The sequence below is a fragment of the Neopelma chrysocephalum genome, unplaced genomic scaffold (assembly GCF_003984885.1).
Source record: "Neopelma chrysocephalum unplaced genomic scaffold, ASM398488v2 Primary Assembly neopelma1_147, whole genome shotgun sequence".
In the NCBI taxonomy this organism is placed as follows: Eukaryota; Metazoa; Chordata; class Aves; order Passeriformes; family Pipridae; genus Neopelma; species Neopelma chrysocephalum.
This window is the reverse complement of record NW_020897809.1, coordinates 10396735-10467515: the sequence shown is the minus strand read 5'-3', so window position 1 is coordinate 10467515 and position 70781 is coordinate 10396735. Positions and strand designations below refer to the sequence as shown.

General features: G+C 44.8%; 4 protein-coding genes and 1 long non-coding RNA gene across 29 annotated transcripts in view; 2 read left to right on the top strand and 3 right to left on the bottom strand.

Annotated features, from left to right (window-relative positions):
• CADPS (calcium dependent secretion activator) overlaps positions 1-5365 on the top strand; it is a 211861-nt gene extending 206496 nt beyond the window's left edge. For all 25 annotated transcript variants that reach the window (XM_027700569.1, XM_027700560.1, XM_027700558.1 and 22 more), the window contains 2 exons: positions 2192-2296; positions 4047-5365. In XM_027700569.1, coding sequence (XP_027556370.1) covers positions 2192-2296; positions 4047-4226 — 285 coding nt within the window. In that variant the 3' untranslated portion in view covers positions 4227-5365. The remainder of the gene's footprint in view (positions 1-2191; positions 2297-4046) is intronic.
• LOC113975928 lies at positions 3126-4154 on the bottom strand. The gene is made up of 2 exons (XR_003536965.1): positions 4056-4154; positions 3126-3575 (listed from the first exon to the last, which is right to left on the bottom strand). It is a non-coding gene; the product is annotated as an uncharacterized LOC113975928 (long non-coding RNA).
• A 10504-nt stretch (positions 5366-15869) lies between the features above and the next one.
• FEZF2 (FEZ family zinc finger 2) lies at positions 15870-18972 on the top strand. Its single transcript, XM_027700573.1, has 5 exons — positions 15870-16337; positions 16681-17522; positions 17612-17746; positions 17838-17970; positions 18384-18972. Exons 2-5 carry the CDS (start codon positions 16737-16739, stop codon positions 18638-18640), a joined length of 1311 nt encoding a protein of 436 aa, XP_027556374.1. The 5' UTR covers positions 15870-16337; positions 16681-16736; the 3' UTR covers positions 18641-18972.
• Positions 18973-26068: 7096 nt separating this feature from the next.
• CUNH3orf14 (chromosome unknown C3orf14 homolog) lies at positions 26069-39990 on the bottom strand. Its single transcript, XM_027700574.1, has 5 exons — positions 39858-39990; positions 38238-38319; positions 37415-37538; positions 32603-32677; positions 26069-30073 (listed from the first exon to the last, which is right to left on the bottom strand). Exons 2-5 carry the CDS (start codon positions 38288-38290, stop codon positions 29930-29932), a joined length of 396 nt encoding a protein of 131 aa, XP_027556375.1. The 5' UTR covers positions 38291-38319; positions 39858-39990; the 3' UTR covers positions 26069-29929.
• A 20057-nt stretch (positions 39991-60047) lies between these two features.
• PTPRG (protein tyrosine phosphatase, receptor type G) overlaps positions 60048-70781 on the bottom strand; it is a 405524-nt gene continuing 394790 nt past the window's right edge. Inside the window, exons 26-29 of the mRNA XM_027700470.1 lie at positions 70138-70284; positions 69211-69353; positions 66030-66165; positions 60048-65310 (exon numbers count right to left, since the gene is read on the bottom strand). Coding sequence (XP_027556271.1) covers positions 65164-65310; positions 66030-66165; positions 69211-69353; positions 70138-70284 — 573 coding nt within the window. The 3' untranslated portion in view covers positions 60048-65163. The remainder of the gene's footprint in view (positions 65311-66029; positions 66166-69210; positions 69354-70137; positions 70285-70781) is intronic.

The following is a 70781-nucleotide window of genomic DNA, read 5'->3' as shown; positions in this document are numbered from 1 at the left end:
CACCCGGCAGATCGTTGTGTGGAAGACGAGAGGCGGCAGCGGAAGGACGAGGGCGTGCACGTGTAACATACGGTCGCTCCGTTCCCCTGCGGGTTTTGATTTAAAGAGGTGGTAGAAGGAGGCGTTTGGGTGACCTGGGCATCCGTGTGCCAGCGCAGCCCCAGATCACAACCAGTGTCACCCAAGAACATGGCTCAGTTAAGCACACTGATGGCAGAAAAGCAGCGTTGTGAACGTTAATGATTTCTCTGTTTTACCCACGTGGACCTGCAGCATTTCAAGGCACCTCAGGCAGCAGTTGCTCTGTGCCACCACCAGTTGACTGCTGGCTGTCCTGGGTTGAAGCACTGAGGGGTCTCTGGGGATATCGAGAGATGCTCTGACCCCTCAGTCTGAACGATTGAAAGGTATGAAGCCCCACCAGATCTTCATGTCTCCTGTGCTGGTCAGGCCCACACCATTTAACCAAGGTGCTTCACTCACAGTTCAACCCCATCTGACATCAGGACCTCAAGTGACAGCTGACAGTGCCTGAGCTTGACTTTGGTTATGGCAAGAGCTCCTGCTTGCCAGCCTCCATTAGTTTCATCCAAGCTCTTGCCAGCTTTCCATCCTGGAGATGAAGGGTCAGCGGAATCACTGCCAGAAGTTGCACAACGTGTAAGCACTGAGCAAGAGGTTACCGTGTGCCATTTCTTTGGTGACTCTTCTGCCTCTTTATTTCCTCCTGGTGTAGAAATAGAAGTATGGGAACATCTTTGTTGAAGTCAGGGGGAAAACACTTCTCCGTGCAGCATGTCTAACCTCTGCTCACTATTCCTGGTGAAGGGTGGCAGCTCCCATGTGTGTTACCATACAGTTCAGTGATGTGCTTTGAGCCCACATTTCTGTGATGCTGGGCTGGTTTAGCTTAGACTCGTTTGTTTGCTTTGGTGAGCCTTGTGCCAGCTTGTGGGTGCCAATGTTGAAGGGTGGAGGGTAAAAAATCACAATTACAGCATGTTCAGTTGTCTCCATTCACCTGCTGAACCAGCAGCTTCTACAACCAGTGGGATGAGAGCATGTTTCTGTGTCAGAGACCCCCACCCGAAGATGCAGTGAGGGAGGTAGTAATACCTGTATTGGATCGATGTGAGGCTTCAGGCTCATTGGGAAGGAGCTGCATCCCACACTAACCTAGATAGTGCTCGATCAGGATTTTCATAAACTGGTCTGGTGGGGTTTCTTGAGTATTTTTAACTGTTTCTAGATTAATTGCAATTGGTCTGCAGTAAAGGTTTTGATCTCTGTGTGTAAGAGAGATCACGAGAAGGGTGCGACTGCGCATACAGAGGCGTGATGGGTTTCTGTCTGCAGCCCGCTTTGTAACCAACCCGTGTGCTGAGAGCCATGGGGAGGCTTCTGTGATTCCCCCCCTCCCAGCCCCTGCTTTTCCTTCTCTCAAGGGCTCGCTGCTCGTCTGTGTGGCGTCAGACGTGCCATGTCAGCCCTGCGTGAGCAGGGCGCTGATCCACAGCCCACCGGAGACTTCCTGCACTGCGGGAACGGCAGGCTGCTGCCACACTGCTGCAAGCCCTTTTCACAGACAAGCAGCAAAATTTTCAGCCCCTGGAGGGGCCCTGTGAGTTCAGCAGCTTGAAACAAGCTCATTTCTTTGCTGCTTTTCTATTTTTCATAATTGTGAGGATGAAACCAAAGGATTTCCCACACAGCTTGGACAGGCACCCATAGGTGCTTACACCAGCATTCTGCCCCCAGCCAAACCTTGCCCCACACGAGCCTCCCCTCTGCTCACTCTCAGGGAACCAGACTCGCCCTGTGGCTGTTTGTGGTTGAATTTGAAGATGGTAAGTAGCTTGAGTGTGGGACTGACACACTTAAAGGCAGAATTGTGCTCTCACAGTGGGGGGAAACAGGTTAAAACGTGGCTTGAGCCAAATGCACACCACCGCTGGCAAGTGCCATCAATGGCAAAATCAGATTACAAAATCTTGCAGCATTACTGGTGGTCTCCTATTAAGCTTGCTGTTAATATTATAAAAATTTAAAAGCTCATGCATGGAAATTCTGTGTAAAAGCAGATGCCTGTCTCCCCTCTAAGTGTGTGGCTGGCTGGTGGGGAAGGTCGGTGTGACGGGGTGCTGGGGGCAGCCCTGACATGGTTGCTGGAGAAGTCCTGTCTCTCTTGCAGCAATGGTACACCAGCTCAATGAATGTCGTCTGCACCTGGCTGACAGACCGCATGGACCTGCAGCTCCACATCTACCAACTGAAAACTCTCATTAGGATAGTAAAGGTAATCACCCCGTGTTTTTCCCCCTTGCTGCTGGGAGGAGCGTGTGTGCGTGCCTGCATGTGTGGCATGTTGTCTTGGGCAGACTGTCACCCGCAAAGAAATTAAGCCTTTCATTAAAATTCTTTTTAAAAATTCAGATAGTTGTGTCTAGGGCAGATAGCACAGGAAATTGAAATGCATAGCGATGCAAAATACAGGTGTGCAGGTAAGAACAAAGTAACTCCTTGCATAAAAGAAAAAAAAGAAACTCTCTTGCTATTTGACCCTACCTGTAAAGTAAGTGCACTGAAATTAGCCTTTTTGGGGACAAACCTGCTGATCACACCAATGAACTCCAGTGTTAAAATGGGTTAAATCAATGCAAAAGTTTTTAACACTGTTTTACTAGAAACATTTAAGCCCAACTATGGCTTGTGACTATTGTCAGAATTCAAATTAGATTGTTCTCATAGTTAATTGAAGTTGTTTCTTTTACAATGACTGTATATAATCAACTCTAAGAGATCATAAAGGTGAGATAACATACCCTGAAAGTAGCATTTTTTTTTCCTTAAGGGCACGTGTATGTGTATATGTGTGCGTGCATGCCTTGGACTAATGATAATTATTTCAGTGTGAAATCACAGTGGTTTACATGAAATAATAAGATCACAGAAGGGGGTAAATATATTTTTGATCATTTTAGGTTCTATCTAAGGCTTTTTGGTCTAGTATTTTATAATGTTTATGGTCTTGCGTGCAGTGAACACATTGAAGGCATGAATAAATTAAAACTGAGATGTATTAAATGTGCTTTTCATAACTGAAAACAACAGGCACAGACAAATTATTTCTACTTGTCAGCTAGCTGAGGAAAGCTTTCTTGTGCTTTATTTATACCAATATTACGTTCAGAAGCAGCTACAACAAACCCAAGGACTTTCTGAAATAGCAGAACAGTAAATAGTTTCCACACAGAGCACAGAGCAGAATTAAATGAACAACGAGACCAGAGTTTTATCTCACAGAGTCGAAAAGTTTATAAACATAAATTCAAATGAGAGATGTTAATTGTAATAACAAGGGAAATACGGGAACCATGGAACTGCAACTCCAATTTGAGGTGAAGAAAGAGAGATTTAAGAAACATGTGCCGTGTGCTTATATTTATACTTCAATAATTTCCTCCAGTATCCTGGACTTAGTTTATTTAATCCCTATGCTGTAGGTAGGATTGTTTAATACGGAGCATTCCGGGAACGTGTAATCACGTCTGTGGTTATGGGCAATAAGCGTTCTGCTGCATGAGGGAAAATAACTGACTTTACAGGCAGGATGGACGCAGCCAGGAGCAAGGGAAGTCAGCTGGAGCAGAGCCCTTACCTCTTGCTTTGATGTCTTTTTAGACCCCAGCCTCCCCTATGCAAAGCTGCCCTGAGCAGCCCCGCACGTCCCTGCTTTGAAGCCACCCAGCCCGGCCACCCCGCAAGCCCAGAAAGGCAGGGCTGGAGTCGCACAGCTGTAAATTTTTTTGCCCAAGGCACCCTAAAGGAACCTCTACCATGGCAAAGTGGTGGCCAGTGCATTGTCTGGGGCGCGATGCAAAATGTCCCTGGGGCTGGGATTTCCCTGGCATCACAGCCTCTTCCATTAGCAGCCCCAAGCCCCCCGGCGCAGGGGCACAGCCTGGCCCCTGAGGCAAAGCAGGGGAGCTGGTGTGGGCCCTGACCTCTCCCTGTTGTCTCCTCCTCTGTGCCTCTCCCTGTTTTAGAAAACATACCGGGATTTCCGATTGCAAGGCGTGCTGGACTCCACCTTGAACAGCAAAACCTACGAGACGATCCGGAACCGGCTGACGGTAGAGGAGGCCACGGCGTCGGTCAGTGAAGGCGGAGGGCTCCAGGGGATCACCATGAAGGACAGCGATGAGGAAGATGAAGAGGACGACTAGGGAGGCTGGGGGTCGCCTGGTATCCGTGCATGTACCTCGTCTGTAACTCAGTTAGCCACATTAGGAATTTTTATGTCAGCTCTCAATGCCCATGAGAAGTTTACCAATACAAATGCCATGTTAGCTGTGTGGTAATAAGATTAGCACCTCTCTTTGATTCATCAGTTTCCTAATTTCATATCTATATGTTCATAAGCAATATGGAGCACCATTGTTTAATACTGTTAATGGAAAAACTACATAGAAAACATGCTAGGTGTGTCCCTGTTATTAAAGTTTAAACAATGCTTCATTAATGTACTGTATATACATTGATGGTAAATTGTTGTGAAGATGAGTGACTCGAGTCCTTTCATTTCTTTGTTTCTCTTCTGTGGATGCCAACTGCTTAAAATTAATAAAAAAACAGCTTTGTTTTTAAAAGAAGAACCAGGCAATTACAAATGATTTTTTGTTCTCTCTGTTCATTTGAAAACCAGAAAACAAACAAACCCAGACAGCCGTTTGAATCATTCTGCATCCTTGTTAATGTACCAGGCTCTTCCCTCCAATATGCAGTTAACTCCATAGAGGCTACATCCCAGAGGATTAGTCATTCTAATTGCCACACCAGATTAATCCTATCATTATGGATATATCATGCCACATTACAACTCCAAAGCAGTTGTTTTATGTTGACATTTGCTCCTCTAAATGTTACATTTTTGTTTAAATTTCAAATAACTGTGTATGTACAAAGACAACTTTAATTACAATCTTAGACTATACAAATGTGTTTATAATAATATATTGAATATTTATTTCAGTAGATTGTTACCATAATTTACAATTCCTCTGTTTCACAATGGTTTTTATATATGTCATGTACATTGCATTTTGACCAGTAACTGCATGTCCATCAGTCCCTCCTCCAGAGCTTTTACTTTCTGTGTAAAATAGTGATCCATTTTGCTTTTTTTGCCTTATACAAGCCGACAGTTGTAAAAGTGTGAGAACTGTGGCTTCTCAATAAATAACTATTCAGATGTCCTAATAATAAATTATGGAGTCTTTTTATGTCTGCCTTAGAAAAAAAAAAACAAAACAAGCTGAGATGTAAGAGCCCCCACCTCTCAGAATAAAGGAATTTTCTTTTCTCATGGGTGTTTTTTAGTTTATTAATTAAGAAGATGGTTTCCTGATTTGCTCCCTAAGTCAGGGTGGGACTACACTGCCTGATCCCCAGGTACAAGGGCATTTCTGCAATCGCCTCCACAGTTGTGTCCATTGTTATCTGCACTCTATATCCTGTGATTTGTCCCTGGACATCTAATTGATGATCTGCTCTTGTTCAGCCCCTGTTTTTACGTGGCTGTCAGCCTTGCCCAACACTTACCTTCCTCCAAAAGACCTCATTTTGTATTTTATTTTCTCCCAAAGCAGCCAGTTGCAGCAGCACTTATACACACAAGGCAGGGGCAGACCCTGAGCTGAAATTAAATAACAGCCTGGTTTGATGGAAAACATGTCTAATGGAAACACACTTGAAGTGGTTGCCGAGAGAAGTCATGAATGCCCCATCCCTGGAAGTGTTCAAGGCCAGGTTGGATGGGGCTTTGAGCAACCTGGTCTAGTGGAGGGAGTCCCTGCCCGTGGTAGGGGGGTTGGAATGAGACGATCTTTAACATCCCTTCCAACTAAAACCACTCTCTGATTCTCTGTTGAGTTTTCTGAGAGGTTTTGCAGTCCCTCCCTCCCATCAGCCAATTCAAACCAGAAATGCTTCCTGCTTGCCCAGGTCTCAGTCATTTGAGAAAGAAGCAGAAGAGCTGATGTCCTTTATGCCCAAGCAATCATCCTGTTGCCAGCCTGGGGAACCAGGACAAGTGTTCATCACCCACAAATAAAAGACAGACGAATGTTGGAAAACCTTCCTACCTGGACAAGCCTGATTGACATAATGAACCATTAAACTAACCCACTTCCAGTGTCCAAAAGCCATGAGACACTCCCTGGATGTATGGGAGGAGACTGGGACCTCTGGAACTGCCTGTGAAGGGGGTGCTGAGTCCCAAACTGGGCTGGGATAATTATGGAGCCTGGAGCATATTCACCTGCAGTGCTGGATGTTTGGGTCCCTCCCCTCTGTGACAGAATTTAGCACCTGGCTCTGGAGGTGCTCTGGATGGCCACACCCTACACATGCAGCACCCACGATCCCCGGTGTCCTGCACACACCACCTCCCTGGGAACAGGGGCATTAACAGGGGCTTCACTTCAGGAGTGGGCAGTGGACATGCACATTTAGCACCACTGATATGTTGAGAAGCCATTTAATACACGAGGATAGACAAGTTTTGAACTCTTGACTGTAGCCCAGCAGGCCCCTTCTTGATTTTTGTCTTGCTCCATGTTGCTGATAGAGGGAAGCATTGCCAGGAAAGCCACCTCTGAGGACTTAGGCAGGAACGTGGCTTTGTGGCCACTGACACAGGAAGCTTTTCCCCCTTCTTACTCACCCTCCATCTGTGCAACTACTTGGTCCTAAATCCCCAGAGAAAATGAGTGTTTAAGTCATACTGAGTCTATCAAAACAAGCTCAGGTGCCTCTGCAGGTCTGTCTCTGGGATGCATACAAAAACCATCCATATCTTGACCTCATTTTGCTTGGAGCCTTCAATCCCACCTTGAAGCCCTCACAGGACTTGCCTGACAAAACAAGTCTCACAAGACATAAAGCAGTGAACATAAGCCCTTCTTTCTAAGGGGTTGAGATCCACTTGTGACCCACACACATACTGATGCACATGTGTGTGCTTGTGCCCTCTTCATCCTGTCCTTCAGCTGTCCCAGATATTTATGTGAAGGAAACAGCTCCAAGAGGAGGAACTTGGAAAGCCTTACTGGGTTGGCCACCAGGCTGGTAGCGAAGAGCACTGAGGGACACGCAGATTTGTAGCTCCGCTCTCAGGCAGGCAGAGCAGAGCTGGAGAAACAGCTTGATTCTGCTCTTGGAATGGCTCCTTTTTTTTTTTTTTAACCATAAAATATTTATTGGGTAAAAACACAGCCCACTTCCACCTGCCACCTTTCAAAATAGTGAGCCCTGCTCAGTTTTTTGAATGAGAGTGTGGGCGCAGCCTTCAGGAGATGCTCCTTGGCTGTGCATCGCTAACGCATGTCGGTACTTCCCTGGAACGGCGGTGATGGACACCCTCCACTGAGTTCCTCTGTCATGAGCAGCGACCCTATGGCCTGTGACAGCTTTTTGCATGTCCTCAAATCCCAATAAAGCACCTCGGAGATTCCAAAACAACCCAGAGCCTTGGCTACACATCCAGAACAAGGAAGCATTAACCAGATACTTTTAAGGAGTTTGGACCCAAATGATGAGCTTCAAGTTACATACTTCAGTGGGAGCTGGGAGAAGATCTCACGTACAAGCAGTGCTGCAAAGCAGGATTTAACCTCCCACTCCAGAGCCTGCAGCCTGTGGCTGAGCAAAGGAGAGCTCTGCATCCTGATCCCCACTGCCTTTAACCCTGCACAGGGTTATGTGGGTGCTGGCAGCCCAACCCTGTCCCAAATGGCTTCTGTACCGTGGTACAGGGAGCAGGACGTACCACCTTGGGTTAATCCTGCAGAAATGTTGAATCCAAAATGGTTTGGTTTTATCTGAAAACCATCAATCCGGGTTTAAAACCCTGCTGGCCACAGACTACAGTTTGGACAGGGCTCAGGCTCCTGTAGAGTAAAGCTCGGGCAGCACCTAAAAGGGCTTGCGGACGGATGGGAGCTCTGGCAAAGCCGGACAAGGAATGCAAAGAGCTGCTGCTTGTTCACTTCAATCCATTGCTGCGACAGAACAAGCTCCAACAGTCAAAGGACTTTCTGCCAGTACAACTGCACCTAGATGAAGAATCTGCCAGTACAGTTATGTCAATCAGTTTTGGGGAAAGAGGAAAATTTCATTCCTCTGCCAGCAAAATTTTAAATGATAGATCAGGCCAAAACTTCTCTCATATTTACAGGGAAGTCCAGCGAAAATATCCTTTTTTTGACAGACTTACTTAAAAGCATGTGGCATGGAGACTGAAAATGCTATCAACTATTTGACTGACAAGTGTCAGCAGCTGTTCATCCAATTTGTTTTATATTTCAGCAACTAACAGATTCTTTCCCCTCTGCTGTAATGCATGTCTTCTGGCCCATAGGCATCTTAGAAATTGCTTTTCTGCCTCTCTAGTGACCAAAACGTCAAAAATATTAGAAGACAATTTGTGTTCGGAAGCATAAACAGGCGCACAGCAAAGCAAAGATGATTTTGTCAATGTTCAGGCTGTGTTCTTTCTTAAAAAGTCACAGCAAACCTAAGGCAAAAATTACTTCTTTAAGCTTTAACAAGAAAAAGCTAAAGAAAACAAAGCACACAATAAATCAGCCCAGGTTAAACCATCAACTACCAAGGGGAAAAGCAGTTGTCTAATGGCCAACCAAAACACAGCAGAGCTGTATGTCAACCTCTGCACTTTGGCTGTGAAGTTCATGACTCTGCACTATTGCCACTGTCACCAGTGTTTGTTCAAAAACCTGCTCCATGGCTCAGGATTCAACAGAGTCACTGCTGCATCAAGCCAAGCCCAGCTAGGAGAGTCCCTTGAACCATTCACAAAACCCAGCCTTCTTCATCTTACGTCTAACACTGCTTTCAGAAACTCCTTCATCCTTGACTGCATATAAGTTATTATTATTGAAGTTTTCACCCATTCTGAACTTGCTGGACTAAAAAGTCTGTGCAACACCTCTCTCTGGTGAGCTGTATTCAGCTGTATTACCTTTAATCAAGCACATTTAGGCTCTTGGGCTAAACCTGAAGCGGTATTTTCCTCAGCCTTTCTAAAAAGATACATATTCCATTTCAATTTGTAAATCTGCATTTGTTATAACTGTGCAAAATATGGGAGAAAAAAAGTGCAGAGATTATATGCAATCTGCCAGCAGAGTTGTGTGCCATGAGGAAAATGCCTCACAGGTCAAAACAAAGAAAAACACTGAGCAACAAATTAGTTGCAGGCAGTAGCTAATATGGAGATCAAAAGATTAAAATCAACATACAACGATGAAATCACTGGAATAATAGGAGCACTTAAGAAGATTAAGTCAATAACAGAGTCCAGTACTACAAAAATAAGATTTTGATTATACTGTAAAATTTTATATTGGGAGAGCAAAAGCAATTACAACCACGACATGCTTCGCTCTCCCCGCCTTAGACCATCTTGGCTCATTTCCTGTGCAAGGAATACAGTTGTTGAAATAAACAGAAATGTTATGACTCAAGTGCTTGATTCAAAAACAAACCAGGTGGTCAGATCAGATTGGGGACTGTCAAGATGGGGTCTGCAAAATGAGGACTTGTTGCAGATCCCGGAGGATACGACAGCTGGGGGGAACAAAGGCCACACCGTTTAGGACTGCTTTCGGCACAGGGAGCTCCACAAGCAGCTGATCTCGGGGCTGTCCCAGGCTGTCAGCTGGAGAGGAGAAGCACACACTGGAAGGGAGGTAGGAGGAGATTAATAGCTCAAAGACTTAAAGTGAATGTGGTGGTGAACTCTGATGACGGGGAAGGTATTTTTCTATCCAGCTAAACCAGCAAAGACTGCAGGTTCGGTTTTATATCAGAGGCGGAGCACACGGCAGCCTCCAAACCATCTGGACCCTCACGTCAGGGACAGGAACATGTCCTGTATCCATATTCACCAGTTCTGGGGGTCACTCAGTAGCTCAGCCCAATGGGGATGGGAAGGATGACCCACTGAACGGCAGCTGACGCTCACCGTGACAGATCTACCCTTGGTCATCTGCTTGGTGTGCAAGTAGGAATTGATGAGCCAATCCCTCCAACACACACCGGCCACAGCCATGGGACACCAGCCTCATCCATGGACTGTGGGGCCAAAGTCCTAGAGTTCTCCAAGGAGAAACCTCCCCTGGTGAGGTCCTCTGCACCCAAGAAGTCTCAAAGCCCTTGGTGAGTTCTGCAGTGCTCTCTGTTTTGTGAGGAAGAACCAAAGCAGCTCCTCTGCTCCCCAGAGCCAATAACTCACCTGGGCTTTTCTCTCAATTGGCTTTTCAGCATCATTAACTTCAGCCCCACTCCCACCCCAAAAATCACAAGCAAGGTTCATAATTAAATCAAATAAATAAATAGCTATTTTTGCATAATTTGTGGGTATTCTTCAATATCATACTTGGGTTGTGCACTGAATATTTTTCATCGAATAACAAGGTATGGATTTTTAGTTTGGGCTCTCATTGTTAGAGGGATTTTTAGTGGTTCTTCTAGATCGTGTCTTCCGGGGTGAAATCAGCCCTTTTCTTGTGCTCAAATAGCACAGCAGCAGTTTCACCAGTCAATCTGGGAGTCTTGCCAGGCTCTCTCTGACTTAGCCACCACCACCACCACCACCAGGGACAGGGATGCTGCAGTCCAGCCGGTCCCACATGCCCCGGGGGAAGGAGGTAAGGTGCTGCCACCTCCGTACCAGTCCAGCCCTGCAGCCGATGGGGACATCTGTGACAACAGTTCAAACAAGGGCAAATACAAATCTCAGACTATGTAACATGTGGCACAGCCACAAAGGCTGGACAACACCGAGTGAGGATGGAGTGGCAAAAAGACACAGTGGAAAAATTGGCTTTGGAAAGATTCTGTCTCTGTTCGGTTTTCTTCATTGAAAAAGCAAGAAATTTGGAAAATGAGATGTTTTTCTATCTCATTAAGGGAAGAATAATTCAAAACACGTGGAGTTTGTCCCACTTACTTTTTTGGCCATCCTTCTTCGAAGCAAAAAAAGGAAGGAATAGGAACACAAAACTGAAGTGGGCTTCTACCCATTTTCACTGCTTTTTGCTCCTTTTTCTGAAACGTTTTCAGTAGGAAAGTGAGAACAAGGCCATCCCCCCATTATATTCTCCTTCTCTACTTCCTCCCACCTTTTCTCCTAAATAGAAAATAAGGGGAAAAAAACCCTACAAAACCAGAAAAATTTAAAAGCTCCCACTCTTTCAAAACAAAAAAGTACAACATTTCAAAACATTAGGAAGGAACATCTTTCAGTTTCAGCGTTTAGAAATGAGACGCGGCATTGCTCCATTACTGCAACGCGAGGGACGACTATTTCCGACAGTAAGGAGGGAGATCAGCAGCTCACCTGCTCAACAATTTCCTCCTTGCCTTACTGGCCAGGTTGACTTGGGACACGGTGTAGATTCCACCAACTCCTCGCCTGCCTCCCGGGCCAGACCAGTCTCACACCAGGAACTAGATTTCCCTCATGATGTCTCTCTCCACTCCTCACAGGCAGGCAGGCAGCGTTTTTGGGGCATAAAGCCTGGCTGGGATCGAGCCGTTAGTTACCATTCCTGTTGACAGGCAAACTAGAATAGGCTCTGGCTCACTTTCTCCGAGCTGCGGAAGGAGGAATGAGCCGGGAAAAGAGTTCATTCAATTGCTTCTGTTTGGCAGCTCTGCAGGACTCTCCGCAAAGACAGAAAGAGATGTGGCAAGTAAGGAGTTGCCATTTTTAGAATTACATAAGCCAGTTTGATTGCCATCGAGGCACTCTGTGCAGCTCCTGCCACGGTGCCCTGCCGGTTGCTCTGCAGTGGGACTAGATTTCAAACAGCTTTAGAAGCAGGTCAGATACCAGCTCTTAAAATGGGACTCAGGTTGAAAATGTCGATGTTATTCTTGCATCACTGACAATGTTGAACAGCATAACCATGCAAGGACTCTGGGACAGTTTGCTTCCAAAATCCCACTAACCACACTTGCTCTGGGACCTGTGCAGCGCTCCAAAAACTACTTCCCTAGTGAAGAAAAATAAATCTAAAAATAAAAAATAAATTAAAATTATCTGTCTACAGATATGCAGTAATATGTACATAACTCAGTGAAAGAGATGAAACAATAGTCTGGAGGGACTCGACGCCTCTGCTCCAGCCAAGGTGGCCTTGCCTTGCACTGCCCCTGCCCCGGTCGTGGCACTCTCCATTGGGTGACAGGGCAGCAGGATCCTGCAGGATGAGATGGACTGCCCACAGGGACTGAGGCATTGGCACTGCTCCTGTTACACAAAGTATCATAGTTTCAAAGGTATAACGGGAAGCAGTCACATGGGTAACAACCCTCACTTCACCCCAACCTCAAACTTTGCTATCCTGACTTCCCTATTCGTTGCTCCCTAATTTGTCCAAGCAGTGTCTGTCTTTGACCACTGCAAACCAAACTGCGGCCAAACACGTTGGGACCATTCCTGGGTTGACCCTTCGAGGTAGTAATTTCTGCCTTGCACTGAGACAGCCCCAAACCCAGCAAAGTGGAGCCAGGGCTGGGCAACACCACAGCCCAGCCTGACCCAGGGCCACTCTGCCACACCTCGCACCAGCCACAAAGCTGCAAAAACACATAAAAAGCTGCCAACCCCCTCCCATCTGACAAAGACAGCCCCATCCTAATTGCCTGGGCTGGTGGCTCGGCTGGTAGTTCATCACCTTCTGCTATTAAAAAAAAGGGAAAAAATAGGAAAAAAAAGTATTTAGAAAAATACATATATAAAGCAAAGCAGCATGGAAACCAAAGCCACCATTTCGGAGAGATTGAAGCATAATGCTAATAACTTTCGGCAGCTTCCACTGTGGAGTTTAAGCAGCTGCCAAGTTAAATAACTAGGAGGATCCTAAGTTGTCTTCCAGTGGACCAGAAATGCCCAGCGCCGACTGCCCGGGCAGGGGCGGCCCGACGGGCACGGGGAGCCGGGCCGGGCCTGCGGGGCCCTGCGCTCCTGCCCGCCCGGGACCCACCCGGGACACGTCCCCGGGAGCCCCTCGCTGAGCGGGTCTGGCTGTCGAGGGGCAAAAGGGGAACCCCCGCCGTTTTTCGATGTCAGCGGCCAGGGAACTTTTGGGGCTGGGGCTGCCGGGCGCGTACAGGACCCTCCGAGGGGAGCGGGGGCTAGAGAAGTCCCGGGTGACCCGGTGTGTCCCGCATGGGGCCGGCCCGGCCCGACCGGACACCGCACTCGTTTTTCTGGGGAGGCAGCAGCGCAAAAATCACCGCAGGAGCGATCGCGTCCGCATCAGGAGCGGCTTTGCGGCGTGCGCCCTTCCTGGGAAAAATCCGCAAACCATTTCTCCCTCCAAACGTCGGGGTTGAAGGATTAAAACCCCACGGGACAACAGCCTCCACGGGAAAGGCAGAACGCCCTGCCGAGCCGGGAGCCCGCAGCCCACCCGACGTGCGGCAGCTCCTGCCTCCCAAAGCCGGGCTGGGCCGCTCGGCCCCCCCAGTCCCACCCGCTCCGAGGGGCTCGGTGGTGGGCAGGCGGCAGGGCCGGGGCAGGCGAGGGGGCTGGGGCAGCTGTCTCAAAGTCAGTCAGTTGTAATATGCTCGCCGGAACAGCAGAAGTCGAATCGATAGAGACGGCCTCCAGCTGTGCCTAAACCTGCGATTTCAATTAAAATACTGAGCTCCGATGCCGGGGTCTTAGCTGGGATCTCAAAGCCCTGATGCACAAGGCATGCGGTACCCGGTTCCCCACCGGCCGGGAGGCAGCGGCATGGCCCGAGCCGGTGCCCGGCTTCGGGATGCACGGGGGCTTCTCCGGGATACAGGATGGAGGCGGCCCCGGGGCTGCACTCGGGGTTCCCCCGTCCCTCCTCGCCCCCGGGAGCCCTGAGGCCTACGGGACCCGCTGCCCCGAGCAGGGCGGTGGGTGCGGAGCGGAGAGCCGGCAGCCTTTCCCTCGTCCAGAAAGGGAGGGAGGGAAAGAGGGAGAGAGCCGGTCCAGCAAACACCCCGGCAAGGATGAGGGCGGCGCGGGGAAGCTGGCAGCAAGCTCCCGGCCCCGGCTCCGCAGCCCTCTTTTATCCTGCCCGAAATCATCTCGTTTACAGAAAATATTTGTTTGCACTATTAGTTGGTACTGGAGTTAATTACTCAACGTGTGAGCGGGGAGTAATATGGATAAAAGCAGCCCCAGTGTTTATTGTGTGGGTGAGCTGTTTGAGCGGTGCTTGAATAAACTGCAATTAGGGTTAGATAGAGATTAATTAACATGTGAGTGGCAAGGTGTAAAATAGTTCCCAACCCTCCACTCAGTATAATCTGCAGGCGAGGAAAAGAAGTTTGTGGAGGCTAATTAAATACTTTGCTAAAGCCGGCGAGCCCCGGGAGCGAGCGGAGCCCAGCCCAGCCGCCGCCTGCCCGCTCCCGCTGCCCGGAGGAGGCGCGGGCAGGGCGGGCAGCGCGGCGCGGCTCCCCGGGGTTCACACGGGCTCTCCCGCAGCCCAGCCACCGGACGCGGCTTGTGTGGTTCTTCGCGGTCCCGTCCCACCCTCTGCCCCAGACGCGGGACGGTTCCCTCGCTCCCGTGAACGCTGACCCGACAGATCCGGGCAGGCGGGATGGAGCGGGCAGGGCTGGGGGGATGCCAACACCTGATGCTCCAGACGGGGTGTCCCCCCGGGGCAGGGCGCTCCCCTCCGCCCGCAGGCAGCCCGGGGCGGCCGCCGCTTTCAAAGTTTGTTTCTGGAGCGTGTTGTGGTTCGCAGGTGAAAAAGCCTGTCTGCAAACAGCCGCCGGCGAGCTGCCCCGGCGGGGAGAGGAGGCGCGGCTTTGTCAGCGCCGCACAAAACCCCCGAATTCCTCCAAACTTTCTTAGGCGTGCGAGGGAGGCGGAAAAAAAATATATATTGGGGCCTTTTCATTGCTTGCTTTACCTCTGGCCAGGCTCAATCTAAACCCTTCGCTCCCCCCCTCTCCCCCGGATAATCCTCCCCTTTATTTTAGAAACACACAAAACCAGGTTCCACGCAGCGCTATAGTGGCTACAAGTGAAAGAGAATTGAGCGCCCTGAATCGCTGGGGGAAAATTGGTTCGGCTGAATAGCCCCAGCGAGGGACAGGGCGGCTAATCAGGGCCAGGGGGGTGCTGCCGGCCCCCCCCCCCAAACAGGTGGACGCGGGACTCTCTCAATTACCGCGTCCTCGCATCTGAGGTTCCTGCAAATCCTTCCCTCCCGCATCACGACGTTTTAATTAAAGAGAGGAAGGAAAGAAACCCCGGCATCCAGGCGCTATAATGTATCGTCGCCTATTTGGGGGGGAGGGGGGAGGAAAAGGAAAGGCGGGGGGCACGACAAGGGCTAGAAGGACAAGGGAGAGCCGCCCGGGTGCCCCGCCGGGGCAGCGGGCACCTTTCGGGGGTGACAATTTCCAGAACTCCCGTTCGCTGAACACTGGTCTTTTTTTTTTTTTTTTTTTTTTTTTAAAGCAGCGAAATCCAGTCCTGGACTCAACTCCCTCCACATTTATTTAAGGCTAATCACCAGCTACCCTGTGAGGGGAGAGGGGTGGAATTAAACTTAGTTTAATTAACATTAATACACTGTCCTAATTAATGGGTTGGCTATTAATTTATACATGCTGGGGAGGCTCGCAGATAAGTGACAATTTATTAATTATCTTCCAGCTCGGTTGCAACGGAGCTGATTGCAGATGGGTTGCCAAAATAACTCGAGCATGGTTGCGTGGTAGTTGCTTTAGAAAAAAAAAAATCATTCTCCCCCTTCTTTAAAAAAAAAAAGGAAGAAGAAGAAGAAGAAGAAAAAAAATCCTCACGCTCACTCGGAGTGGCTCTTCTAACCCCAGCAAGAACTGGAGCACTCTTTTCCACCCAACTTGTGAATCGCACTTGCCTTCTAATTTGCCACATGCAAAACGATTCCTCTGCTTTGCAAGTTGCTTTTTAAGAAGGGAGAGAGAGAGGAAAAAACCCAGCTCGCACACGAGCGATTTGTGCGTCTTAAACTGGAAGGAAATTGTGCGTGGAGAGGGGGGGCTCGTCTTCCTCTCTCTGCCCCAACCCACCGTGCTCCAGCCCGGCGCCTCGGCTCGGGGAAGATCCATGGTGGCATCCCCATGTCATTCTGCTCAAAGTGACTTCATGTGATGTCAGCTTTAAATGTACGAGACCGTGATCTGACGCTCAGGAAGATGTTTGCTATCAAAATGTGACTGTGGCCACACTGCGCTGCTTGGATGAGTCTCGCCGGCGCTGGGCAAAGGTAAGTGGTCCCAAGGCGAGTCCCGCCGCCCCTCGCCGTGCCCCCCGCCCCTGCTCCTGCGTTTCCCGGACCGTGGCCATCGGTGGGGCTGGGCTGGGTGGCATTGGGCTGAAGGAGGCTTTTCTTTTTCTTTCCTTTTTTTTTTTAATACTAACAAGGTCTAGCTTGCATGTTACTTTAGCGTGTTCCGCTTAATGAGCAGTAATCTGGTACCCTACGTGCCATTGTTCTTGGATATGTTCATTTGAATGTAAATAGGGAGGGGGTGCCGGTGGGGGGTGGGGTGGGGGGAGAACAAGGTGCTTATTAAATTGATTTGTCTCCTGGCTTTTCTGGAATGCAGAGCCGAAAGCGGGAGCGAGTCGCTGCTCACACCAAGTTCCCGCACGGCGGAGCGACATGGCGAGTCCGGGGTCGCTGGAGACGGTCATGCCTTCGTCCTGCCCCCGGCACGACGGCAGGGCCGCCGCCGCTAACCCCTCCAAGACCCTGGCCTTCTCCATCGAGCGGATCATGGCCAAGACGTCGGAGCCCAAGCCAGCCTTCGAGCAGCGGCACGGCGGGCCGGGGCCGGAGCCGGGCAAGAAGCCGCTGAGCCTGTGCTCGCCCCTGCCCTGCGTGATCCCTATCCCGCCGCTGGGCTACGAGCTGCCCTCCAAGACTCTCAACTACTCGGAGCTGTGGAAGAGCAGCCTGCGGGGCGGCGCGGGGCTCTGCAAAGCCAACTGCGGCGTCTGCTGCAAGGCAGAGCTCGCCCTGGGCCAGCCCAGCGGCCGGCTCATCAAGCCGCAGGTCATCCACCAGGCAGGGGCCGTGCCGGCCGCCCCCCGCTCCCTCTACTACTTCAACTACCTGGACGCCGCGTACCACCCGGCCGACCTCCTGCACGGACAGCTCTTCCCCGCCGGCCTGCTGGGCGCCCCGCCGCCGGGGGGGCTCTCGGCCCACCAGAAGCTTTTCCTGCTGGAGAATGCCAAGCTGGCGGGGCTGGCGGCCGAGAAGCTGCCGCCGCCGCCGCCCTTCGCCCACAAGGAGCGGCTGCCGGGACACCTGGATCAGGTGATGAAGGAGGCGGCGGCGGCGGAGCGCGGCGGCCCCCCCAAGGGCCACGCCAAGATGGGGGGCGGCGGCGGCGGGGCGGCGGAGGGCAAGCCCAAAAACTTTACCTGCGAGGTCTGCGGCAAGGTAAGGGGGGCGCCGGCACGGGGTGGGGGGCCGGGGGCGGCCGGCGGCGGGGCCGTGCCTGACCTCGCCTTCCCGGCGCTTCCCCGCAGGTGTTCAACGCGCACTACAACCTCACCCGCCACATGCCGGTGCACACGGGGGCCCGGCCCTTCGTCTGCAAGGTCTGCGGGAAGGGCTTCCGCCAGGCCAGCACCCTGTGCCGACACAAAATCATCCACACCCAGGTAGGTGGGGGGCAGCCGGGGTGCGGGAAGCGGCGGCCCCCCCTGCTCTCCGCGCAGCCCCCACTGACGGGCCTCTCGCCCCCCTGTGCAGGAGAAACCCCACAAGTGCAACCAGTGCGGAAAGGCGTTCAACAGGAGCTCCACACTCAACACCCACATCCGCATCCACGCCGGCTACAAACCCTTCGTCTGCGAGTTCTGCGGCAAGGGCTTCCACCAGAAAGGTGAGCTGAGCCGGGCCGGGCCGGGGCCCTCGCCTATCATTAGCGGGGATTAAACGCGGCGAGCCCGGCCCGGCTGGGGGAAGCGAGGGGCGCAGGCAGAGCCGCCGCCGCCGCTCCCAATTACTTTCCCTCTAAGCCGGGCCGCATCGCCGGGCACTGCTGACGGTTCTCCCTAAATGCTTTTTAAATGAGAGGTGCCGGGCCTTGGTCCTAATCCAGAGCCCTCCGTTTGCCGCGGGTCACCGGGCTGACCCTGCCTCTCATTTGTGCCGTGCCAGTTGCGCGCTGCTCCGCGCTGACGCGGACTGAGTTTGACAAGTGGGACGGGGGTGCGGGGGGAGACACTTCCTAATGCCCCCCTTACCTGTGCACCGTGCGGCACCCTCGGGTAACCCCTTTTTCCTCCTTCGCAGGCAACTACAAGAACCACAAGCTGACCCACAGCGGAGAGAAGCAGTACAAGTGCACCATTTGCAACAAAGCCTTCCACCAGATCTATAACTTGACTTTCCACATGCACACCCATAACGACAAGAAGCCCTTTACGTGTGTCACTTGCGGGAAAGGATTTTGCAGAAACTTTGATTTAAAGAAGCACGTCCGAAAGTTGCACGACAGCGTCTCCAGCGCTCCTCCGCCGCGGGACCCTGGGCGCAGCGGGCAGAGCTAAGGGCCCGGCGCGCCGCCCCATTCGGACCTTCTCCACCAGGCCAGCACTATTTATCCAAACCAGCCTTCGCTTCTCTGTCTTTTCCCAAGCGAGCTCAGCCGCCGGTAGCAAGCGACCCCGAGCCGCAGTTGTACATAAGAGGAATCTTATTTAACGGCGCGTTGCGCCGCCGGAGCGGGCCAGGAGGGGCCGGGCTGGCCGCCCCCCGCGCCAGGACAGCGCTCTTTATACGTGTCTGTAAATCTCCATTTTAAATGTACGCTCGAATAAGTGAGGAATATATATCTATATCTATATCTATCATGGGACAATAAACCGGCCCTTCGCAGGTGTCTCATTTCCCACCTCGGCCCCGGCCCGAGCGGGGACCGGGCTGCACGGCGCTATCCCCCGTGTGAACGCGGCGTGCGGGAGCTGCGGGAGTCGGGCCCTGCCGCTCCAGGGCCCGCCGAGAGCCGCGGGCATCGCAGGAAGCAAAACCAGGGCGGGAGGGAGCCAGGCGGCTTCAGAGGGCTGCAGCCGCCCCCCGGAACGGGGGCAGCGCCGGTGCGGGACCCCCGGCCGGCAGCGCGAACGGCGGCTCGGAGTTTCCCAGAGCTGCTTCCCGGGGTCGGTTCATTACGGCGTGTTTAAGCCGCTGCTGAATGACTATCTTTCCTTGCATGCAGATAAAATTATCTCACGCTTGCTTTCCGAGTAATGACCCAAATTAAGAGAGAAAACACAGACCCTTCAAACCGCATTACATTAATCTAATCACTCCCAGCAGGCCTCAGAAACTCTTTTTGATCAGAATATGGATAATCAAGCACTTGGATTACACTAAATATTCCCTTCTCATCTCCCCCCCTCCCTCACTTTTAATACGCAAGTGTCTATTCTGGCCACGTCGTTAGGAACAATATTATTCTAGCGGAGAAAGGAGATTGAGGCGGCCGGGCGTGTGCGTGCTGCTCGGGCCGGGCTTGCCAATGAAGAGGGGAACGAGACAGGCACCGAAATGCCCGGGGACGGCGTAATGGGGAGCTCACCTTTCTCCGCTTAATTGAGTGGTTAAATAGTAGGAGGCGAGGACGAGCACAGCTCGCCGCCGAGCGCAGGAACGGGAGGCGACCCCTCGCTCCGGGATTCTGGATCATTATTCGGCTGCGATGTTCCGCGCTCCCCGAGGAGCGGGCTGGGGCCAGGGCTGGCGGGCCCCGTGCTCCCGCTGGAGGGATGGGGCGATTTCAGAGTTTCTTGGGGTTTGCATTTTCCAGTGTCAGAAGTAGCGTTTTGACGGTTTGAGGGGCGGAAAAGGATGTCCAATTATCCTGGCAGTGGGGAAAGATCGTGACAAAAATTTGTTAAAATATTTTGGGAGAGTTTTAGCTTAAAAAGAAATTAAAAAAAAAAAAAAAGAAAGAAAGAAAAAGAAAAGGAAAAATGCAAACCCCGTCGCCGTTAAGTCACCGCTCTGGACACCCTGTCGGGGGAAAGGGTCCCGCAAGCAAAGGGGCTGCAGCTCAAGCCTTTGCAGCCCACGGGCCGGGGACAGAGGGGGGGACCCCTCTCTCCGAGAGGACAGTGTGCGGGGGGAGGCCACGGCAGGACAAGGTTCCGGAGGAGGGGAGCGGGGCGTGAGCATCCCGAGGGGCGGCTACGGAGCCGGTGCCGCTGCCAGGTCCGGGGGAAGGTCTGCTTCCTCCGCACCTCGGGCCGCGGGAAAAGGTCTGGGCTGCCAGTCGGGAGCCGAAAGCGGGAGCCAGGCGCGGCTACAGGCCCCACAGACAGCGTGCAGGCTGCTTCCTCAGCTCCCCTGATGGGCGAGAGCAGTGCGAAACCCGCTCCCGGGAAGGGAATTAAGGAAGCGCGTTCTTATGGCATTTTTATAAAAAGCGGCGTTGTTTACAGAGCCGTCTGTGAGGGGGGAGGGAGTCATCCCCGTCACGGTTAAGGGCATCCTCGGGGCACCCTGCAGGGCCGTATCGGCCGCCGCTGGGTGGGCTTGGTTACCTGGCCCCCCCCGGGTGTCGGCGGGCAGCCCTGCCCGGGCCGGCTGTCGTTCCGGCTTCCCCCCGACCTCGGACGCACCGGGAAGGGGCCGCGGCAGCGCGCTCGCCACCGGCCGGCCCCTGCCCCCCCCCGGGATCTCGCCCGGATCCCGGCACACACAAGCCGCAGATCGCGGGGGAGGGGCGGCTCTGTCAGACACACACACGCCAGAGACTCCAATTATCTTCTCCCTCACAAGATGTTTCTGCTGTCCACGACTGCTCACACTTCGGCACTCTTGCCAGCAAGCCTCAATAATAACACAAAAACCCGCACAAAAAAAACCCCTCTCCCGGCGCCACAGCCGCGCACACAACAGATTGAGCGGTGCCGGTGCCTCGGGGGGAGGGTTAGAGGTGCCTCCGCGCAGAGAGGGACGTGCCAGCACCGCCGGGCTTCCCCCCTCGGCCCGCCCGGCCCGGCCCGGCGCCTCCCCGGCACCGGGCGGCTCCCAGGTGCGTCCCGGCACCGCGCCGGGCACCGGGAAGCGACCAACCTACAGGCAGCTGCGTTGCCCTTTTCCCTGCACTCCGCTCTCCAAACGTCTGAGCAACCAGTTTGCTGCTAGAAACATGTTAATTGCCAACGGAGCTCATTAAGGCATGCACATGCAAAACACAGCGAGGGAGATTAAATGGACAAAAGCGCAATAATGAACTGTCAAAAATCGGACCCATCTACACGACCAGGAGCACTCAAGAATGAGGCATTTAGAGGCAACAAAGGATTGTCTGGGACAGGAAGAAAGGACGACCTAGACTTTTGTTTAGTCAACACAATTGATTACAAATGAGAGATTAACAGGATAGCTTCAGAGTTTTTTTGAAGGAGGCAGAAGAGAAAAGTCCAATTAAGTGCACCGAATGTTAACTACATTGATTTCCACGGCCAGCGCTAGAGAAATTCTCATTAAACCATCCCTGGCGATCCCTTTTGGAAAGTAATTTGTCTCCCTGATGGAGCAGAGAAAGGGAGCCGTGTAAAGAGAAAGAAGCGCTAGTTCTTGGCACAATGAGCTTAGGAGACACACTGGAAAGAGCCAAAGGGGGAGTTAATGAGCATCTGACAAGCCGCTTGGACCCGGGCCTGGAGAGCAGCGATGAAAAGATGGAATTGGCCAACAACTATTCTTTATATCAAACATAAAAAGGCCAATCTGAAACAGGGCTGCTCAAAGCTGGTGGGGAAGAAAAGAAAGGCCCCCACTGGGGGGTGGAGTGGAGGGCTCAACTGCCCCATTGGGACGGGGGAAAAAAATGCGTTGGCATGTCCCTCTCCCGAGCGAGCGGAGCTACCGGCCCTCGACACCACCCCCGGGCCAGGCACGGCGGAGGGGTCCCGGCAGCCCCGGCCCCAGCTGCAAACACCCCCGGCCCAGGGGTTTGCACAGCCCCGAACTGCCCCACGCCAGCCGAGCTGGGTACAGTTTTAAGAGGTTGTCCCGCGGAGGGAAATCACCGGTCATCCCAAATCACTGCGGCCTGGCTTTCCTCGAAAACCGCCTTCCTCCACCCTGGGGATGCATTCGCCCGACCCTCCCGCTGTCCCGGGCCGCGGCCCCCCCGGGGGACCGGGCACCGCGGAGCGCAGCGCAAGGCAACGCGCCTCGTGTAGACACGGCTCGCTCGGAGGCTCTTAAATCAGATTAGAGCTCGTTAATAACAATTTTGGCTTAAGTCTGTATTGACTTAGGTTTAGGAATGGCTTAGCACTTTCGCTTAAGTCAACACTAGGGCTAAATTGACACATGCCTTTCCCAACCCGCCGCGTCCCCAAGGACGCCCAATTTCTTGCAGGACTTGTCCGTCTCTCGCTTTAAGCAGTTTTATGGAAGTATTTGCATTATTTTTAAGCGAGCCCACTGAGCCTCGAGCGTGCCGGCCCACCCCTCGAGAGTCCGTTCCAGGGACGGGTTTCAGGGCCTCACCCTCCCACGGCTGGGGTGCGGGCACTGCTGTCCTTCTGGCTCTCAGTGTTCTCACTGCCGGCCCTTGCTGTCCTTCCTTCCCCAGCCCTCACGGCGTGGCCCCTGTCAACTCCCTAACACCTCCTGCGTCTTTCCTCAGGCCCTCCCTACCTCTTCAGATTTGGACCCTGGATACCCCCGGAGAGCCAGGGCTGTGGTGCCACCCACAGCCGTGCTCTGCAGAGAGAGGAAAGGGCCGGAGGAAGGTGCCCCTGCAACCGAGGGACAGACGGCACGGCAGGTCCCGGCACAGGCATCGCCCTTCGGTCAGCACGGACAGCGGCCACGGCGAGGGCTATCGGCTGCCCGGCCGCGTCGGACCCTTTGGGCAGCCTCCTGCAGACGGGATGGCGAAGGGCAGCGAGGCCCTGGGGCTGTGCAGGACAGGGGTCACCGGCAGGCCATGGCTGCGGGACAGGCACCCACCCCCCGGGCTGGGGTGCTGGTGGGGAGCTGCTGGGTGATCCACTCACCCCATGCCCTTCCTCTCCTGAGGGCTTCTGCAGGCAGACCTTGCACCGTGGCCAGCTTTGCCCTAAACATTTGCCTTCCCACTCTCCCCACCTTCTCCACAGCCACGGCGCTGTGCTCACCAACACCATCACCACGGGGCCTTAGTAAAAAACATAAAATGGGGGCAAAAATGCTCTTACCAGTTTGTTTCTGCCACCTGCCCTGACTCTCTAGATGACCCTTCCCCACCTTTTATAACCCCACTTGTGCCCTACTCCTACTGCTAACCCTGCCTGGCCCAAAGCCTCCTCCCCCATATTTGTATTTATCTCATTGATTTATTGCAATTGCTTAATTGATTCAATCATGGGCAACATGTGCCCTCAATGAAAAATTAAAAAAAAAAAAAAAGAGGAAAAGGGTGCATTTGGACTTCTGTGCTCTCCATTTTACAAGGGGCTGCCCCTCCTCATCAGGTGTTGGGGCTGCAGCCGGGCCATGTGGCCTTTCAGTGTAGGTGCTTCAAGTCACCAGGGCTCTTAAAATCTGCTACAAAGTGACTCTGGGAGTAAGAGCATGTTTAGTCACCAAAGCACTTTATGATCCCCAGTGGAGACAGACACAGAGTGCAGAAAAGGGGTCTGCTCCCAGAATTCTGAGTGTATAAGCCTGAAACAACATAAAACTTGACTTCTACAAATATTTGCATCTTTGCCGTCTTCTCCATTTGCAGAAGAAGCAGGCTGACGAGTAACTTTAAAAGAGATCTGGTCCGGGGGCAGAAGGACTCCCAGCCGACGGGACAGGGGCTGGGCACCTCACTGGACCCGCTTCGCCTTTCCCGGCTCCCCGCCGAGCATTTCGGAGCACCCCGGGCCCCATCTGGGCCTCCTCAGCCCGTGGGCGATGAGCCACAGCAGTGGGTGGGGGGAGGCGGCAGCCCCTGTCCCAGGCCCCCGGGCTGACCTGCCAGCGGCGGCCAGGAGCAAAACCCTCTCCCAAACAACGGGGATGGGCGCTTTGAACCACTTGGGAGACCGAGGCCACGGGAGCCAGGTACTTCCCCAAATCAGCGCTGCTGCCTCGCTGCAATGGGCACAATTGTCCTTTGGAGGGCTAAGGCGCTTAAATCGCAGAGAGCACCTGAGTCCTCCTGCAGCCGCGTTCCCGAGGTCCTGTTAACTGTCTGATACTCCTTCTACTGTCTTCCTCACTGCTGCCAGTTGCCAAGATATTTCACATAAATAGAAGCTTTCTGATTTATAATCAGCCTCTTCCTTCTGATTCATTATGTTAATGAATTGAGATATTACCAACACTGGATTATCGCATCACTCAATGAATCCAGCAAGAGAAAGCTGATTATAGAGGAAAAAGCCAAGTGTACCCGGAAACTTGATACAAAGAAACGTCCGAGAAATAGCGCAAAGAGGCTGCAGTAGTTTAAACGCCTTCTAAACGCTGTTCCCAGGTGACAGGGAGCTGCCACACTTTGGGTCACATAGACAAACCTTTTCCCAAGAGATTTACGGATACGTTTTTCATCGTTACGGGTATCACTACGAACACTTCCAAGGAATCAAACCCTCTGCCCAGAGCTTTCCTGGAAATCTCGGCGCCTTTGAGTGAGGGAGAACACACACAACACGCTCCCCGTCCCCTCTCCCAGCGCACCGTTCCCGGCAACGCGCAGCCCCTGCGCCCCGACACGACCGACCGCCGTCCGTCCGTCCTCCCCCGCACCACAGCGAGCGCATTTCACACCGGGCAACCACCAAGCAATGGGTTTGGGGTGTTTCTTTTGTCCCGTCCCTTCTCCCTTTCCCACAGCCGCTGGGCTCGGGGTTTCCCGGCTCGGGGCAGCGCTGCCCCTCGGGCAGAGCCCGCACCGCCGGGGCGCGGGGCGAGCGCGGAGCGCAGCGCGCAGGTTCGACCGCGCCGAACAAAGCTGCGGGCATGTGCTCCACTTGGGCACATCATCCTCCGGAAGCTTTTACTGAGCAACAGACAGAGCTCCGTCAATGAAGCTACTGGGAACACATGCGAACTAAACGGGTAAAGAAAGGCAGGTCTGGAAATCAAAATTACATTTCCCAACACCGCAGTGAGGCAGGTACTTATTTACTGCAGCTTCAAGCTACGTAATTAGTCAAGGAGACTGTAATTTACTTAAAGAAAGGCAAATTTTTCCTATTATTAATTTGCAATAGATTTGTAAAATAATCTTACAGCAGCTGGCTCTGCTTGAATCTGTTTCAAAAGTGTGATGTAAATACCGTCTCACACTATTTTGTTGCCTATTAGGGCTTTCTGGTAGGTGATACGACTGAGAGTGAGGAGAAAGAACACCACACATTTATTTTTAAGATCATCATCACTAGCGATAAAACTTATGAGAGAAGTGAGCATACTTCCTATCTGTATGCGTTAAAAACAGACGTATTCAAAGTAAGTAAAATGTAAAAGATACAACTGGAAGGCTCCATACACAGCGGGTACAACTTAGCGCATTTTCAAGAGCTGTTTCAACTGTGTTTAAAAGGAGTAGCAAATTCCCAAATTAAATCACGCTATTTATAGCTAAGACAAAGAGCTTCACACAGCAGGAGGATGTACTAAAGAACCATTTTCCCCCACCTGTTTCCTTTGCAAGGGCTTAAGTCTCTCTATCTACATCTTCCTAGTAATCGCATATCTGAAGTACTTTAGCTCAGTTATTGTGAAACAATAGGAGGGGTGCCAATAATCGATCTGGGATTCATTACACTTGGATTTTTCAGCAGTAAACTTCTGAGATTCTAATCTTCACTCAGCAGATTAGAATTTCATATCAGAGTCACAGGAAAATAAACACCATACCTGAGCAAAGTATTTATCACTGGCCTACTTGCTGTTCACACACTTGGCTACCACAGGTACCAACTTACATCCAACTCATACATGCAATATAACACCGAGATCCAGGAGGCAGCGACTACAGGATCAAAGCTTTATTTCAACTCTAACACAGTATATCCATGGATTATAATCCTTGAGGAAACAGAATATCACAGTAATGAAGACCTTAGCATTACAAATATGTTAAAACAGCTTGCATTTGGGGTGATATTTAAGGTCATATTGTATCTGAACACAACTATTAAAATATTATGAAAATTACCATTATGGAGTAAATAATATTTTCTTTCAGATATAACCTCTAAAAGTACATTCCATTTCAAATTTGGTTTTCTTATTTTTCAGTACCAACAAACTCAAACTGAGCATCTCTATCCCCAACCTGCTCTTTGTGAAGGAAAAAGACAGAAATGACAGCCTAAAATGTAGCTCCCAACTCCAATGAAAACATGACTCTGAATAAATACAATCTAGATACCATAGTATCAAATATCATTTGTCCAAACCAACTTATTATTTCAAATGTACTCCCAAATTAAATTAATAGTCTCGAGGAAGATTCTGCAGAGTAAGAAATTTCTTATCCTAGGGAAAACTAACATGCCTTCTGCTCCTGCCCCCACAGCCAGAATAACTGAGAAAGTAAAAAGCTTGGGAATGTGATGGCAGAGGTGACAAGATGGGTGAACAGGCTGTGCTCCTGGGTTAGCACTGGGGCTACTCATCTGTGCATAAACCTAAAAAAGGATGATTAATTATTTCTTCTTGCAAGATACTCAAAGATGAACTTACAGCCAGGCAAAACCTTTGGGTTTTTTCACTGCTCTTCTCTCAGTTGCTGTTCCCCACCCACCAGAAAAGCACAAGAAGCAACAGGCTCTTAAGACCACTGCAGTGTATGTATATAATGTATTTTAACATAAAAGGGCAAGTAGCAAGTCAAGACTGCAGAGTAACAAGTTAGGGTTTTTTTAAGGGAAAAACATTTAGTCAGGATGGGTAGGAAATTACAGAAGATATCTATGATGTAATATCTATAATATATATTTTATATTTATATATATATAAAAGTTTGGGAAAAGATGTGGTAACTACATTGAATTGATATGTTTAAGGTAATAGCCTTGACTTGGTGTAGAACACCCATTCAGGATGTCATATAAAGCCAATATTGAATCACATCAGTATCAATCAGTTTGGGGGAATTTAAAAAAATTTTTTAAACACACTAAAGTTTCTCATTTGCTTTCTCAAATCTGTATCTACAGAAAGGCAAGCAGCAAGCTAGCCCAGCTGTAGTAAGCTAAACTTAACAAATTAAGTAGAACAGGAGATGCCATATAATTATGTTCCCTGACACTGTGTGCCCCAAAGTCTGTGCCAAATCAGTAGACACTCACTCCTGTACCTTAATGTCCCTGCTGTGTCCCCCCTGCCCCTTCTGCTGTGCTGTTTCACAGTCACAGGCAATTGCATTCATTTGTTTCAGACGACAGGCCAACACGAAGGCCCTTGTCTCTGAGAACAGTCACCTACACACATTCCTGCTTTTAATGTTTCTCTTCAATTTTTACTTTTCTGGACATGTTCCTATACAGCTTTCTTTGCACTTGTTGTCCCAGTGCTTCTAAAGTTATGCTGCAGAAAAATTTAAACTCCTTCTTTGAAGATAATTTCATTTTAATCTCAAACACGCTACATGAACACCCAACTGCAGCATGGAAACTACTCAAATCCTTCTTGCAGGTGCCTTTCCCTGCATGCTGCCAAATCCTCATCCATCCAGCTGCCATGCCCTCAATGTCCACACACTTAGCTCTCCTTCCAGGGGAATTCACAAGGGGCAAGGAGATAGTGAGCATCTGCATTGTGTCCCAGTGGTGAGGCGGAGTCGAAAGAGATAAAGACCCAGATTATTCGTATGTATAAAGTACTTAGGGGCCCAGATTTTAGTTTAAGTGATTTCCCTTTGGATGCAAAGAGCGGGCTGAATCCCAGTCTTTGTTAGTGACTAACTGCTCACCCATCCCTTCATTCTGGGCATCATGTGTAATAGCTTTTCCCTTCTTGTCTGCTCAACTGCTTCCAAGTATTTGCTTTTTAAATGTGAGCTCTATTACTGTAAGATCCATCCACATTCCCGCTAAATCAGATTGAGAATCACATTGTGAGCTTACAGAAGAAAATATTACCAAGTTGTCTTTGTGACAGAACACTGAGTAGGTATAAAATTGCAATAGTCTCTATGCCAGGTTTTTTTTAAGCTCTCAGCTTGTAAGATGAAAGCCTAATTTGATATTTTTGTAGTTATATAACAGTTCTAATATTTTGTGACATTTTGTATTGTGACACTATAGATGAAATTGTCATCGGACTGACACCCTTTACTGTTTATTCCTTAATTACAACTGTTAACAACACTGCAGAGAAGCGTGCTAATCTGCCATCACATATTATGAAAACAACATTATTGTTACAAACACCAACACCCACTCAACAGGATAATTCTAAGATGGCAGTTTCTGTAAAAACTTATCAGTTTAATGGACACTTCAATAGAAAAAGTTTTAAAGGAACTCTTAATATTCCTGTGGAAAACATACAAAAATTTTATATCACAGCTGAAGTTTTGATTTTATTGTGTCAGTGATTCTTCATGCAGCATAGAGTTATATATATTTAACCAGTAGGTTATATCTCTGTAGCATGGAGATGCAGAGCCAGTTAACTAGTAGCTTAGTAAAATTTGTAATAATTACATTTTCATATCCTCAGACACTGGCAGAGATAAATTTTTTTTCTCCGACTTCCAGGTTGGGGTGGAATTATATTGTTGGATATGAGATTAAATTTTAACAGTATATTGACTCGAGTCCAAGTTCTTAATCATAACAAAAAATAGTATTTTCTAGGCTTCTTTTGCTTGGGAAGGATTCAATTTCTGCAGACCACATCACACACCTGGAAGGATCTTCCATTGAACTGATACTGAAGTTCTGTACTGTGAATTTTTCATATTGAGTTAGCCCACTGCACAATTAAAACTCACCAATACTACACCTCTGTAGGAGGAAGCTGAGCAGCTGTTCAATGTCTGAAATGAAATTATTATCTCCTCAACTTCTATATATGCTTTGTTCTTGGACAGCCACTTCCACCTACCTTTTAGTTTGCTTCTCCCAAACTTTTCATGTCTAAGAAAAAGTCCTCACTTGTAGATTATATCAACAGAATGAAAATAGCATTAAGGGCAGCCTAAAAGTAGCAAAAAGCCCTGGAGATTTGTTTCCCTACCCCTTAGACAGGAAATAAAACGTAGGCAGAAGGAGGTTGGGAAAAGCAGCAGTGTTTACTGGAGTGAGGTGTAGAAGTGATGAAAGTGGCAATGACAAAAATCAGGGAAAACAGGATATGGAAAATCAAGGTTGTTCCTTCCACCACTGCTCTCATGAAGGTTTTTACAGATTCCTGGTGCTAAACCAAGGCTACTCTGTCTGATGCACACAGCCTGCCTTTCCTCCTAATGGTAAATTCCTGCTCTCTCCCTCATCCACGAACAGGCATGCAGCACAGATGACTGAAGTGAAGAAAGATAATGCAAGAATCTGTCTTTACTTATCGCACTTACATGTAGAAGCAGAGGATTAAAAATAACCTAAAACTCTTCTCATACTGAAAAAGCAATTGCCTTGGTGGAAATCTATACACCAGTGTTTCTCACTCTTGATCCTAAAAGCCCCTTTGAGGATTGCTCCTCTAATACCGAACAAAAATAAGGAATTGTACACAATGTAACAATGGATTCAAATTATCCAATATAGTCAATTTTAATTTAAATTATTTACATTTCAATTTAATGGCATGATATTCTGTTGCCCGATCTGGATGATCTTCTCTGCTTAAGTAATAAATTACAAACCAAAATGCAACTAGAATGTTTATTTTTGTGAGTCTTCTTCTGAGTAGTTTATGTTCTGCTTTGTAGCTTTCATTTTCTTAAAGCCAATAGGAACTTCTGCTCTTCCTAAAAGAAATTCTTCCCACTTGGGAAGAGATTCTTTTATTGATGCCCAATAGAGAGTCTGAGAAAGATATAAGAAAAAATAAACTTAATTTCAATATCTGTGTCAGCCTGTTTAAAACAATATAGATATGCAAAACATTATTAAATCTTACTTTATGAGTGAAGCAATTCAGAAAACAACAATGTACTTACACATGAAATTTCAGATATCTAGAATGATACAAAATATCAGCCTGGAAAGATTTCATTCTGCAGCATGAACTGTGAAGTGACTGAATGTGCCCTCTTGTGGTAAGCAACAGATTAGTTTAGACCCTCACAGTACCTTTAATAAACTATTTTTCATGATAATATACTTTTCCTGAGGTAGCTTTTATACTTAAGTATGTATGTTAGTGGAATTTAATTTTGAAGTGGAAAAAACCCGGTTTAATATTAGAAATGAAAATTGCACATTTACCAACGTAAACTGATTATGCCAGAAGAGTCTGCAGTACTATAGTTCTAAATATCTGAGTAAAATTTTAGATGTGATAACTCGCTGATGAAGTTATAATCCCCAGTATTTGGACCAACAAATAATACAAAAAAAAAAAAAAATCTGTATACTTAGCTTGAAGTCTAGGAAAACCACTGTGGATCATCTAACCCTTCCTCCTGCATTATGCTGTGCCTCTGAGTAATGAATTTAACTTATTATTTATCTGTGGAATTCATCATTCATCAATTTTGTATTGGTATCCTAAGAATAACTTTGTTGTTTGTAGGATTTTCAGGAAATTTTCAAGTGCTGTGTATTATCTTTTTTTCCACAAAAATAATGTGATTGAAGAACCGTATTAAGCCAACACCTTAATCCATCCACCAACAAAAGTATTTTTAGTCATTGATGTCCATTCAGAAAAAAGTAATTTTGTAGTAGAGAACAGTCATGGTACATATGTAGTGAGCCTTTTTATTTTACTTAATTATGTAATGTGGGAGAAACGTAGCACAAAACTGAACATCTCCCTGCAGGGTATTAGATTCCTGGCTAATCATTTTGATCCTTGCATGTAGCTCAGATATAACTGTGGCTCTTGCAGATTTACAAAAATATTTTCTTCAACAGATTTACTCAAAGAATCTTTTTTGACAAGCATATGTGCTGTCACACAAAACTACTCCGACTTAGCAAGCTGGGGATCCATTATAGCCATAACTTTCAGAGTATATTAATACAGACACATATATGGCTGAGTGAAATATGCTCAGAAGTGTTTTGGAACAAAGCACGCACAAGAATTTTGTACCATGAAAGAAAGTTTTCTTTTTCCACTATTTATAGCACTCCTCTCTAGAAGTATATAAAAAAAAAAAAAAGCTGAAATAGGATCTTCTCCTGCAAATAGTAACTCTGCTCTCTCTAAAATTTCACCGCTGCTGCAGAGTGCAGACATTCTGCAGCCAGAGCAGTCGCTCGGCAGTCTCCAATTTGTGAGGACTTGGCTTTACATGGTGCAAGCAGCTTAACACCCAACACAGGACAGAGGGAGCAGCAGTCCAAAACTGACCCAGAAAACCCTAGCTGGTGTCTCAAAAGTCCTCAAGGAGTCTAGAACTACTTCCAAACACAGTAAAAATAGGTTCAGTATTAGTAGCTTGGCATCTTTCTTAGCATCAACCAAGATGTACAGGTATCCAGGAAAAAAAATGCACCTTTATGCCTAAAAATGTCTAAAAATAAGAATAATAAAAAAGCCACAGTCACAGCAGGCTGTTTACAAAATGCCATGACAGATAAAAACTTTTAACAGTAACCAGAACACGGATTGATGCCTCTCATTTAAGTAATAGCCTAAGCACGACAACACTTGCCCAGCAGGTGTGAAGCTAAGGCACAATACACCTCTTTTCACAGCTGACAGTGCTAAAAACATACCTTTGCCCTTCCCTGACAGTGCCCCAGCACCCAAACCTGTGTGGGACACTGTGCTGCTGTGCCTGTGAGGACTAAGCCACCACACAATGCAGAACCCACAAACCATTGGTGCAAGAAACACAAGTGGGAATCTGGCTGCTCAAACTTTTTATATTCAAATAATGTTTTATAGTCCCAAGGTTGAGAAGCAAAAATAGAGCGTTCCTGCAGCAGTAGTACTTTTTGTAAGCTTCCATACAACCACAAAATAACTGAAGTGAAATTTCCTCTGTTCATGCTGATAAACTGTTGACCCTGAAATGTAAAGATCTGTGGCAAACTGAGAATGGGATGACCATATAAAACAAACTAAATTACTCTGATATAATAAACACAGTAATCCTCTGATATTCACAATATTAATTTTTTATATTTGACTTCATTTTTAAATAGAATTTTGTACAGATCTGAAAGCTGATAAATATTTCCACCAGAATGCTCCAGAATCTAGGGACCTTGCCCCAGAATTTAGGTTCAGCTTGCTACACAGTACACAGGCCTTTGGCTATACCAGTCACTGGATTTTAAAATCAATTATTTTCACTTTAAGAACACGCTTCAGGGGAAAAAAACCCCAACAAAATATTTGGTAAACAGCAAATAAAAAGACAGAGTTCTAGGACTTACTTCTAACTTAACAGTTTCAGGATGTGGAAGTAAATACACTCTTTCTTGCAGCCTTTTTTCTGCTGCTTCTATATCCTAAAACACAGGCAAAGTATATTTTTAAAACAAACACTGGGAATTTTAAAAGGAAAACACACACTCACATAACAGACATTTCACTTAATAAACCCATTAAAACTAAAAAGCATTCAAATAATCACACTGAAGTTCAAATCTTTGTTTAGCCATTCTGAAATCCAACTTATACTTGTTAGACTAACACCCTACAACTGCTTAATATGTTTGCTGTACCTTTTTCATACAAGAGTACATTTCAGGACCATGTAGGACTCTTGCTGTAAAACACTGTTATTCTCTCTGGACACCAGGGTAAATCAGTTAAATTCTGTTCTATAAAACTTAAGGAAATAGAGGGGAAGAGAACATCTTTTTCTGTGCTACAAGAAGACTGAAGTATGTATTCTAGCTACTGTAACTGTAAAGTAACTAGGCAAATTATGTGCAAGATCTTTACTTCTCAAGACAAAGATGACTTGCTAATATGCATGCATAACATGTGCACAAAAATGTAGAGCTGCAGCAAGCTGTTCACCAGACAAACTTGGATGACAATGCACCTCACATAGCTTTCTTACAAAAAAAATCAGTATTTGGGTTTCTGCTTGTCCAGTGGATGTGTGCTGGATTCACAAAGGCCTAAATACATTAAAAAAAAAAAAAAAGAAGCAACCAAAAAAACAACAGCAACAAACAAATCAAAGCATACCCCCAAACTCACCGCCCTCCCCCTTTAAAGTTCTGACCCGTTCTTGTGGGCTTAGTTCCATACCCAAACATTGAAGAGATTGAGTGGTGGGCAGATGAAGAGAGACAGAAAGGGACGTGGGAGTGGGGTGTGAAGAAGCCAAAGCTGAACAGAGTGGAGGGGGAAAGAAAGTATAGCAGATGGCAGAGTTGGGAGCAGAGAGCGGGTGTGAAGAGTACAACAGAAAAACTAAATGAGAGAGGAAATTCCCCAAAGGGACTTCCCAAATATTCACCACCACTGCTGCTGAAAGGAAGAGTGAGATTCTGGAGGAGCATATCCACAAGAGAGACCAAACATGATTACTCGTATTGAATAATAGCCAGTCTGAATACTTCAATAAGTACACAGTGCTTGACTCAGGTTTAGTTTCAAAAATATGACTCAAATTTAGTGAGTATGATTAATAAAAGCAAAAAAAAACAAGCCTTACTGTTAGTTGAAGTTCAACTTAGTGACAGATACAGTCAGTTCATTCAATTTAGTGTTCTTATTCCATGAATTCCTTTTACAATGACTGTATTCTCTTGTACATGATTACAAACCTAATCCGAGCAAAACTGTTCTCCCTTTTCTACAGCAAAATCCATACTGCTGTAGGAAGTTAAAGGATGTTCGAGAAAAATCTGAGATTTAGTCTGCCCTATCCAAATCCTCGGAAGCAGCAAGTAGCTGTCCCTTTTCAGGTGAGAAAAGACTAATGGGATAAACATAACGGGGGAACAAAAGCAATGACGGAAGCCATTTGAAATCACGATGTCAAAATAACAGAGGCCAACAAAAACTTAAGTAACTTAAGCAAGGAATTTCTCTGTTGCATGTACTTAGAACAGATACACCACCAACAGCACCAAGTGTAGCTTGTGTTAGAATAGCTCAGGCCAAGTCTGGAGAATTTATCACCACACTGGAAAAAGGATCAATCAGTAACGTTCACCTCATTCTTCCATAGGATTTTCCTCCTTTCTGATTCCTGCTTCCTAATTACTGTAGGAATTTCAGCAGGAAGGAAGACCATCAATCATTATTTCTTTATATACTCAGCCAAGTCATTGGAATGTTTATGGTGATAGGAAATGAGTGTCTTTCAGGCAAGAGAGGAGACAGCAGTTGTGCATATACGTTTAGAAGAGAAGGTCACTTTGGCATAGCCTAGATATTGGACGTGTCTTTTTGTTGCTCACTCCAGTTTGTATGTTGTGCAGTCTATTGTCATTCAGAATACTGATTTAATGACAGACAGTGAAAGAAATTTTTGCTGGAAGGTGTAGTATGCTTTAGAAAATAACTGTAACTACTGAAAGATTAGATGGCACTTCTTGTGTGTCTACAGAACTGGTAAGCTTTGTAGGAAAAATAAATCCCTGTCATCAATATAAAAATAAATACATCAGCAATATAAACTTCTTTGGATAAAACCCAGCAAATCGAATATGTCACAGTACTGATAAAAAGAGAGCATCTTACAGTGCTTCCCCTAAAACCACAAAGACTGGAACAAAAACAATTCAAGACCCTTCCCCAGAGGTAAAATGGAATGCATGACACATGCATTGCTTTTAGGGGACCAAATTCAGCTGTCACTTATATTGATATCAGTCTGGCAGAATCCCACTTAAATAATTCTGGAATTACATGCCTGGGAAGGAAAGCAAATTTGCTCTAAATTACCTTCCCAATACTAATTACTATACAGCATATTCTTTCTTTTCTATTTCATGTTACAAGCTGTTGCAAAGTAATACATATTTCTAAACACAAGAAATATCACTGAAAAACAAATGTCATAAATTAGATTACAAATACTAGTCTAATTTCTGCTTTTATTACGACAACATTATATAAGCACCAAATGATACAGATTTCCCCAAATCTGTAGCCTCCCTCTAAAGACATCAAGGAAAATACTCTGATAATTATGTTAAAATGCTGAACAAGTGCTTATAATGTCAAAATCTCAATTAAAAAAAGGTTAGTTCCTTGCTTACTACTGATTAGAATTTAATCTTGAAATCTTTCCTGTGCATAAATACCAACTAGCACAGAGAAAGACAAATGCCTTTTGCTACGATCTATTACTGAAAACAACTGATTTTGCTTACATGCAGAAAACCAGAAATGCAAATAAAAAAATAACACTTCGTCATGTCCATGTATTTTTGAGTAGGCCAAATCAACAACTCTCCACATGGTAACTGTGAAATGTACAGTGCCTGGTATCAGGAACAATATTCTGAAGCTGGCACATTAATCAGTCTTGTTTTCAAGCTTCTCATATATTATGCTGCATAGATTTTTTTTTTCCTGTTTTCTTCTGTTATCAAAAAGCATCTGCAGGAGTGCATGCTTGTTAAAACTAGTATAAAATTAATAGATTTAAACTGATTTATGCTACTTTATCCTGCAACAGAATTTGTTTTGATACATATGTTTTTGCTTTTTTTCTGTACAAACACCAACATTTTTGACACTTGAAAGGAACAATTTTGAGGATGTGACAGAAGACGGCAAATATCTGTTTAACTGCAGAAATATTTACACCCTGTATATGTCTGAACTATTGTTAACATTTCCAATACAATAAAGCTTTCAGCATGGAAAAACACACTCTGCATTTATTGTGTTTGCCCGCACGTGTAAACTGAGAATGCATTTATAAATGTAAATAATTTATAAAATACTATATTTATTAAGTAAAAATCTAACCTAAAATGCATATGGAAAATGGGATCATAACGGCTGAAATTACTAAATTGATGGAGGAGGAGCTACAGAAAAAAAAATCCAAACCATTTACTTCTCCCTAGTGAAGCACCTGCACTTATCCATACCCAATACAGGGGGGATTGATTGCCCCAGCCTGGAATGCACCAGTTCACCAGTCCAGGCTGAAAAATCTTCCTTGTCACAGAATAGTTAAGAAGGCGTCCCTGTCTAACTGTTTCACCTTGTCTACCCCTCCCTGAATATAACTTCCATTTAAATACAAAGAGGGCCTTCAACAGAATTATACTCACCCAAAATCTGAACATTTTAAACCTGAACCAGGCTCTGCACGAAGAAGCAAAGGATTTTGGGTGATACGAATTAATCTTGTAATCATCTAGAGTAAAATTTACTTTTTCAGTAAACACAATATATACAATTTGGACCCTTAATAAAAAAGTTTAAAGAAAATGCACAGGAGGTTCAGTTTTTTGCTACTTCCCGAACAACTAACAAGCATTTTTCAAATGCATCATGTCAGTGGCCAAGTGCATCTCTTCAAACTCAGATGCCTAAGCCTGGGGTTCTAGAGGAGGCTTTTAGCATTCCAGTCCCTGCCATCAAACCTGGATCTTTTTAATTGCCCATTCTCCAGTGTCTGCTGAATTTCTCTAGGAAACACAAACCTTACCTAAATGACAAGAGGTATGTGGAACAGCTATGAACAATTAATAATGGTGTCACCTCTAGGAAGAACCAGAAACACCAAACACTACTTTTACAGACTTGCAAGTAAGATTCTTGCAGTCACTCTACACCTATTTAAAGAAAAACATCAAACTGAAAATCTCTTCTACAACTTAACGCAACTGAGGTGGGAGAGCAGTTCCTCCCCTGGACCAAAAGCACTGTAGGCTGGTCAGCCCCTCTTTCCAAACATACCCCCATGTCTTGAATCAAAGCGTAGAGAGGCTGTGAGTCCTGTCAGACCCCTAAGTTCCCTCAAACAGACATGTACTAGCATGTGTTGCATCTCCACGTACTTTAAAAAAAAATAAAAATATATAGTAGCAGCTTCCACTACGAGACTTTTATAAGAAGGGCATGGGAAATAGGTAGTGATGCCGTCAGATAATAAAGACTTGTCATTTAATACTTTTTGGTCGGGTTCCAGAAGAGGGAACTGTACAGAGGAGAATTCAAATGACAACTATACAGCAAACACTTTTTTTTTTTTCTAATTATCTAAGCTACATAACCATGACATTTCTATGCGGTTCCTGGTAGTTGCAGAAACTTACATTTAAAAGTGCTGCATTCCTTTTATGAGCTGCATCAGCTGCTTGAGTTTGCCATGTCTTTTTAGTCTTTTTGTCTCCTAGATAAGTCTCCATCTGCTGTAGCAGCTCTGATCTCTGAGACAGTCTACAAAGGAAAACATTTTGCTAAGTGGGTAGAACATTTTGCTCAGGAGCTAGAAAATAACCTTTTTACCTTACCCAGTTTTCTCAAAACTATGGGGCTAATTAAGCCGGCTGCAGGGTGGGTGTGCTGGAGGAGGGAAAAGGTACAGGCAGGCATCACCTGCTGCGTTTGTATGGAGCTATAATGTTGTAACCAGCAGCCCTCATATGCTAAGGTGCTTAGAAACACTGAATCTCCCAGAACAGGAAAGACAGGGTGGGTTGGGGTGACTTGATCAGTACTACTTTTGCTCGTTGGCACGTACTGGTTGTTACAAGAAAAACAGACTTTTCTGAATCATTACTGTGTTTGCCTCACAATCTGAGTTTACAGGGCAACAAAGAAGCAATTCTATAACTGAGGCGTTGAGTGAGAAAATCCAATTACCTTCCCCAAATAGGAATTTAACAGTGACAGGAGGTTAACAATGGAGATCTTAAACCAGTACCATCATTGGAAGTCAAAAAACTCATCAACCTAGATACCCTTAACGGCAGGCAAGGATGCTAATTCCAATGGTTCATGAAGGAAGGGTGCCACCTCCTGGAACTCCAGCCCCTTGCAGAGCTGGGATTCACGGGCACCGAGGGTCATGTGCAGGGAGGGAGGTCTCACACGACCCCAGCACAAACTGCTGCGAGGTAGAACACAACTACTTACATCTCCTCATGTCTTCGAGCAAGGTGAACCTCCTGAGCCAAATAGGATGACATTTTCAGTAGTTTGCCCTGGTTTTGTCACCCTACAAAAGGAAAACCAAGTGAAATTAAAACCTTCCAAAGAGAGACATCAACACACACTTTTCAGTATTAAACAATTCTGGTTAAAAAGTTGCACACATTATATTTATATGTCAGCTATCTACACAAAACCTGCCACAAGACATCGCTACATTATGCTTTGAATACATTCACACTACTAATGTTCACAATATGTTTTAGGAAAATCCTACCGTATTCTAATAATTTATGAGAGAATTAAAATTTTACTTCTGAGTTTCAGATTCAGCATTAAGTTTTCTCAAGTATCAGATGCTTACAACTGCACACAAGTTCTGTGCTTGCAAAAACTATGTATTACTGTTTACAGTACTGATTTCTGGCTTTTGTCATGTTACACTGAACACAAAGTTACTTGTAAATATGATTTTTAACTACTTCTCACAGATACAGTGCCCTGTTCATAGGAAACTCTTTAAGTATAGGCATGATTAAACTAAGTAACTTAAGCTAACAAACTATTTTTAAGTGGTTGAAAAATTAAGCAAAAACTTCTGAGTTCACGTTTTCAGCACTGTAACTCAGTACATGAGAGAGTACACAGTTTAAATAGTTTACATCTTACTGGTTCTTTTTTCTTATCTATTAAGGGGATCAAGTGCCCCCTTATGCAAATAAAGATCCTATGGCACTTTTCAGAAGGCTGAAAGTGTTTTACAGCCAATTTTTTTTTCGTTTCAGAAGTGACTGTGTTGTCATCACATCAAATAAAATTAAATAACTTATCACACGTTCATGAAATTAAAGGGTGCGAGAGCTGGAAGATCTCATCAAGGTAAAGAGAACGTTGGGAAGGGCCTCTCTGTCAAGAGTCACACTGAAACCAGTTCTTTACACATGGCCTCTGCTGAAGCTGGGGTGCATCTTCTAGGGATGCGTGCTTTACCACACTCCGAAAACACTTCTGTCCACCTGGCCTGTTGATATAATGCTCCCCCTTCGCTCGTTCCTTCCCTCGGCCGGGGCACGTCGTGCTGTTCACGCCGTATCTGCTCATCAGCAACACCTTTAGTGGCCACAGGAGAAAACAGAGCACGGGCAGCGCCGCCGCACGCACCTCGTGCCTTCAGGGGCGCCCACGGCTCACAACGGGAGCGATAAAGCGGCACCAGCCCGAGCACCCCCCGCCCACAGCACCGCGGGGCAACCGCTCCACCCGCAGTTGCCCCGGGCGGCTGCCAAGGCCGGAGGCAGCCCGGAATGAGCCCCCGCGGGCAGCTCCCGGCTCGGCAGCAGCCCCGGGAGGCCCCTGGGGCCGAGGGCGGCGGGACAAGACGTGACGGGATGGGAAGGGACCCTTCGGTCCCGGGGCCGCTCCCCCTCAGGCCGCGGCCCTGACAGGGCGGGAGCGACGCGCACCGCCTGAGCCCTACCATTGGGGAAGGGGGGAGGGGGTGTCAGGATTTACGATCCGCCGGAACGCACCACCCCGCAGGATCGAGGAAGGAGAAGTCAGGCGATAGATAAGTAATTAAGTAAATAAACAAACCAGGCCGTTTACCTTTAGCCTCTCCGGCTTCCAAAAGGAAGACGACGACCCGCCATGGTCTCCGGGACGCCTTAAAAGAACCCCCCGCCCCTCTCGGCTGCCATGGAGACGGCCGGAAAGGTGGGGCCGAGCCGTCGGCTCGGTGGGCGGGGTCGGGAGGGGTCGAGACCCTCCTTCGCCCCGGGGATTGGAGGAGCGGGACGGCGCCGGGCCAATCAGGGCCGGGCCCGGGAGCGCTGAGGGGCGGGCGGGCGGGCGGTGGCGGTGCCGGCACTCGCCCCTCACGGAGCCCGCGGGTCGCGGAGCGTCACGGGCCGTGCCCGGGGGCGTTTGTGTTTAAAACAGCTGCTCCGTCCCCGCACGAGGCACACAGCGTTCCATGTCCGGCCCGGGGAGCGCGCCCGGAGCGCCAGCCCGGTTCTCCACGTGGTTTCCAAACCCTCTGGTGTGATCCTGCCCCTGTGTGTCAGAGCTGAATTCCTTCCCGGCGCCAGTATTGGAGAGTTGCTGAGGCGACTCCGGTCCTTTATAGTCAAACTTACATCAAAATGTACTTCAAATAAAAAAGCACAACTAGTCCACCTTTTTTTTTTTTTAATGAATGTTTTCTCCTTAGCAGAAAACTTAAACCAAAATATTCCAAGCCTGATAAAACTGAAAGATAATTTTTTCTTCATTTCATTGGTGTCCGATAGATTTATGCACATCTGCAGCTGCAGACAATTTCTAAAAGCTGCTCTGAAAGCGCTTGTGTTCCCTAAATATTTTCTTTCTGATCCTAGTTTAAGATGACTCATCACAAGCCTTTTTACTGCAAATCAGAAGTTTTTTCTTGGGACTATTCATCTCTTTATATTTTCTATTTTTTCCCATTCTCTGATTTTATATTTCTGCAACAAATTAATATTAAGTCACTTCACGACATAAATACAGGTTCTTTAGTGTACTTGTCAACTTACCCATGCTTATTGCAGCAGTCAGGATAAATAGTACTTAAAAACTTAATTTTTTTTTTTTACCATTGCGATTTAAAGACAAGACTGTCTAATAAATGACACGGAGACATAGGAGTCAGTCCTCGTTTCTAATGGTGCGGAAAGCTAGTGGTTACAGTCTCAATAAATTTAACAGAAAGCCCAAGTGTTTTGCATATTCCACTTTGAGCTACGCCAGCTCCCTGTAATGGCCGTGATCTTTCTTTCCTGTAGCATTTAATGAATTTCAGGAAGAATAGAGACAAATCGAAGTTTGGTTTACATAAACCATTATGGATGCCGTTTGTGGAGAGAATGCAAAGAGCATTTGAGTTAAGTTACAGACACTATCAGTTGTTCGGTGTTGCGGAAACAGAGACAGGATGGAAGCCATAATTTCTGCCTTATGTGACAGTGGGTGAAGTTCATAGCTAATGAGCTATAAACTCTTATTTTAACCTAGATCAGTTCTGGACTTGTCAAGAATACAAACTTTAAAATTATTGAAAAAAAAAATAGTGCTAGTAACAGCCAGAAATCCCCATGTGCTGGTTCGGGATGGGGTAGAGTTAATTTTCTTCACAGTAGCTGGTCTGGGTCTGTTTTGGATTTGTGCTGGACACTGTTGATAATTCAGGATGTTTTTATTTCTTCTGGTCAGGGTTTACATGGAGTTGAGGCCTTTTCTGCTTCCACTCCATCTTGTGGGGGTGCACAAGGAGTTGGGAGGAGACACAGCTGGGACAGCTGATCCCAACTGACCCAAGGGATATTCCAGACCATCTGGTGTCATGCTCAGTACACAGACCTGGGGGAAGAAGTCATGTACATGGAGAAAGGCATTCTCCTGCAGATCTGAACACACTGGCACCTCACTTCACTGTGTTCTACTGTTAAATATGTGTCATATCATGTGTGTCTCCCCCCCTCAGTTTCCAGTTATATTGTACATCTTACAGAAAAAAACCCACCTTTAATAATACTTATAAAAAGCCTTTTATCCACCCTGATACTGTCTTCATTACTTCATTACTTCTTCTATCCTTATGTGAATTTACTGTTGGATCATTGCTACAAAAATTTGAAAAACTGGATACCTGCCAGTGGGACCCTGAGATCTGTATTTACTGCCCAGTTGTGCTCATATGACCACGTGTGCATTTTGTAGTTCCTCTGCTGGTCGCAGTCTGCAGTAAAAGTGTAGCCATGAGATTGTGTACTCCATGAGCCCTTAAATATGGATTAATGACCTAATGTTAGCACTGAAATGGTAGCATTGTGACCCTAGGTTTTTCTGAGCCCTGCAATTTGATTTTGCTCTGAAAATTTAGAGGGGTTTCTGAGCGAAATTGATGAATTGTGACACTAGGTGGCACTTAAATACAGCTAACAAAAATTTTTATCTCTTTCAACACACAAAAACAGTCAAACACATTCTGTTCTAACATGCAGTTAATTATATCCTCCAAATGATGTCTTGGATTGATATTACTAAACAAACATGTATAAAATGTAATTACCGACAAGTGAAATAAATACTGTGGGCTTATAATTGCAAGATATGTTTTTTGCTTGTAATATGCTACACACCTGTGCGTAGTTTATATAGATAGTATTTTATTTTGTCATTTTTACTAACATTTAGGATGGCACAATTTAGCTTTATGTGCGTTTAGTTACTGCTACAAATTTTTGCCATATGTCAGTTTTTAAAAGAGGAAATGTTTTTATGTATTGGGATTGCAAGACATGAGTATTTCAAAGGGAAAACTGTAAGAAAGGAGTTTTGTTATATGAAACTGCTTAAAACTTTTGTAAAGGAATGCATATATTTTAGGGTTTTTTGCTTTGCTTTCCTCTTCTTTTTGTCTTCCCTTACCTTTTGGAGGTACACCTCTATTGGTACAGTAGCTTAATATCCACTTTGAGGTCTGAGGTCTATTGGTTCATAAACATTTGTTAAGTGATACCACTGGTAAAATACCTCAGACCTATGGGACAATCTGAGAGCTGTGAAGTCCCATCAGAGCAGCTTATAGCCATCACCTTGGCTTCTGGCACTTTTTCCTATCAACTGCAGAAGTTGTGAGCAGCATGTCAGACAACTGCACAAGACCTGTGTGAAGCTGCTTTAAGTTACAACCAGCTAAAAAGGCAAAAGCGTGCAAGGAAACGTCCTCCCAGAGCAGGAGCGAGCTAATAAAGAATCAAACACAGAAAGTTAAAAAATGGACTTCTAATTCCTTTTCCCCCTCACATTCCAATATTCAGAGAGTTGCTTTCAAACTTCCTGTTGCCAGGTCCCTCACCATTCCCTCTTCTGCGTTACAAATAGTTGGCTCCTCTGTGGTGGTAAGGTTAGAGCTGAGATGAGGCTCATAAATGCTAGGAAAACTCAACAATACATTCCTGTATTTGCATTTTGTTGTTTTGTTTGGGTTTTTTTTTGTGGCTAAAGGTGTGTATTTGTTGTGGGAAGGACTGGTACACATGTAGAAGTCACACATTGTTGAAAAGAATTTGCCAATGCATTACTGTGTGCTTAAGTCAAGCAGAAGTGAATAATCTGTGCTTGTTGGAATCGCCCCCAGACATCAGGAGACCTGTTTCAGGTGAACCAGAACCCAAACAGCAGACTGGGATGGGCTCAGCATCCATCAGCTGGTGCAAAACTAGAGACAGCTGGGTCAAGTTCAGAAACAGAGTTGGAAGACCTGTGAGAAGCGGAAGAACCGAGAGCTGTGAGTGTGAGGACACAGAGGTGGTGGATCTTCAGCTGGTTTATGTGCCTGCCAAAGTGTGGTATAAAACTGTGCATCAGGCCAGGCAAGACTGTCCAATGTCAAAAGAAAAAAGTAATATTCTTGATAAAAGGATATAAGGAAGAAAATATTTCTTTTTATGTTTCAAGTAGAGATAAAAACCTGATAAATAGGACAAAGCTAAGAAAATCAGTATTCAAGTGCAATTTTTTTTTTCTTTTGAGAAAGCTCCTTTAAGGTTCTGGAAATACAAGCTAGCCTAGACAATTCTTCAGCCAGTTTACTGATGCACCCACTCTGTCTTGTCAAGGGGATACACGCCCCAAAGGGTGTGTTGTCTCCATCAGTAGTTTCTATGGTATAGCTACTTCTTTTTGAAGAGTTCAAGAAAATAATTTAGCCCTTAAGTAATGATATTACGTCTTCTCTTTAAAAGAAAAGTTAAAAAAAAATCTATAGGTCTCGACTGACTTTAACAGACATACAGGTAGTAGAATGTTTTACAACTAATTATAATAACTATTTACAGTAATTAGCTTGAATCTAATTGCTTCTCAGCATGTTAGGGCAGTAAATTACAGCTTTATTTCAAACAACTGCTGTTGTCAGTTTTCCCTAAACTCCACACAGGAAACCCAATAAAAACAAACACTTGGAGAACCACCATTCTCAGTTCCTGTTTGAAGTAGGTCTGATGGAGGTACTTAGCTTTGATCTTGCAGCACTTCCCTACCCATGTAGGCTGCATCTTTCCTCCCCAGCACACAGAGAGCAAGGTCCTCCTGAGAGCAAAAGAGGATGAACAAGAGGGACAGAAATACACCTTTTGGCTCCTAAGGCAGAGAGTCACATCAGATGGTTTATACATGGGAAGGCTGATTTTCCCAGCTTCCCCTCATAATCAGTGCAGAGAGATCAGCTCTCCTTGACCTCAGTGTAGGCACTAGGCTGAACATTTGGACTTGCTCTGAAGGACCAGAGGTGTTGTTCTCTACAAGCTACGTAGGGAGCTTTGAGAAACTGCCTTCCTCAGATTGGTGCCTGTAATTATGTACCTGATCAGTGTCTGACCATCTGCTTCAAAACCATCCACAGCTTATGTCTTTCACACCCTAGTGGAGGTTCATTGGAGTTCCTCAAGGCTGACCTTGCCTGCTGCACAGACAGAAAGTCTGTCAGCTTTGGTCTGGTTTGAGATTCCTATTGGAAACCGTAGCAAATTCACTGAGGAGCAGGTCGGTGCCTGCTGATTTCACGTGGATCCAATCACATTCGCGTACCACTGGTTATTTAAACAGTCCAACTGAGTTCCCACAATATTTCAAATGAACTGGACTATTCAACTTTGCGTCCGCTCTTACTCCAGGTTGATGATAGACACCATCTTCAGTTTCAGGATGTTTGCATTGGGTATACATGTCACCCTATAACTTTTAGCCACTGTAAGGAAGTGATGCTATTGCCATCTGGTCTTACATTAAGATTGTCTTATGCTGTAATGATGATACATCTACAGCAGCAAAAAGTACTTTGAATTTTAATATGTGCGTTTATGCGACTGTCAAGATGCCTGATATTAATAGCTTGACTTTTACTGTAAGCAGAGGTAGAAGAAATAACACCACCTTCACAGTTCTGGCACAGTTTCCTTAAGAGCTGAATTCTCAGCCCATCGTTTCTGGTTTTTTGTCATACAAACCTCAGGAGCAATGTTTTATTTTTTTATTTCAGTTTAGATTTTGAATGCTTTTATTATGAGTTTCTTCAATTCCTGAGAGAAATTAGAGAAGCAACAATGCTTCACTTATTGCATAACATCAACATTTACTGACAATAAAAATAACTGAACTTGCACAAGAAGCCAGTTTCTAATAAACCCTTTTACTAGGTTGTTGTTATGAGGCTTGAGCTTTTCAATTTTTAAAAAAAGACACTTTTTAAAGAAAGGTCAGTCAATCTTTTTAGAAGGATTTAATAAATGACTTTTCCCCCCTTACTGAATTTAGTCTTTTGTTGAATTGTTTCCGTTCCTATTAAAGCTTCACAAAAATGTACCTTCTATTATATTTCTTCTAATAGGTTTCTCAGCCTTATAACTATAATAAATTTGTCAGTCTAGCTTCGCTGAACACTGGACTTGAAAATCCTACCACAACAGATTAGAAATATAACCATTTCTAAACCCTTTCAAGAAGTTTTACCCTTTCTTTCAACACATTTTATGTACTCAGCAATTCAGTGAAAATAACCTTTCAGAGTCATTCTTTAAACTCTCTTTCTTGGTGATAGCACAGTCGAGTCATTTGATCAGTCAGTCAGAAAGCCCGAGTTCTGTTCCCATCTCTGCCAGGATGGATTCATAGTCTGAACCAACTCGTTGAAAGCCAACGTTTTCTTAAGTGTTCATTCAGAGGAAATGACCAACCTGACCCACATAGGACTTGATTTTCAGAGCAGCTGAGTGCTCAGACCTGCAATTTCAATAATTTTGAGCAGTGCCCTTAGCACTGGGGGGAAAAAAAAAAGTCTAGTGGCATCTTGTTTGGACACCAGAAATGAAAACTCTCAGAAGTAGCTTTTATAGACAATTTTAAAAGATATGCAAATATCTTTTCTCTCTTTTCTTTGCCTAATCTCTTTCCTCTACTTTGTTTCTATGAAATTTGGTTGTTGGTTTTGCTTTTTTTCTTTTTTTTTTTAAGCAAAGAAGTTACATTTTTTAGAAACATAAAATACTGTTTTAATAAACAATTCTCTTGAGGAAATGTTGTGAAGTTTGAATGGATTAATGTAAGGAGAATAAAACAAAAAGTTTAGAACATTAATAACCATTCTAAAAGCAGGGAAGCAAGCAGCGTGATCACATAAATCTAAGAAAAGCAAATAGAATCTAAATATCTCAAGCCCTGTGTCATAAAATGAACCAACTTTTCTTTATAACACTATGTAAAGTAGAAACAGCAATGTATCATATTTGCTTTGTATGGATGAAGGAGAAGCAGAGAGAGGCAAGGGTTATCTAAGTAATATAAAAGTGTAATTAATGAGTACATCCCAGGGACACAAATAATCTGCACTAATCCCAAATTACAGCACATATTTTATCCTTCAATGTACCCCCCACCCTTCAAATTTACCCTTTAATCAGCAAATGGAGAAAAGGTGGATTAGCTCTCCCCTCTTTTCTTGAGAGAGAATTGTTCAGGGATATCCTTGCAAGCTTGTCATGGGTCATTATACTTATTTGACCAGCTGTGATGATTCTGGTGTGTTTCTGGTCACCTGAGTTCAAGAAAAATGAAGAGGTATAGAAAAAGCTTTTAGGATGATCAAGATAGTGGAGCAAGCTTGTTTTGTGAGAAAAGATTAAAATGTTTGGCTTATTTATCAAAACAGGAGCAGGAAGAGTATCTGATTGTTTTCTACTAACACGTGATAGTGTTATCATCAGTGAAAAAATCTTTTAAAGCAAAAAGACAGTGCTAGCAGAAGAACAAATGGATGTAATCCAGCTGTGTCCCTGCCCATGGCAGGGGGGCTGGAACTAGATGACCTTTAAGGTCCCTTCCAACCCATACCATTCTATGATTCTATAATGAATAAACCTTCTATTGAACAGAGAAGTTTTAGGAAAGTACTTAAGCAGGTGAACTTCTAGGGCAGCTTCCTAGACAGAATAGAGGGGGAGGAAGAGCAAGAAAATGGGGCCATTTTAACACAGACCTTCATCCGTTTGTGACGCGCAGTCTGAGCCGTGGCTTTCCGGTGACCTTCAGAGGGAGGCCTGACTTGCAGAGCCTTTCCAAAGACAAGTCTTTCTAGCAGACATGTTCTGCTGAGCAGTGCTGGTGAAGTGCCAAAATCCCATCACCAGCGCCAATATTGTTATCAGCTGCTAGTAGTCATTGAGAGAAAACTTGGAAATTAAAGCTCCAAGTCACCTGCTGCTCTGTGCCTCTGGCTATGCAGAATTGCAGAGGGAAAACCTGTAATAAACCACACAATGCACAAGTTGTGGAGTCTGCTGGGCTCTGCCTGCCAAGCCAGCCTGAGCAGTTGACACCAGTGCTCTGTAGGTGTGGAGAGCATTGCTACAGCATTCAGGCATTGGAAGGAGAATGTTTTGAACACAATATCTCTGTGTTTTTAACACAAGATCTTCCTGCCTGTGTAGGCTTCCTAATGTAACCTTGTATTTCCTGTGATCTCCCTACGAGCTTTACATTACAAAGTCCTACATGACATTATTTGTAGTTGGATGTTTGAACCTATTTCATAGCTTAAGGCGCACGAAGGCAGGTGAATTTAAATTTTAGCTTTCAAGTTAGTTTTCAAACACTGTCAGTTTAAAATATTAAAATAACAGCAAGTTCTAAAAACATTCTCAGATTTTCTTGCCCAATTGACTGTCTTTGGCATTACTGAACCAGACTCTATTTGTGATCAGAGTTATGGACAGCACTATGGAGCCCAGGCTTTAAAATAACTCAGTAAAAATGTCAGTGCTGCCATTGATGTGAAAAGGGTCAGCGCTTGCTTTTCTGTCATTTATGTTTCAGCCTAGCAATAACATAGTAAAGGAGATTTTCTTTGGAAAGGTGAAGCAGTGAGAAATATGAGAAAATAAATACATTCCAAGGAATGAGAAAATTACTTTCCTTAGAGAGTATCATTTATTTTCTTCATTAAACCATATCACTGAATTATATCAGTTGATGGTTAGCTGTTTAGCTCCTGAAAATAGACATGACTGGCAAAAGCTGTAGAGTTACAGCAGTTTATATAATTTTTTAACAGAGAATGTTTTTCTATTTAAATGAGGCTTATGTGGTCGTACTCTGTGTTTGTGTACATAGCTGTGCACACACGTGTGCACTAATCTCTATTTTCAGTAATTTTTGAAGCTGACCCATTGCAGCCAAATTTAACACCAAGATTACTTGTCCCAAAGACATCACAGTTCTAAAAGCTGTTTTTTTTTTAATAGATGGCTATTCAGAGAAAAAGAAAGGCAGAAGGGAGAGGTTACCATTTGCAAGATGTCAGAGGGTCCATGTAGGTTTTTTTTCCTACCAACTCAATTCTATAGAAAACCAGCCCCTTGGTTCTGTTATTCATAGAGCTGCTTATATACTTAGGATTTTTCTGTATTTAAAGCAAGTGAAATGAAACCAGTTTATATAAGCAATCAAACAATCTGTTGCTAAAATATGACTGCTGTATAAATCAAGCCGTTACTGAGATGCTCTAAATTTCCTCTCTGGAAATGGCTCTCTGTAATTGGCTAATCTCTCAAAATAATTTGTGATACCTTTTTACACATTGTGCCAACTGGAATAATCAAACAGGGCTGATTAAAAGCATGCCTCCCCAGTTCTATTTGAAAAAACATAGTCCATAAGTTTTATGTACTTTTAATTGTTTTATACTGTTATAGACTCTGAGAAGGGACTGCTGTCTCTACACCAGAGGACACACAAGCAAGAGTAGAAATGGTTATTAATCTCTGTTTGTGTGTGAGAGAATGTGGGTGTTAATTGTAAGAAAGATCATGAAAGCATCATTGGGATCCATGGATAAATCCCACACGGTAGCAAGGTATGTCACCACAAGGTGCTGAAGGTACCTCCCAAAAATGTAATCTCTGGCAGTAAACAATCATTTTTCAATGTAACCTGAGTATTATTTATTAAGCACTTTTGGATGTGCATATCTCCCTCTGTAGATATAGCACAGAATTAGGAGTAACATTCATTTAAAATCAGGGACCAGTTCAGGAAAAGAAACTACAGGAATTCATTCTGAAAGGGAACTGAGTATTTTTAAAAAAATAAAGAGCCAGTAAATTTGGGAAGTTGGAATTATACAGGTCAGGAACTGTTCAGTCACTGAGGCTTTCTAGAGACACACTATGAAAGAGAATCAAAGTGAATCAGTAAAGAGAAATTTTAAAGGATTTTAGGTCTACTCCATTACTGCTGTCTCACCAGCTGACAGCTCTTTTCCTTGTGCCTTCAGCCTTAGCCAGTGGGGTGGTAGGAGTGAAGAGCACACACCCCCAAACCAGACACCCACACCAATACCCCCAGTCATGCTGACCAGAAGCTGCAGCTGGTCATCCTCTTGGTCATTCCACACCATCTCACACTGGTGGTGTCCACGTGTGTGATAAAGGAATATATTGCTCTTGCTTTTCCTCCCTTTTTGTGTTCTGCATCATACCAAACCAAGGGAATCCTAAAAGGCTAACAGCCACCAGTGCAGTGTACAGCAGGGTGTACTTGGGACCACACCTTGAGCAGCCTCTGGCCAGGCAATCCCTATTCCTCCATGGGAGTCTGCAGAGCCAAGTCTGTGACCCCAGGCTTTGTAGCAGTGTCAGGAGCAGCTCTCACCATGCACTTGAACCAGCAGCTACTGCAGGATTTGCTCCTCTCAGCTAAGAGAGCCTTAATTGCTGGTGTTCAGAATAAAGCAGAAAGGACATACCCGTCTAAGGAATGTGCTCTCCACCTTGTTTTGCCCCCCCATCTTGTTCTTCCATGCTGAGGTACTTACACCACACAACCTGTCTCAGTGCTCTTATCTCAGCCCAATAAATAACCCTGTATAAAGAGTTACATTCTAACAAACTGTGTTTGCAAAGCCCACACAAGTTCTGAGAAAAAGGGAGGTTTTGTGTTCCCCTATAGTTTATTGAGAGTTCGTTCTTTGTGTGGTCTCATTGTATATGCTTGCAAGACTATAAGGGAATACAGCTCTTGCAAGGCTGGAAAGCTATGACAACATATGCCTTCCTTCTCATCATGTACCTGTGTTTAGATTTCATTCACTTGCTCATAAAAAAGCAATTGGATTAGTTTTAGAAAATGACTCAGCATGATATGGGGGTGAGGAGGAAGAAAGACAGTGAAAGATCTCAGCCCCAAGACTGAGATTTACAAAAAAATGTGGCTTGGGAATACTATTTGTTTACTGTGAGTAAAATTTTTAAAAGGCAGTTAGATCACTGCTACTTTATAGGCCAAAATATGTGTCAAAAATCAGATTAATCTCAGTGGAAACGCTAAGTTAGAAATGGCATAATTTGTTGTGAACTGTCAAAATGTTCTGCAAAACCTCATTTGTAGTTATAGAAAAACAAGGCACACTTCATAGAACTGCTTCAGAAAGAACCATCCATTTGCAGTCAGGGTGCAGGATTGTGATCTGTTTGCCATGACACCACTGATATTCCCAACAAAACACAGGCTGAAAAATCTTTATTACTGAGAGTGTAAGAATGTTCAGGCTATATCCTGTTTTTAAGAAGGGACCAATAAAGGATACCCAGGGAAAGTGATAGAGAGCAACAGACATTAATTCTTACCAGGGCTTTGACAGTCTGTAGACCAGGCACATCCTGAACCAGAGATCATATCCACAACTTTGTGTTTATTCCTCAGTTTAAACTCCTTCGTGTAAATGTCTGAGGATAAGGTAAAGAGCACCATACATAAATAAAGAGCCAACCTGTCTCTTTATTATGCATCCACACACTGCTGCTGCTTGTGCACATGGGTCCACAGCTAAAGTCCCAGGATACTACTACAACAGGATAATTACTATTCATCATAAATATCTTTGTCAGAAGACTGAAATAGGTCTGCCTAAAATTGCTCAGGAAAATATGCAGTAGTGTTGAAAGCCAAGAGATTTAGTGATAAGGTGACAGAAAAATCTTGGCTCTGCTAAAGCCAAACTGAACTTTGCCCGTGGCTTCTGTAAAGCCCAGATTTTTGCCTTGAGAGTCTGCCCAGACCAGCTGCTCTTCCTGGATGTCCTGAGAGCATCTCCCGCCTGAAGGGGCTTCAAGGAAAGGTGTGCTGTCATGAATTCAGAAAAATGGATTTTAACAAGCATGTATGCACCATGAATGACTATACTACTCTTTTTGTGAAGAACCTACTCTTTCCACCTTTGTTATTCATTTTCACAAAGCCAGATACTGCAGCTGAGCACTCCTGGCTGTCAGTGTTCTGATGGCACCTTGTGAGGGAGGACTGGCAGAAAATATTCAGGTGGAGAGGATTTTGTAAAAAAAAGAAGTTGGCTTTCCATTTAGATAGCACTGGAAAGTGACTGGTGTGAAATATTAAAGACTTGAGCATACACCACTCCTTTATTCCAAGCTTTTCCCTCTTCTGTACATACAAATCAGGAAAAGAACCACTGGCAGTCCTTTGGGAATTTCTTTGGCCATTTAAATGCAAATGCTTGTGCCTTGTAGGTTTTAGTGCTTTAAGTTGTGACCATATTAGTGAAAGAAATCAATGAAGAACATGGCATAGATGGGAAGCATGGTTTAGTGTACTGGTGAAACTGTATCTTCAGGCACTAGACAGAACTCCTGTGAAAGGAGGATTGAAGGCACTAATTCAGAGATGGGGGTGAGAGCAGAGATGTCCATTGCTGTGGCCTCACCACAGCACTCAGACCCCCAAAGTTGTGCACAGCTCTGCTCACTCTGAAGGCTGTTAATGAACTCTTGGTCCTGTTCCCAAATCTGTCCATACCAATACAACAGCAAAAGCTGAGCTTCTGCTACAGGCATCAGTTGCCATGTGGGAAAATGCAGCACATGGATTATTGATAACCATGTTCTAGGGAGAAGTAGAGCCCTCCAGAATATCAACAGTGTATGATAAAATCTAAACGAGGAATGCATAATGAGGCCAGGATTAGCTGCACAGAGAAACTTTTTAGTGCCCATGTCCTGCCTGTTTGGGCTGTAATCTGTTGCAGTTCATGCTAAAGCTTATAATGAGGTTAGTTTATAAATTATTAATAGATAATATGAGCATCTAGCAGATAAAGATAACAAGGGTTACAAGCTCCTCAGCAGATAATGGTCTATTGCAGTAGTAATCAAGCTGCTGAACTCTGTAATCACCTATAACAATTGAGACTTATTTGTGAAAATATCTATTAATTCCTATTAAATATAAAAGGAAGTTTAATACAAAACATGGCAGTAATGGGCATATGTATGAGATCCCTTTTTAATACTGTTTTGTCTATAAGCACTTGCTTATGCTCAACAAGATCCTTCTGTAAATAGGAAATGTGTCAGCTGAAACTCATGTGTGAGGAGAGAGAGATGTATTTTTCCTCCACTGTCATGTTATTGGGAAGCTCAGGTTTTGGGCTAGGCAGAGGCAAGGATGGTGTCACGAAGAAAGCGTTTGTTAAAGCACACAGCATGGGACAGCTGTGTAACCTGTTTGGGTTATGTGGAATGATTCTTCTGAAGTCACCCCTGCCAACAGCTATTTTGTTTTAACCAAGTGACATCCCCCAACTGTAGGGGCAGAGATGGGCATATAAGGGGAGCAGTGGCCTCCTGTGCCAGCCTGGTCACGAAGTACCTTGTACCCACCTTGGATCTCAGGTTCTTGTGGATATCTGAGAAAGACTTTGGGGTTTGTGTGCTTTACACAAAAATCCTAATTGCAGGAAGGCCAAAATCCCGCTCTTCCGGAGTTAATTGCTTTCTAAATCACCTCAAGTCTGGGACTCAAAACAGTGCTTTCGGGCTACAGAGTAAGCTGTAATAGTTGTAATGGCATGGTGTGAAACAGAACATCATCCTGCTTTACACAAGGTGAAAATAAATTTTGTAAATCCAGCACGTAGTTAAGAATAAAAATAATGGAGATCTGCTGCCATTCAGGTCAGGAAGATTGTGATGACCCCAGTGCTGCAGAGGTGCCACTCTAGAGGGGATGTGGACTTAGTGAAACAATTTTCCAAACCCCATGTGGAGGAGCTGACTATATAACTTTACATCTATATCTGTATCTATACTCATCTCCTATGAGAAGCTGAACTACGAGGATGCTTCCTGCTCTGCACTCTGCCTGGGACAGACAGACCCTTAGCTATGTGGATGCATCCTACCTTTAGTGGAATAACTGTAGGTCTTTCTCCATATTGCTTTGCAAAAGTACTTTGTATCCTTCACCGGAAAGTGAAGTCAACAAAGGAATGGATAGGAAGGATTTTAGAGAATAAATTGGTTTATCTTCCGATATTATAGCAGTAGATAAAATTAAACAGAAAAATCCCATAACCCACAAAACCCAAAACAAACCCCTTCCCCCAAACAACAGCATTTTCAGTCATTATACTGGGAATAACATGCAACAATAGGATTATGATGCCTGCAAATGTACCACATTGAAATAAAATTATTTAAAAAGGCAAGAACAATGGCATCATCAGGTAGCTTTCTCGCAGGGTGGAAAATAGCTTTAATAACTTTATTGATGGAACTAGCATAAAAATATAAAGGTTCTCCTTTTCCCCCAATACAGCAGTGATTGTGTTAAAAGCAAGACCTCGGGGTCTAGAGGGCTCTTTTGGTGCTCTCAGCCTATGAAAAACAAGGGCTGTGGCATGCAGCTGAAAATCAGCAATGCAGAGTGTTGAAATCTCATTCAGAGATGGGTGTATTTCAGAGTACAGAACCAAACGGGAATATTCATTATATGGAAAGCTAATGCATCATGCTGCCTAGGAAGGATGCTGAGAGGTGGCACAGGAAAATCAATAAAAATTGAAGTCTCTATAAGTGCAGGCAAAACGTGGAATAAGAGCTCCAAAAGGCAAGGAATCCAATTGCCGAAGTTAATATTACGTTTTTGGGACTTACTAAGAAGGAAATTACATAATGGGACTTTGCTCTCTATTTTGGGAAGGGACCACTGTATGGTCTGAGGAAGAAAAGAGTGCAAGACATGATTGAGGCAGAAAATTTGGGTAGGGGTGACTGTGTGCTTAGAAGACATTAGTCCTGCTCAGGGTTGTTCATTGCTGAGGCTGCCATTAAGTGCCTGGTAATAACAAATATCTGGCACCCAAAGTGGTGGAGTTTATGCCATTTGTGAGAAAATGTACCTTCCTCATCTGATGCAAAGTATGGGGATGCAGCTGCCCCAAAACAATTTTGTGAACATACTGGAAACCACCTGGATCAGCAGTTTGTGCCACGTCTGTGAGTTTGTGACCATTTGCAAAATTGACTTTATCATGCTGGGGCCTTTCTCCCAGCTACATGAAGTGGCAGGGGCATAAAACCAGAAAGAAATAAGGGCACAAAAAGTGGGGGGTGTACTAGTATCCCTTATTTGCTGACTTCAGTGTAGTTTGAACCACTTTATGACATTTATTTTAAATCACCATGTTCTTTTTGCTTGTCATTTTGGAGCTTGTTCTTTTTCTTTTTGTCCTACCTTTTATGTGGAAAAACTCCAACATAATATCTTTTTTGGCATTTACATACTTAATCTTCCCAGTTCCTGTGGATACCAGCACATCAAGGTGTTTCAGAAACTATTAAAGCTGATGAATCGGAGACCAGTCATTGATCTTGACTGGAAGGTGCTGATCCCTGGCTGATCAGGCACCCATGACTCAAGATGGGCAATTTTGGAGGGGGATTTTGGCAAGTGGAGAAAACTGTATTTTGACAGGGCTCTGCTCATCTAACCAAGTTAGCTTGAATCAGTTATTCTTCCTAACACACACTGCTTGGAGGTCAATAGTGTTTCTGAAGTCCATACAGGATCTACAACCTGAGAGTAATGAGCCACCTGCATCCTTTTTATTTCAGAAAAGAAGAAAAGAAAATAGAAAAAAAAAAGAGCAAAGATTTACTTATGACCAATTTCACAGGCTGCAATCAATTTACAGGTCACTAGGAGACTTTCAGGCAAAGGCATAACATATGTCTAACAGGCTCAAAGTAAGAGGCTATCTAGAAAATTGGATTTAAGTTATAAGGAAGCTTATTTAAAGCACTAAAATTCAGAAGGCAGAGCCTTTCATAACCTAAGGTACTGAACCATTAAGAGTTTTTATGATTCCACCCCACTCCAATAATGATGTTTTTCAGCTTCAAGTCTAGTATTAAGCAACACTAAGGACATTCCTTGCTAGTTGCAAAGTGTGATAACCATTCTATGCCTAGATAAATGAAGTGTCACCTTTTATTCCATGTCATCTATTTTTATACAGCTACCTGTATTACAGCTACAAGCCAACAGCTTGTTTTAGTCACAGTCACAGTGTATTCAGATTCATGAATGAAATAAAATTTAATTTAAATGACATTAAAAGATATTTTAAATTAAAACTACCAATTAAAATCAGAATGTTCATCTCATGATTGGACTCAGGATTTGTCCACCAGTTCTGACACTGAGGCAATAACATTGAAGATAATGATTTGAGCCTGTTACGAAAACTTCCTAGAGAGTGAAGCACCACCTGGAGAGTGGTGCTAATGGTCCCATCAGCCTGCATGTAATCAAGGCCGCAATTTATTGTTTTTCTGTGGTTTTCTATTCTTCTTGATTGTCTGCTGATGAAACCTGATAAGTACCATGTTACAGAAAAATGCTCATTCATCTTGTATATGCAAGACACTCCCATTCCATCCTATGTGTGCACCACATAGGAACCCCCTAGCAGAGAAGAAACAGCCAGGCTTTGTTGAAGAGATCATAATTTCCCTCCCATGCACTGGCTGAGAGAACACTAAAAGATCTCATTTTATCCTGCAATCGACCTCGACAGCTCTCCCCTGGCTTTTCCTTCTCAACAAGGAACTGAAGGGGATCACAGCCTTCCCCCCTCACAGAAAGAAGGGGCCTGGGGCATCTCAGAGCTCTGGGGCTGACCTACAGAACTTGGTGTCAGAGGGGACTGGGGGTCTGTGTGATGCATGGCTGAGAAGCCACTGGTTCTCTATTAGGATGGGAAAATAAAGAGTCTGTACTAGATTTCTTCAGTATCTGGGCTTTATTTGGAGGTTCCCTCTGTTGCCTCAGTGTCTCATTCCCCCAGGTCTGGCCTGTGAGGGTTCATGTGACACCAGCTCACAAGTCTGCCTGTTTCCTTCTGTACACAGATGGTACCTATGACCTTGTCAGCAGTGCAGTTAATGGAGCAGTACCAAAAGTAATGTTCAGCCATCTCAAATCCATCCTAGGCTGGATTCACATGTATGAAAAATTGAGTGCTGGGCTCACTCCTGCAGGCACCATGCCCTGATGGACCCAGAGAAACCTGGGACCCACAGACCCTAAACGGTGTAGAAAAGCATCTACTTTACACAGCATCCTGTGCAGTCAGAGCCTGCTGGCCCTCATATTGCAGATGGGGCATCATTTTAGAACTTAAAAACCAGCAAAACAGCTGGTGGAGGGTTGTGCCACATTCCCTTCTATCAAGCCTCGGGCTTCCAGCCAGTAATACCATCCTTCCAAGGCAAAAGACACATACCCTCTGCCTTTCTTTTGATGTTCACCCAGAAACTCTTTCAGCAGCTTTTTAGACAAAGGAACAGAGTATTGGGACATAGGACCAACAGAGTTTGAATTTGGGAGTGACAGGAATGCTGAGCTATGCAGAAAGTGTGGCTCATGGACACAGAGGCGGGGAAATGTGAAATATTGGAAACGGCTCCCCTAAGAGATATGGAACTGAAATGTAAAATCTTTTCAAAATTCAAAACCATAACATAAAACACCAGTGAAGCAGACGTCAAGTCTTAAACAAGGATTTCAAGACATAAGGAAGATAACAAGTTTAGAAAAGAAAAGTGAGCCCAATGACTGTCAGATTAATTGAACACAGTGTCAGGAAAGATTGCTTTGTGAAGTGTTGCTTCTTAAAGCATTACAAAGTTGGAAAGACATCAGAAACATTGACTGGCAGCAAAGGGGAAACAGAAATCACCAGTGATCAATAAGGCAGCTGCCAGCAGGGGGGGGTGACACAGTGCAGGAAGCACTTTGTGGAGCTTCAAGTGGCTAAGTAATAGGACTGGGACAAACCATTGATCAAAAGTATTTTTATGTTGTAAAAGGTCTGGAAAATACACCTTCTGGCATTTGAATCCATTTAATAAGAATGCTGCTATTATTTGTGCCTGCTTAGCATGACTGCTAGCAGCCTCTGGAAGGCTTAAAGGCTAAACTCGTTAGCTCTTTATTACAGAAGAACTTGGGATCTCCTGATACCACCAATTAATTCAGGCATATTGTTAGAAGTGGGAAGTGCTGGTAAATCATATCTCTGTTGCCAAAGTATCACTGCATCCTTCCACTCTATACGAGCCTCAGCCAGGCCTCTTCCCCATGCATTTCTAAACATGGAATCCAAGTACTTTCTCCAAGGCATTCCCTTTTCTCTTGTCCTCCACTCCTGCCTCTGTTGCTCACCAAAGCAGCTCCTGGGGACCAGGGCCTCCTGGAACAAATGCTGCATGACCTTTGCAGTGTTGGGAGCTGCTGCTGAGCTCAGCTCAGGACGAGGGTGTGTTAGGGAACGTCCGCCCTGCATCCCGCAGGGAGCTCTGCCCTGTTTGTGGTCTGTGCACATGATGACCTGGCTGGCAGCAGGAGGGGGCTCACCTCAGAGCTGCTGCTGTCTACTGAAAATGTCGTTTTTCATTGAGGGGGCTGCCTTGGGGTGTCTTGATTTCTACAGCTGCTACAGAGATATTTTTTGTTGTTCCATCACCGCCCCAGGTCATGTTCCCACTGCCTGACCCCTACCTTCCTTGTGGCTGTTCAAGCTCTGTTTTTTGTCAGATATAGGAAGAGAATTATACCCTTCCTTCAGGAGTGGTGATTTAAGTACCAGGATACAAGCCCCACAGCCTCTCCTCTGCTTCTGACTCTTCCAGGCCCTCTCTCTCCAGCATTTCACTAGGCAATGTCCCAGTTCATCCTGTCTTTGCTCAGAGGATTTCCAGCTCACTAACCATTCCTGTTGCTCTCCTTTTACCTGTCTTCAGTAGGGTTACATTTTTTCCCTGTGTGGTCCTCCTTCCCAAAAAGAGACAGTTTTAACCCTGCTGTGAGTAGGCTGGGAGGTGTCCTTACCTGGTCCCAGGGTAGGCATGCCAGACCTGCACTTGTCCATCTTGCAGCAGGTGGGGTTGGCTCGTGTTCAGCTTGCCATCAGCTCCATCCTTCAGGAGCTTCCTGGACAAGTGGGATTTAAGCAGCTCTTTTCCCATATTGTTATGAAGGACCATGTACCCACCTACCTGTGCCTGCAGAGGCTGCTGTCTTCTCCATGGAGGTGGAGCAGCCAAGCTGAGCAAAGGAGCCTTCCCTGGTGCCTGCTCCTGGTCTGGAAGATGTACAGAGGGCACTGGGCTCTGCTGGCTGCTGGAGCATCCCCCAGAGCAGGCCTGGCAGGCTGGGAAGCAGCTCCCTGCCACTCATTCATGAGGCAGCGGGACCTGCGGTGGGATGGTGTTGAGCTGCTACTGGAGTGCAACATGAGGCAACACCCTGGGGCAAGGGCTGGAGGGAGCACACTATGAAGTGTGAGGACTTGATAGGGGTCATCAGGCCATGCTGCAGTGTCTCAGTGATCACAGTCCCCATCCAGTGCCCCAGGCTCCGTCTTTCTCCCTGTCAACCAGAATGCAGAACTTACAGGTGAGAATGCAGCAACACAAAAGACAGCAAATGGAGTGTATTGATTTTAACCAGCAATTTTACATCAACAAGCCATTCCAGTTATGGATGTTGTTTGTCCATGTGCAGGTGCTGCTCCGGAGGCTGCGTGCTGCTGGGTTTCTGAGGGCTCTGCCAGCCTGGGCAGTCGCCGTGCCAGCAGCAGATTGCAACGAGAATCTGTCCACAAACCCGAGTGGCTTTCCCACAAGAACGACGGGACAGGTAACGCAGCACTGAGCACAGAACCAGCACAGGAAGCAGCGTGTGGAGCTGCCGAGGTTTTGTTGCAGAACACGGAGCATCGACGGCGTTGTGTGCTTCAGTGACAGCTCTTGGCTAGAGCAGCAGGGAGGTGTGACTGCTAATGCACTCCACGGGGAATATTTGCTGCTTTCTCTCTAGGATTTGGAATACCTGTCCCCCCCCCTCCCAGCCTGACATGGGAATGAGTACTTTTGCTTTTCCTACTGCAGCACTGGGGTTAGTTGAGCTGTGAGTTATCACAGTGAATCAGGTGACGGTGGCTTGGTGGAAGCCCCTGTTCCTCCAGGCAGGCACCTGCTGGCAAACCAGGGTTAGAGCTAAGGAAGGGCATGCCAAAGGATCTCACAGGAAAGCTCAGGCTCTGAGGCCCTGTTCAGAATGAAGACAGTCCTCCTTCCAAAAGGGATTTGGATGGGTCACAACCATCTAGGGAGGAGCAGTGATGGAGAGGGAAGGGGTTACTGGAAGCTCTCTAATAGTTGGAGGCAATTAAGAAAGTAACAGTGATTTCCACTGTCACCAAGAGACTGTTCCCAGCTGAGTACTGCTTGGAAATTTGAGATCTAATTAAAGCAGGCCTTGGATCTCATCATTCTTCCTGCACGCCTGGGACAATGAAATACTGACTCCTGCATCTGTTCTGTATGTGTACCCGATGCAAATAAGGAAGAAGTCTGTAAATACATCAAAAACCATACTTTATTTTATGTATAGCAATACAATTTACATATTAAATAACACTATAATAGAATGATTTGATATAGTTTAACATAACAAAAAGAAGATTCTTCAAGTTACAAAAAACCCCCAAACAAAAACCAAAAACGAACAAAAAATCTCCCTCAAAATACTCCCTCCCACCCTCTCCCCAAACCAAACACCACATTTTTATTTTTTTTTTTCTGAATGGATCAATGAGACAAACGTATCCAGTGACTGGCTAAGTCTAATTCCTATTGCACACACTGACAATGGAATCCAAAAAAAATATCCAACTTTCACAATCACTGCCCCAAAGAAATGACGTGTGGAAATCTTTTTTGGAGTGTGATGATGGTGTCTCACTACCTCGATACACAGAAGGTTTGTGTTCACATAGCCACCACAGAACTAGGAAGGAGGTGAAACTAGAAAAAAATTAGCTTTATATGAAAATATAAAATTCTATGATTATATACCATAGATACAAAGTTCCCAGAAGATGCTTATCCAAGCAACAAAATATTTACAGTTTTAATGACTTTGCTATTTTAAAAATGAAGGAAAAGAAAATAGGAGTACACATGAATGCTTCAGTCTCTAGAAACAATGGCTGCTTGCTAGTCTCAAGTGTTCTAACAAAACAAAAAAAGTCACTACCCCAAATGTTGGAGAGTTGTGACATTATATAAAATTGACTGTCTCCTCTTTTGGAGACGTTTATTCTTAAAACTCAAGACATTTTTCTTGAAATTAATTATCCTCTGTAGAAAATGCTTCCCTTTGCAAATAGTTAACAAAAACACTAAAAACAGTTTAACAGCTAAGACAAAGTAGAGGCCAAATCTCTTCATTACAGTTCCTCTTTTTCTTTATTTTTGCATTCCTTCTCCTTTGATAAGTAAAGCCAATGTAGTTCACATTGTTAGAATGGCAACAAAGAGAAGAAGAGCAAAGGGGTAACAGTGAATTACATCTGAAAAAAAAATTTAAAAAAAAAAAGAGAAAAAGAAAAAGAAGAAAAGCAATGCAGTGGATTAACAAATAGGCATTTTCCCTTCATATAAAAATTCACTGGCACCATTTGAATATAAATTTCAGAACACAAGATCTGATGTCAGAAGACATGAATTTGAGAAAGACTGCTAAATCTTTAAGACAACTACATTTTAATTTTTTTTTTAAATTAAGTTGGTTTTGTTTTGCTGAGAATTAGTAGTATGTATCTTTGGTAGAATTGATATCTATATTTTTTAGCTTTTAAATAAAATATATCATCTTAAAAGAAAGATTAATGAGAAGGCAGTTGTGCTGTGTCATAAAGATTCTTCTCCTAATGTTCCAATGTATCACTCTGGGTTCAAACAATTTGAGCAGTCAGAAACTGGAAAAACAACTGAAATGTTTCAGATCCTGTAAATGACTCTGCTGACCTAGAACAGACCCACAGTACAGAAACAGTCACTCACAAGAAATAGTTTAAGGGGTTTGGATTTTAATTTTTTCCTGTTTCTAAATTAGTGTTTGGAAACAGACACTGAAATTCTAAGGACAAATGCTGTTTAAAATGAATGTTCCTTAGACCTCGGTCCCGCAGAAGAATTGGTGCTTAGCCTGCACACCTGAGCAGTCCCACTGGCTCTCCCAGACCTTCCTACTGGCACCAAGCTCACATACAGGAGTGTTTGCAGGATGGGGCATTCAGCTGAGACTGTCACCCATTTTAGGGGCTAAGATGGTACAGCAGCTTTCCAAGCATTCCCTCTTGGAAAGCTTGGCTGCTCTTACTCAGCACCGTTTAATGTCTCTCACGGTCTGCGGGCGCAGTACACGTGCAAGACACGGAGAAATGGTTTTCTAAATACAGACACACATGCACATGTGTGCTTCAGTCCTTCCATATTTCTCAGGGCAGGTGCTGAGGACCGTAGGGATATACTCAGGTTCTCTTAATTTGCAAACTTGCACATTGCCTGGGAACCTCTGATGCTTGAAAGACATCCCGACCGAATGCCAAGAGGTGGGTACAGAGGGGGGTTGATGTGCCAAAAGCAAGGTTGGGATGCACAGAGCAGGACTTTGGCCAGACACTTGTGGGAACATCAGCAGAGCTCCTGAGCATCCATCTCTGAGCAGACACTCCCTCCTTCTGCCACTCAGTCCAGGGAAAGGTGCAAATCCATGTAAGAGAGCAGAGCTGCAGCTGCTTACAGTAGGGTAGATTTGGCTCTTTGTGCACTTAATCCTGACCTTCACAAGCAATTTCTAGCTTCACCCACTTCAAGCCTCATGCATCACTACCATCTATTGGCTACCTGACTGTCAGCACAGCACTTAACACACAGCTCAAGCCTCCTTACAAAAAAAAAAATCTATGGAGAACTCATAGAACACCAGTGTACATTATTTCCCCATGGATTGAACCCCAAGCAAAAGTATTTCAGGTGTCGAAAAATGCCAATGCAAATGCATGGATTTCCAAAGCATCTACCAAAGTTCAACCCCCGCAGCCTTCATTCATTGATGTTTAAAACTTGTGAGAAGGTAAGGGATTAAACCAAGGGTATTCAGACAGTGTGTCACGAACCACAGTTATCTTCCATCATGCCAGTGAAATGAAAAGTAATCAGCTGAAAGTACTGAACAAATCCAACCCTCTTGATGCCTGCAGTAATCTTCGTGTCACTTAGCTCTTGTCAGGGTTTGAATTCTTAACTTCTCCCTACACCTCCCCAGGAACTTAAATACTTCAGATTGAACTGATCCAACTCATCAGTCCCTTTGTGCTACCAGCTGGAATTTCCTGGGGCCAGGTTGATTACTGGGGTGCAGGGGGGTTTCCCAGCCTCTAATGCTGATGCCCACTGGCCAACAGACCACTCAGCAAAACCTTCCAGACCTTGCAGGCAGCAGCACTTGAAAACTTACCTAAACAATTCTGTTACTGGGGTGTAGTGACTGTAGAGCCAGTCCTAACTCCTACCAGACATTAACTGACTCCCTTCTCCATGCCAGGCTATCCCAGTGCAAAGGGGATGCAAACTACAACCTTTTGAAACATTCTGCACATTTTTTATCTGGACTAGCTGTTGCTGGACGTGAGATTTCCTTACTGAAACCACGGGCTAATTATCCTGTTCAGCATTAACAGTTATTGGGATCACTTGTATGGAGAGGGATTCAACAAACAGAGAAGTGAAAGGTTGCTGATGAGTTCTTGAATACTGTGGTCTTGAATTAATTGAGTAGGAAATCTTTCTCTCATTAAAGATAAAAGGCCAGATTTTAGCACATACCAGTTTGCAAATCTCCTCTGCTCTCAGCCAGGTCGTATCAGTTTGCATCATGAGAGGTCCTGAACCAGAATACCTACTCTCCATATCCTTTTAAGCAGTTTGCTTTCAGCTTCCTTGTGAGTGAAAATACACAGAACCCTGCCAAATGTCTGTATTTCAGCAAGACTGGACTGGCAGAAATTAATAGATTTACATTTAAATTAAAAAAATAGGCTGTATTAAATGAAAAAAAATATGCTGTAACATTTTGACAAGTCCTGAAAAATTACAATGCATGTTTTGTGCAGTTGAAATTCAGAAGTAAAGAAAATAATGCCATATATAAGGGATAGTGCCTTTAACTGTCCACCAAACGTCAGGATGGCTGAAATCACATATTTCCTTTTCCAGGCAGATTCAATAACCCCTCCTCCCTACTCAGCCGAGCTATGAAGGACACAATTAACTTTAATTTTAAGGAGAATTAAGCATGTGCTTACTTCTTCTGTTAAACAGGGATGGACCTTGTTGAATTATGACCAAATACAAAGGAAGAGGGAGCCAGTGAGGATGTATACTTAAATGCTCCAAACAATAATTCAATTATTTATATAATCTGGGGGAAACCACTTCATTGGTATGGGAGGGAAAACACAATAAGCTAGGTTTGTGCTAAAGAATTAGTCTGGCAAAAAAAAAGAGGGAGAATGTAACTTTATAGGTAGTTTTTTTATTAGTTTGCTTCACCAGTAAATATGGATCAGTACTTTATGTTTTAGCACTAAAGTATGAAAATTACACACCTGTAAAAATGGCATCTAACAGTTATGAAATTAAGAAACGCCTGTCATCATGTAACATACCATTAGGTGTGAGGTCATATTCAAGAAATAGTAAGGAAATTAGATGTGTTTAAAATATTGAATAGCTTAGTAATGTAAAATATTGCTACCTTTAATATATCTGAAAACAGGTCTGATTTTGGGTTGTAGTAGATTTCTCACTGTATTGGCTCTGATGAGAATAAAACCAAAATACTTTCCCATCACAGGGTTGGTTATAAACCAAAATCAGCATTTTTCTGATTACATGGGGAAACTTTGAAATTGTAAATTCAAAACCTATCACTGTGTCCCAAATATGAATTGCATCTAATTTATAATTATATTGTATGTAACTTATATATTCCATGTGAAGCAAGTCTCAGGCCTATAAGTGTACAAAACGGTAATTTGAAACAATACAGAAAGAATTGTTTCAGCTCCACAAGGCTTCACTGTAGCTAATAATCACCTGCCACGTTTTGTCAAGAAAGGATGAACACTGCTCATCCACTCCATGGAATGCAGAACACCATTACCAAAACTGTGACATGATCATTAAATAATAAATATGGTATGAAGGGGTACAGTATCTGTTGTAGAAAGAATCCATCTGGCCTAGCATTCAAGATTTAGGATTCGAGGGTCACTGTAGTTAGCAAAACTTCACTGCATTTAAACAAAACAGAAAAAAGCGTATGTTTGTTGTCATGGAATGTCACATCAGGGCTTGTCTTGTATTAGAGTATTATAGGCAGTAACACTGATCATATAGTGCAAACTAGATAAAATTGCGTTTCACTGTGTGAAATAAACAGAGGTGCAAATGCTCAGTAGGATACCATTAAGACATAAAATGGCAAAAAATAAATATCAAAACTTTTATCAGTGTAAAAAAGTAATTGGGTTATTGTATAACCTAGAGTCTGGCAAAAAAGGCCTCAAAAAAGTTCACTCAGTCTTCAGAAGTTCTACAAATTAAGTGCCTTTTCAGGTTTCCAATTAGACAAGAGACTCCATGCTTTCTGCGGGATCAGATTCGTCACTGGCCATCACAGCACCATTTTTGTCCAGTGTCATGGGACCATTTCCATTTTCCTTAGTGCTGACCAAGCTTAGCATTGCCTTGTAAAGAAACTGGTACTGTTCCTGGAAAAGAAAGGACAAGTTATTTCAATCCTTTAAGGTGTACATAAATGAGCGGCACTTAAATTTGGCATTTCCAGGGAAGGTCATGGATATTCATTACCAGAAGCACACATAGAGCAAAGAAACAGACCTAGAGCAATTATCTCTGTTAATCTAGTTTAACCTTGTCAACCCAAATTCCAGTTTTGGGTAGATTATATGATTTCTGATGTATTATTAAATGCTACAGGAGGGCGGGACAAACACCTGAGGCCACAGCTCAGCCCCAGGTTGGTCCCTGGGCAGCAGAACCTCATACCACACACACTGAGCCAAGGGGGCTGCTTTTGCTGGACACCCAGTGAAGAGCCTTATCTCCCTGCAGCTCCACCTGCTCTGCTGCATCCCTTCAGACCACAACATGCCAGGTTTAAACACCACAGCTCACAGGGCTGGCAGGGGGATGATGACAAGTCAAAAGGTCCTTCTCTGCTAGGACAGCCTTATGGTGCCCCCCTCCAATGTATGAGAAAGAAGTTTAACTGCAAATCCGAGACTTAAAGTGTGGGTTTGAGGTTTATAAAAAATGACAACTACACAAAAAAGTCCAAATGCAAATTCTGCTCGGTAGCAGATGCTGTAGGGCTTGATAACATACACAACGTGTGTTTTAGTGCATGCTTCTGGTCTCAGATGAAAACCTTGTAAGCTATCTATTTATATTCCATTTAAAGACTTACAATGTCTGTAAATACTCCAGGCCGCATAAGATTTATCATCTTTGCCACCTGGAAAACATCGACAGCATTTTCATTCTCCAGCTGCTGGGACAGAGTGGTAAGGGCACATAGCGTTCCCGCTGACACAGCTCCATACCTGGAAAACCACACCGGAATGATGAGTTACTCAGAAACACACCCGGGCGCAGACACAGGGTCATGAAAATGTTGTTACAGTCTTATCTGATTACTGCAGTTCATCTTTGTATCTATTAAATGCTTGTTTTGTAGTGGTTAATTTTTAGTCATTTTGATTTATAGAAGAAATTTGATGGTACACCAGGTCATCTCAGGATATCTGTACTGTTCAACACAAAGAACTGTATCAGCAGCAGAATGTGAGCCATTTCAAAATACCCAGCCTGGAGACTGTAACACCGAAATCAGTTCTCACACGCCACGTGTACTGAGAGCATCTGCATTACAGTTGAGCGTATTTTAAATTCATTAGTGGGAGCTCAAGCAAAACATAAACCATTAGAAAGAAATGAGACTTTTCCTCTTCCTCCACATCTGACAATTACAGCAAAATAACACGGCTGTGAGGTGCTCACAAGTAAATGGGGCACATCTCAAAGTCTTCCTTAGGTCTGATTCATCGGCAAGAGGCAACATCCCTGAGCCAAGCACCCAAGAGACATTACAGATTCTGAAGAGTTGAGCTGTGCTGTCATGTAATAAGAACCCGAGCAGTGGTTATTTCGTGAGGAGCACAACTCAGTGCGTCCTTGAGAGGTCAGTGGAAATCTCAGTGCTGTAAATCTGGGGGTGTGCTTGTGCTGTATGTGCAGGTGGGAGGCACAGCATAAAGGATCCTACACAACTGCTTCTGAGGAGCCTCCATTCTACTCTGCTCTCCCAGTACTCAGGAGACTGAAATTCTGTCCTGGCTCTGCTATGGGTCTGCTCTGTGACTTTGAGAAAGTCTGTGTCTAAATGTCCCCACTGGTAAAAGGGCATCGGTGCTGCCCTGCTCTCTAAACTGTTTGGAGAGCTGTACGTGAAAATGGAAATAATGAGCAAGGGCTGCAACACCATCTCTTATCACAGGATTACTGCTAGGATGTTTTACAGCATTCCTGTGGAAATCAAGACATCTACTGACTTAATTTCATATGATTTTTGCAAATTCAGCCTGCCTAGAAATGGGAAACAACAGATCTGCTGTGTTGCAGGTGAAATCTGTAGAAGAAACAGCAGCACCATCCAGATGGCTGTGACAGATCATCTACAGGGACAGTGGACAAAGTGCCCAGTGCATGTGCCTGACAGGACACAAATAAATGTCTCTGAGGGTATAATGGCCTCATTTTTATTTGGGCTGGTTGTCTCCAGTTCCCAACAATCTGAAGACTTTTCCTGTGGAAAATTATGCCGCAGATCTTTATCTAGTTGCCTACACATGGGAAGTTATATTTAAAAATCTTGACAACTGTCTCAAGTTGGAATTTCTGAACTTTTTAAAATGTTATCAAGTTCATCCCACCGTGTACTTCCTAAATACCACATGCATTTAGTTATCTGCAAATTCATATATTTGGAATTAATCTGCAGTTGTAATTATTAGTGGATTATGTGATATAGTTGTTGCATGTAGCAAAGGGAAATTTTCATTTTCAGCTACATTTGCTTAGGCTCCAATGAAAAGCAGAATCCACATTATGTATTAGGCATAAAAATAAAATCATTGAATATGAAAAATAAACCAAAAAAGCAATTTACAGAAGGAATGACTCAGCACTGTTAGGAATGCGATTTTGATTTTCTTTTTTTTTTTTCATCTAGCATGAAATGCCCAAATCAATAATGGTTCTAATTTTGTAAAACATAATCTTAAATACTGCAAGAGTAGCAAAACCTCACTTCAGACTACCCAGAGCATGAATATTAAAACCAGTCTGGAATTAATCAGGGCTGGCAAAAGGCAACAGAGCTTACACTGTACATTAGCAAGGCAGGAGGTTGTGGGAGAAAAACTACTTGCTGCAGCCCAAGGCACCATTTTCAGGAGTCAGTTGGGAAAAACCTGTTGCAGCAGGGAAAGCAGGGAAAGCTGTTTCAGCATCAGTGGATACCAGTGGTGTCCACACCCCAGCACAGCAGCTGGTCTGGCCACCGAAACACCAGAGAGTAGTAGTAATGTTTTTGCAAAGAAGGGGAAGATTCCCAAAACCCTCCCACTAATTCTGCTTTGTGGCAATGACAGAAAGTCTAATGGGCTGTAGAGCAAAGGGGTTGCAGGTATAGCAGGTGTCTGCACTCCGTGTTCGCTCTAAGGACAACACAAGCAGTGTCAGAAATTGGGCCTCCTTGGGATTTTAAGGACAGAATGACTCCAAGAGGTGCTCTGCTCACCAGGAAAGAGTCCCTCCAAAGAGATCCTGTTAGACCCAGCCTCCAGCCTCACTATAATGGTATTTTGCAGCTCCATAATGTGTGCAAGTAATAATATGCAATGCAATATTTAGCACCCTTTATAATTGGGTGTTCAAGCGTAGCTGGCAGGACAACGCTCACAAAAGAGGCAAGTGTTGGGGCATGCTGGCCCCATGTTAGCAGGCTCCCTCCCTCCCACTTGGCACCATATGGGTCCCTTGGAGTGTTTTTGGGGAAGCAGAAAGAATAAAAATAAATCTCTCAGAAAACGTAGGCCCTTTGTCACAAGATACTTCTGCTGCTCATCCTGAGACACAGCTGAGCTGAGCTTGTTCTGGCACATTAAACCTGAGCTGTTAGACAGGAGCTCAGGCTGTTTTGAAATTAGTTACCATAAGCCCATATTGGGCTGCTTAAGAGTCTTATCTAAACCAGGGCTCTGCTGGGTTCTGAAACATGTTGTAGGATTTGTTTGGGATACTTCCAGGTGTAGAAGAACCCGAAATGCTTCCAAAGCAAACAGCCTCAATTCCTGAGTCCACCTAAGATTATGACCAACATAAAAACTACGTTAAGAAAAATTTATTTGGCCTCAGGTGCCAACTGAAAACTCATCTCTGGAAGTTTAAACATTCTTATCCTGTTCCCTAGACCACTAAACCCCATCTGCTCCATGCAGGAATGGACATCACTCCTAAAAAGTGTCTTGTAGCTGAGTAACATCTTGTACAATCTGCACATAAATGAGAGAAAAGTGATGACATACTCATCATGAACTATGGTGGGGCCATCCCTTGTTAAGGCCTCTTCCTTGATTACATTGATAAGTTCAAAGGTACTGCTTATGGGAGCGTCTGGGTTTGGCCATTTGGGACACTGAAAGTGGCGAACTTCCAGAACGTAGTCATCCTGCAATGACAAACCAGCCTGGGCATTAGCTTCTTTCACTCCACACTCATCCACTCCAGGGAGAAAGAGGGAAGACCCTCATTACACACTGAAGAGAAACCTTCTTCTTCCAAACAGGTTATATAGAAAGAGGACAGACACACAGTTCCAACATTTCTGCAACAGTGAACACCCTAAAATAATGCAAATTTAACAAAATGTTTAATTGATACAGATTTTGTATTTGAGTTCAGGGCTTATATCAAACCTCTCTCAGAGCCCTTATAGTTCAAAAGTCAAACAAGAGCAACCAAGGAATTAAAATTTAAAAGGGCTTGAAAAGTAATGGTTTGCAGCAAAGTCTAGCTGCAATCCAGACAGCAAACTAGAAGCAGGTTTATAGTTCAAAGAAATGTGTTTACATTTTTATGTTTAGTTAAGACCCCCAGACAAATTATAAATGCTGCATTTTATAAGCAGAAATAGGACAATACACCTTGGTGTACTTTACAAAAAGTAATTCAATCTATTTTGGTTTCTCATTTTGAAATCATGTGTCTTCACTTTGAAGTAAGACAAACTTACAACAATCTTACTAGCTAAAGGAATTTGCCTGGAGGTAAAGGATGTAAGAGGGAGAAGAATTCAATGAGAATCCCTTTCCTCTGAGAACAACATGCATGCGCCTGCATTTACAAGTAAATCCTTTTGAAAACTGTTTCTGAACTATTCTCCTTCCTCATTTAAATGACATCAATATAATTTTGGTGAAAAGCAAAGACCCACATTTGGAGGTTTATTTTACCTGGGTAGCTTCAAGGATAAAGTCATGGATGATAATTTGCTCTTCGTTAGAGAGGCACAGTCTGTCTTTGCTGATAAGGGTCACAGTAAAGGCCTCACAGTTCATGGATTCCTCGCGACTTGGCCAGTACACAAACTCATCTTCTGCCTGGAGAAATGAAACAACACGTTATTGCAGCCTTTCAGATACCTTGTGTGCAACTGAAAAATCCAGTGGATCAAAAAATTGGTTTGATAAACAGAGATGATCAGGAGCTGACCTTTACAAACCATTTCCATCTAAAACAAATTTACTGTTACAGTAGGCAGGAAGCCTGCCAGATCCTCCCTTTGCGTGTCCAAACAGGTAACATCTGCTTTTTAATTGGTTTCATAGGGAAATGGTTATCTTAGCTCATTCATACTTAACCTTTATATTGTATCTCAGGCTTTATTGCCTCCTGTCTACAGCTTTGCTTGAAAGTCAGATATTTGTTTAGAAAAAACTCATTGACCTTTAAAAATTAATGATATTATTTTTAATTTGTGTTTATTGTAGTCTAATCCAAAACTCAAGCTCTGTGAATCAGGTCTAGGTAGAAGACTGATGGGATACTTATGTAGGTCTTGAATTTTTAGGAGCAAGTGGAGGAGTGAAGAGGAAGG

Bases quoted from the DNA above. Each gene is read 5' to 3' on its own strand.
- FEZF2 (XM_027700573.1), top strand. From the start codon at position 16,737: ATGGCGAGTCCGGGGTCGCTGGAGACGGTCATGCCTTCGTCCTGCCCC. The intron at 17,523-17,611 runs GTAAGGGGGGCG...GCTTCCCCGCAG, and splicing joins CCTGCGAGGTCTGCGGCAAG to GTGTTCAACGCGCACTACAA. The intron at 17,747-17,837 runs GTAGGTGGGGGG...CCCCCTGTGCAG, and splicing joins ACAAAATCATCCACACCCAG to GAGAAACCCCACAAGTGCAA.
- CUNH3orf14 (XM_027700574.1), bottom strand. From the start codon at position 38,290: ATGTCATCCTATTTGGCTCAGGAGGTTCACCTTGCTCGAAGACATGAG. The intron at 37,539-38,237 runs GTAAGTAGTTGT...TTTCCTTTGTAG, and splicing joins GCTCGAAGACATGAGGAGAT to ACTGTCTCAGAGATCAGAGC. The intron at 32,678-37,414 runs GTAAGTTTCTGC...CCTGTGTTTTAG, and splicing joins GGAATGCAGCACTTTTAAAT to GATATAGAAGCAGCAGAAAA.